Here is a 72,089-nt window from a genome sequence, read left to right as displayed (position 1 = left end):
TTAAAGATGCTAAAAGGCTTTGTAGAGGGTGAAGGGAACTGCAGAGATGGCTGATAATTCTCTGAGTTTGTCACTATGAGAATCACACAGCAAGTTGATCTATTATTATTATTATTGTTATTATTAAAATATGGATTAGTGCTTCTTTGAAATTAGATACGTTCCAATGTAATATTTTCTGACCCGATGCTGATTCCAATAACTGAACTTGCGTTATCAGCCGATACAAGGTCTGATCTGATACCAGCGAGTGAAAAACGAATTTCTTTTATTTGACAAAGTTTGACAAATCAGTGACAATCCAGTGTGGCCAAATTTCTGACATTTTGTTAGCTCTGGCTAACGTTACGCTGCACATATGAAACTCTCAACGGAGATGAGAAAGAAGCGAGATGGCTCACTCGTTAGCTACTTCCATCATCGATTTCGAACGCATTGATCGTTTAGTGCGAGGCTGCCTGAACTGTTTGCAAGCTCCTGCACATCAAGAGGTCACACTCTGCGGCGTGGTGTCAGGAAACTACACTTGGCATGCTCGCATTTACACCGCCAGCTGCGCACCAAAGTCAGGTCAACTGTTCTTTCAACGAACATATTGCTCACTCGCTGCTGTTTTAAAGACTATTTAAATTTTTCAGTTTGCCTCTTATGACTGCCTGTAGCTGGAGAAGGCGTACAGTTTGTTTTAACGTGGCTCATTCAGGGTAAATGTTGTCCGAGCGCAGTGGCACCGCAGGTATAAACGGTTGATTTTAGGAACGTATATGAGGGTGGAAATGTCATGGGGCATAACATCAGGAAATGACTGACTGTGTTGATATATAGGACTGGAGATGTGTATTTATTGATGTGTTTGACTTCCACCTCTTTGTGTTTGTGAGGAACCAAACTGTTATGGTCTAAAAAAATTTAATGAATGATCATGTTGAAGTTTTCATGCCAACTGTAACTTGGAAAACTTCAGCTCCTGTCAGGGGACCTGATATTTGGCCTCTCTTTGCCTACCACTGGTTTACACAGTCTTAATCTCTTACTGTAGGCAACAGGACAAGAGTAGTCAGAGCAATACTGACCAATCACGTTTGAGCGGGCGTTGGTTGAATGCAGGTAAACAGTCCTTGTGAAGAGCAAAAGAGGCAGAACGGATTATCTGAAATTCAAACCTTGGAACCCATCGGCTACCGTCTGACAAGGATTTCGCTTTTTATGAGCTTGGCTAATTGGCTGCTTGTGAAACAATCCGGTTAGAGACGTTGTCGAACTCCATTCTCGCTTTCAAGTTGTTAATTGGACTGTAAACTATGACTGGCGCACGGAAGAGGAAGCGTTGGCCTGCATTTCCGCTGGCTACTCCGGAACCCCAGAAATATTGACCCCAGAGGGTAAGTTGTTGTCAGACCGACAGCCGATGGGTTCCGAGAATGACACTGTCCTCACTAAAAATGTGTTTTGGGCCAATAGGGCAAAACAGCAATGGCTTTGTACCTATTGCAACCTGACTTCTAATTGAGATGTGTTTTGTGTAGTTTTTGAGATTCCACGATTACAACTTCATTTTCTTTCACAGTAGGCTCATTTTCCCACAGTGCACTTTAATTGAGATCTCTGGACCAAATACTGTTATAATATGATGCCGGATTGTAGAGTTTTATTCCCTCTGTAAGTGTTGACTCAACAAAAATATAGGCGCGAGTTCGTCCTTGCACCTTGGCCTTAGCGTGCATCTTCACTAACCTTGATGAAGCAGTGGGATTTCACATTTCTTAGATTGGATGATCCGAGTTGGCAAATATACCCGATAGTACCAGCTCGTAAAAAAAGATTCCAACCCTTCGCCTCAGTTAAGGGGCATTTATGAAACTACTTGCTGATTGAACCTGCAGCCTTTTTATCAAAGGTGTTCTGATTTTAGCTACTTAAGTAGAATAATGTTGACATTAAGTCTTTGTCGATGCAACGGCCACTGATATTTTTCATGATTCCACCAGTGTCTGCAAATCTTTTCCAATCAACATCCAAATTAAAATGGATAGTTTCAGCTAGATCTATACAATAGATGGACTTTGAGCCCCCGAGGGATCAGTTAACCCAGCGACACCTTTCGCCAGAGCAATCAATCTCAAAGTTCAACCTTCTAACTCTTTATGGGAGCTGCCAATTGATTGGCTGTCCCCGGTTATGAATCGTCTTCAAGTCTGCTTACAGACTGACCATCTTTAAAAGGCCTTCATATGGGACTGGGCCATGCTCCCATTTCAGTCTGGCCAGTGGCCGGACAGACAACGGGATTGGTAAGGCTGGAGGGTTCTTTCCTGATGAAGCCTTGGCTGATCGTTGAGCTGGACCGGGCTTTGCTTTGCTTGAAGGCTGTCACTTTTACAGCTGACCTTGAGCGGAGATCCTCGCCGTAATTTATAGCAAACAATGTTCTCAGGACTCCCATTTCCAAGATTCACTGTCACTTTGTACTCAACCATCACTCCGCCTCAAAAGACAATCTGCACTCCTGACAGGGTAGTCCTATAAAAAATATTGCCAGTCACCTTGGTGTCCTATCCAATTATGTGAAGAGGGAATTAATACTTTAGAAAGCTGCTAGTTTTTTTAACAGTTAGCCACAGGCACATGAAGACTGTCCGGAGGCATCATTGCTCTCTGTGTGGGCGCCAGGATGGCAGTTAACTGATGAAATAGTTACTGAATATTCAAATCTTTCTCTTCATTATGATCATGTCTCAGCTGAGCTTACTGTAGCTGATGTTTGTTAAAATACACAAACACCTCTCTGTTCAGTTTCTGACTTTTTTTGGGTCCGATTTGCTGCTGTGTTGAGGGTGCTGAGCCTGAGGGCGAAACTCTTGAATTGCCAGTTGAATCCAGAGACTATAAGAAGTGAACGTAGTCACCGTGATGTCACCCAACCCATTGGTTAGTAGACTAAGGTTTTGAATCCTCAAGTTCGGCATTTTGTCAGTCGCCATCTTGGTTTTTTGGAGTCGGCAGTGACACGTAAGGGGTGAGCTAACCAAACACTGAACAAGATATTTTGTCCGCAGTGTGAACAGGCCCACCCAAGGCTTTGGCCCCATTGCTAAGTAACCTTATACAGCTGCTAAACCAAGATTCCTCAATCTTTTTCGGTCACCATGTTAGATTTCTAACAAAGGAAGCTGTCAAGTTGTCATGTGATTTTTCTTTTTGTATTTCTTGATTCTGTTTTAAAGAGAATGGGCTGCTGATGTATTTCAAATATATTTAACTTTATACATCGAAATCCCCTGTGGTCCTGTGGCTCTGATATGCAATGATTCAGAGCACATTAAGGCTGTTTCATTGTTTGAGCTGAACTCAAAAATGGGCATAGGTTTCCGTAGTTTGATTAGGAGTTTGAGTTGCTTATCTTTCCCTTTATAGATACAGTATGCAGCTTTTCACCCAGAGGCAGGATCTGCATTACTTGCCACTCCTTTGTCAAGTTACCTTTGTGGCACTTGACATTCAACTTGATGGGCTGTCTACTGGGAAATGGCATCAAGCCTGAGGCTGAGGGAAGGGGAATCTTCAAAGACCCTACAGGTGTTTACTAAAAAATGTACTTAGAGATCCCTAATGTTTTGTTTGCTTCAGATTAAGCTTTGCCTTTCTGATATTTCTTGCTGTTTTCCATCATTGTTGTTGTGCCTATAACTTCCTTACTGATCGTCTCAGCGAGGGTAAATGCAGGACGGACTCCAGCAAATGGCATACATCCCGAATGCCCCTAAATGTTAATTGCATTTCACTAAGTATGTTTTTGCAATGAATTGTAAGATGCTCTTTCAGCATTGTGGAATGCTATTTTGGGTTTTCAAAGTGAAGGTTTCATGATATTATCTTAATTCAAAACAAAATGCAATGAATTTACCTCAAAAATGATCAGTTCAATGAAAATAGTTTCTCCTTTGAATCAGTACATTTCTCATGTTAACTGACTCCTGTTTTGTTTCTCATGAATCGTTGCGGCATGATCAGTTAATGGATAACAAGTATCATGTGTGTATCAAAGCCTGATATACCTTCTTCCTCTGTGTGGAGCTCTATTGCTGTCCAGAAACCAGTAAAAACACATCAATGAGCCACACTGCTGCACTGGGTGACGTGTTCCTTCATTTCCATGAAGACACACAATGTAGTTTATTTTGACTCAGTCCCACATACACAGTCCTGCTGCCACAAATATCCATTTCAGCACCAAGTGAATATTTGAAAATAGTGCCAAGACCCTTTTTACAACACATGTTGTCATTTGACCAATTGTTAATATGAAAATATTTATTAGAGCTGCTTTCAAGATTATGGACATACTTTGCCATGTGTTTACGTGTCACAAAATTGTACAGGTGTTTGGTTGAGATCAAAATGAAGACAGAGTTCCAAAATGGGTGATGTCTAAACGAGGTCGCTGGATTTGATGTTGTGGCTGGTGTGATCCTAAGTCAAATTGGTCTCTAGTTTTAGTGTTAAGGGTTTGAGTTTACAAAATTCAGAATTTTTTTTAAACTGCAATGAAAGCAAATTTAGGTCAGTAAGAGATTCATAACATCAGTAATTGGAGAGATTAACTTTATTGTCCAGGTTTGGTTTGTAGACTTTCTCGTGGTTCAGTTCAACTGACACATTTGGTTCAAACATGTCCTTTTTCATCGTGTCATCCATCCGCCTCTTTTTCTGTCCCATATCCTTCTCCTGTCTCTACCTGCTCTCACATTGAGACCGACCATGCTGAATAAGTTGCGATCGATGCTGACTTGTGTTGCTGTGTAGAGTGATTCTGTCCGTCACTGAGAGATGAAGCCTGCGCGTGGCGCCGTGCAGCTCGGGGCTGTGATGAAGCCAGCAAGTCTCACCCATTAATAATTACAATCAGGCACACAAGGACATCTGTTTCCTGGGGCTGTATCAGCGCTTACACAGTAACCTGACGCAAGAGGGCTAAAAGTGGATTTGTGGTGACACAGCAGTTTTTCACGCAGCCAACCCCCCCGCCCCTCCTTTCCCTCTCTCCGAGCGGCTGTCCCGGCCCGATGCCAGGTCATGTTGTCAATTAATGCATTAGCAGTTTTGCTTTGGCTCCCGTGGCCTGATAAAAACAGGTTGCAGAGGGGCGAGATTCCCACAGCTGTGGAGGTGGGATAAGCGCTAGTGGACACGAAAGCTATTTGTCATTGTTAATTATTTGACTGTTTCAGCCCCACAAAAGACATCCAAACTAATTAACAAACACAACTAGGAGAGCGGCAGGGGATACCGTGGCCGCATTAACACAGGGGATTGTTTTGGGGCGTTCTTGAGAGTTTGACCCCAGAAGTGAATGACTTTATAAAGAAAAGTTTGGGAACAGATTTTTACTTATAATCCTGTTATTTTCATCTCGACAGCAATTAATTTCACTTGGAATACACAGATAAGCTATTTTATGAGATTAAATATACAATACATATTTGTCTGCCTCTATTTTTGGGGTTTTTTTCTCTCTATTTGAGATGACTGTTAGCATTAAAACCGTGCAATCCCAAACACAGCATGAGGAAATCACACCTTTGGTGTGATGTGAATGTGTTCCTGGATCTCGCTTCACTGACTCCTGGTTGATGACCTTTGTCCTCTTCCCAGTTGAGTGGTTTTGTTCTGGTGTTCACAGACAGCTTGGGCTAGATTTAGAAATGACACGTACCAGCTTACCGTCCTGTTTGTGCTCAAGCTTGATGTGTGGATTCAGCTCCGTTCGCTGAATGAAGACCGTGTGTCATCGTCCTTTTTAGGCTGTCCCGACCACAGCGGAGAGTCTATTTGATTTGGCATATGTTTTACGGCGGATGCTCATCCTGACAATCAAAGCACAAGGAGGAAACCCATGCACACAGGGAGAATATGCAAACACGGGACACTGGGCCTTCTTGCTGTCAGGTGACAGTGCTAACCACTGCACCACCGTGCCGCCCAATGAGGACTGTGAATCAATACCCATAAAAGACAAGAATCAGTACAAAAGGTTGGCTCACTTTGTCAGTTGTCTGGTGTGGTGTACGGCTTAGCATATGGTGTAGTTTTGGGAGCTGCCATTTTTTCAAATCTGTGTCGGGTGAATAAGAATTTGAAGTCGCTATTGATGATATTTTGGCTGTTTAAAAATGACAGGTTTGTGAAGGAATGTTCCGGGTTGCGCTAATGTCGATTCTCTCTGACCAATCAGTGGTCTGCAGTGTTTTGACACCACCTTCTAGTCTCGGCTCAGCTCGCTTCGCAACTCGATGGAGGTGGTACCAAGAATGGAGTAGTTTTATTGGTACCATCCAAACTTTTTGCTGATAGAAACACAGATGCAGATAACCGTTCTAATGTGTAACGGATGTAACGTAACTGGACTGCTTGGTGGAAACACGGCTTTAGATCTTTGGTCAGCTGGATTGGAAGTGGTTGGGCTGGTCAAGGGTTTCGCATGCTTCAGACAAACTACTCTGTAGAGATTGCCCGAACACATCTAAAGACAAGAGCGTTTCAATTCTAATCTTTGAGAATTCCGTGGTTGCAGAGACCTGTAAATGTATCTTAAACAAACGAAATTGCACTTTGTTTGAACCAAATTTGCATCTTAAATATGGTATCTTGATGCCATGTTGTACCATGTGACATGATTACATTTTGCAATGAGCTAATACTGTTACTTGGGGCTGCCAGGGTTATTCTATTCATTCTACATCCACAGTTTATTCATTTATAGACACTCTTTCTTCTGGGTTTAATCTTTTGCCGATGGACACTTCGACTTCCAGACTAATTATCTGTTCCATGATAAACTACCTCGAAGACAACAGAGCTGCTGGAGCACTTTCTGACAATAATCAGTACAGAATGTGCGTTGGTTCCAGAGGTCCAAACTGTTGGTAAATGTGGTGGGGACACACAGTACTCTAGAGGGGAAAAAGGGCAGAAAGTTGACCAGAGCTCAAAGTAGACAAACACTTCTTTGTGAAAGGTTTGACAAACATGTTTCATTTAACCTGCTGAAACGCCAAAGGATGGAAATTAATCTAGAAGGTTCATCTCATTTATTGCGAAGCAATCTGTAATTGTGTAAACTGCATTGTCAGGATAGTTTCTCCAATACTTAAATGATTACACGTAATAAAAGTTTTATATTTTCTCCAGAGGGAGCATTTTTTCCCCTTCATAAACACATCAAACAGCTTCCATTGAACAACTCCTCTAAATGTAGTGCCCTTGTGCAGCTGGGAAACATGTTTGTCCAATTAATCTTGCTAATGCTACTCATAGTCATAGCAGACAAATTGTATTCTTATGTTGTAAAAGCAGGCATGTTGTTTCACAGGCATCGGGGGGAAAGGAGGAGTCGCCTCTCAGCTTCTTGAGCATTCATCCATAATGTGGCTAGAAAACAATTTTCTCTACCACTCCCCAACTCCTTCTTTCATCCATGTTGCTTTGGTGAACTGAAGTTCAGCGATGAGAGATGGATCCCGAGGAACACAACTGGCCAATCAAACTAAAAGATAGGGGTGTAGACATTGAAATTGAAGTGGCTACATACTGCATATCAGTTTTATACAACTTGGGCCTTATTTACATTTTGACATTTCGACAAGAGTTGCGCTTATCGACAATGAATTGCCTGTAGTGAAACTGATAACTGCATTTATTAATTATTATCCTCTTACTATACTATACAGTTTTTCTCAATTGCTAAAACACTAAAACCCATTGGCTGAACAAAGTTCTCAGTTGCCTGAACTCATTTAGCTGATTGTGCAGTCTGTTGTCAACACCTTAAACTGTGTCACATGGTAAAACACAATTTGCAGATCTCACTTAGACTTTTCAGCAAAACTCTAAACACATTCTCAGTCTCAAAACACATTCTGCACTCTAATGCACATGTCATCCATACTGGTAAACACAAGTGGCAACAATCAAATGCAAATAGAGAACACATGTCATTGATTAAACACAATCACTCAAAATTGATTTCACTTGTATCAAATGATGTGACACAACCAATATTAGCCAGTTTAGAGAGCAAACAGGTGGTTGAAGGTGATGTCGACGAAGTGCTCTGGCCTGACCCAGCCCAAAGACAAGAAGAAGCACATTGATGATATGTTGACTCCTTTGATTTTTGTCCCTTTTACTGTGGTATTGTATACTGTAGTAGGCCTACAGTGCATTCTAGGCTGTATACGTAATGTACAATAAACAAATTGTATGGCCTTGAACATCGTGCTTTCTATTTGTTACAGTAACAGTACTGACTGCTCAATAGATTCAGTATCACAGAGACGAAGGACACGTTTGTGAGATGCAGGGTACAGTACTGTAAAAATAGGGGTACAAGGAGGAGGAAGAACAAAAGAAATTGCAAAGAGCAAAGCACAGTAGTAATTTCTGATCAATTTTGAGCTACTGCAATAGAACATGTTTTCGTTCATATGAAATTTGTTTTGAGATTAAAAATCGACTTCTCCCTGAGAACTATATGTTTTGAACAATGTGTTTTCTATTGATTGGTGTATTGTTTACTGACTGCTTGATAGTGTATATTATTTTGATCACTTTGTTTATGATTTGAGAGCAGTGTTTGATTTTGAGCACAGGTAAAACTGTTTTGAGGCGAAAGTCTCATTTTGCAAGAGGATTCAGAGGTTTTGTAAATAGTGCTTGAAGATGAGGTTTTGTGTTTACAGTTTTGAGAGAATGGGTGACCGTTTCAAGAAATGTGTCTTAGCAATCGAGAGAAACTATAATAGGAAACTCTGTATTCAAAACCCCACCTGCTTCATTGCCTACTATCTGATCTCTGTTTTATTCTTGTCTTTAACTACTAAAGCTACACATTTCAGCAAGTAGCTGCCGAGTTAATATGACCTTTCTTCAGGTCATTGGATTACAGTAGTGGTATCTGATTCGTCTGGGGTCTTCATTTGTGTTTTTAAAATGCCCAATTGGTACCATCCATTAACTGATGAGGGTCCCTGAGGCCGAAGCTCAAATTAAGTATACACTGCATGGACTTGGACTTTTTGATACTTCTACTCTCTCTTCCATTTACTTGATAAGTATCTTTAGACCCTTGACTCGAAAAAGGAAAAATCAATGCAAAAACAACCTTTGAAGGGAAAAAAGAAAGACGAAACGTAAAGGAAGAGCAACAGAGGCGGAATACCTCTTCCAGGACGGGGAGACATAAAATAGGCTTGGATTCAAAGTGTTTGGATTGAAGAATGATTGAAGTCCAGCCCTACACCCCCGCCCGACCACTTTGCTCTGCTGCCTCGGGGCGACTGGTTGCCCCGTCGCTCAGAGGTCTGCGTCTGATCGACCCGGTAACGGCTGTTTTCCGTCCTGGCCCCACAGTGGTGGAATGAACTCCCCACTGACCTCAGGACAACAGAGTCGCTGCCCATCTTTCATCAGGCTGAAAACTCACCTCTTCAAGAAGGCCTACCCTGAGCCTTCCACTCAGCACTTATTGTATTAGTTTCTTTCTGCACTGTACTTTTGGTCCGGTTTATGCTCTTAGATGCTTGTGTAAACAAGGAGATGCACTTATGACTTCTGGTGACCAGTAGTTCTCTTGAATACCGATGTTGAATACACTTATCGTAAGTCGCTTTGGATAAAAGCATCTGCTAAATGACTGTAATGTAATGTAATGAAGACTGTTGACCAGAGGAGACATTGAGGAACTACCATGTGCCACCGAGAGCCTGTTCTGTACCACAGAGGCCTGAAAGAGGACAGACTCAGAGACACCATCCACACAGGGCGGTGAGAGAGGATGAAGGGAGAGGCAACGTGTGATGTAATGATAGTTATGATAATTTATTATAGTGTTTGCCAGTGAAGCTGGCAGCTTCTCAGCTCATTGAGCCAATTCAGAAAGGGTCTCTGAACGCTTTTGTCTTTTTTTTGGCTCTTCAGGCTCTTCCATCATCTCCTCTGCAAGAGCTGCGATATCTTTAAATTATAAGCATCAGTTACTCCTATTGACTCGTTTGCTTAGAGTTATCTGCTCACCAAAAGCTCTTTAACTGAAGTTTAAGAGAAATATTTACCATGAGCCTGGTCTAACCCAATAACTTCTTTCACTCAACATGTTTCTGTCTTAGTCCGTACTGGAACAAACCAGTTGACACTATTAGTCACCACCTTGATCGTCAGTCAGACACCAAATGTGCAGTCTTGAAATATAAATATGTCCTTGTTGAAATCACTTTAATCGTCGTCGTTTTTTCAAACATGAAGGCCGCATGAACATGGCAGTGAAACCCTTCAAAATTAGATTAATATAAGTAACATGAGAAGAAAAATAGATAATAGTACTAGGCTGCAACTGTATTTCAAACTGCATTTAAAAGCCATGGTAAAGCTACATACATGTAATTATGTAGGTTTGTTAATACCTTGCCTCTATACCTATATATCTATAGTTATATCTATAGTATATATCTAGTGTTAAATACCATTGTATTGTTAGCAGTCTGCTCTTGACTGAGCCATAAAGCCAACACCTGCTAACTCACTGTTATAGTTGTTATAAGTCATTATGTAAAAAGAAAAGCCAAACCTTTCTGCCATTTACATTTCTAAATGATATTCTACAAAGATTCCACAAATACAGTATTCTAGGATTTTTTTATTATTCTCTGATGATATATATATACCGCTATATATTTTTTGTTGTTGTTGTTTATTCATCTTTCAAAAGTGTTAGATTTTTATGTTTTATGTAAAAGGTTTTGTTTCCCCTTGTTGTGAACATTTATCTTCTGTACAAAATGAGCTGTTTGTTAAAAATGTATATTTTGCACAGTAAAATGGTCTCAACCATTTGTTGGAGACTTTTTTAAAGTTTCCTGGCCACAGCCAACAGCAACTAAGTAAAGCCAATATCATAGTTTTGTTTGGGGTGAGGTCATTAAAGGATTACACTAAGAGTACAAGAGAGTTCTTGAAAAACACCCATTTGCATTCGAGAAAAGTTAAATTGTCTTCTACTGCAGGAACTGTATTTCATTTGTTGGTTTGTTGTCTTAGAATTATCATTCTCAAATCCCTGCAATGATGATATGACCAATAGAAAGATGGCCTGACCTAGGAAGTTGTTCAATCTTGCCGGTACACCAAGGGGAGTTTAAGATGGTGAGAGACGGACAGGAAAAAGAAAGAGACAGAAATATAAAATAAGTGTTCTCTCCATTTGGCCGGCATTGTGCGCCAGCCACGAGGAATCCTCCTCTTCACCACTTCTCTTCGGTTTCATCAAGTGCAAGCACAATGTTGCTGTTAATTAGAGCGGTGTAAGACGCCGCCAATTCACCAGCAGAACAATCTGTTGCGCACGGAGCTGTCTCATTTAAATAATTAAAATGAATTTACTCTTGTGCGTATTTGCATAAAGCAAATTATTATTTGTTCTGCAAGGCTTGGCAAACACGTTCCCCTGCCACCGCAGTGTGTAAGCGTGGCGGTGGCAGGGTCTGTTGTCCTACAGGAGCGGTAATCTCCACACTGCGGCAGTGATACCGTGCGCAGGTTCACGGCCTCACGTTTCAGCCTATCGTGTGTGATTAACTGGAATCTCCTCCCAAAGCAGTCGCTCTTTTTACGTGGTTAAAATGCTCATGGGCGCCTCAGCCGGTGGGATTTGACCCCGCAGCCCTTGACCTCCTGCGTTCGCAATCGCAACATACCCCATGCGTCCTGGCCCCGCCCCTTTTAAGGCGAGAGGAAAGGAACTGAAGCACAATGTAATTCTTATCGATTGCTACGTGCTTTGACATTACAAGGATGTTATAATATTCTAAGAATTGGGGATTGCTGGCACTTAGTTACCCTGCATGGGATGACTTATAGCCGGGATTTGAGGCAGAACATCTCTCAGCCTCTGGTTCAGCTGGCCTGTGTACATGTGAGCCTACTAAGCAGTGGTATTAAAGAGTAAGGACCACACCTGCAACCAAACTGACCAAAATCACATTTGCAATAACGTTTTTGAGCTGGCTGTTTTCATACAGCGTTTACACCTACGAATATCAATGCGGTGTAATTATTATTTGTATGTAGTCCATGTAAGCATGAAGCAGGAAGTATAAAGACACACACGGGGCGGCTGGCAGGGGGGTGGTGGATTGGTGAAACAAAAAACGGTCATTCATCCAGGAGACTAAGTAGTTTGGTTGCTTAGACCTAACTAAGTTGTATCATGAGTGATTGATGCAGAGACAGGGGGCTCGTTAAGGAAGAACACACGGCATAACATGGTTTACAGACCAGATATATTCTGCAGCATTTTACTGTAAAAGACTAAGGGCCCTATTTTACCCATCTTTACCGCATGGTCTAAAGTGGATAGTGCAAGTGAATTTAAGGTGTGTCCAACTCTACTTTTCAAGTTAAACAGCAAATAGTCTGTGCACAAAGTAAGAAGCAAAGGTTTCTTAATGAATTGTAGTGGTCTTTTTGTCAGGAATTAAACCAATCAGTGTCCTCCTTTTAAAAGCCCTAGAATTGTATTATATTGATGCGTTTTAAAATCTGTTTACTGATTAGGAGGGCACTCCATTTACTAATTGTCGCTATCCATCGACGGGGGGCTGCTGAATTAATTAACTTAATTGTCTTCTGTCTCGATCTCCAGGTGACGTAAGGGTGAACTCTTACACTGTGACCTGTGGCTTCTCTTTATCTTTTTAACCTGTTTTCACTGCTGAATCACTTTGACATCCTGAATATAACCTTCAAAATCATATTGTAGACAGTTCTGTCTGCCTCTCTCAGAAATCACTTTTTTGTTTTTCAAAAAGAATTGACCATATTTCTTCATAGACTGCAGTTAGTGACAGTGTGGGCTCCATGGTAGCTCTGACTGCTCGACGGAGTAGCTGCGGTGGGCGGGGCTTAGCGAAGGGTCAATTGACTTGTTTGTACTCTCTGGTGGGCACACCATGTCACTAACCTCGAACATATCATCTGCATTTCTGCACCGCGGCTTATTGGCTGACACATACGCTGATAATTGCCCACCCATATGGTCCAGGCTCCAGTGCCTATAAGCTGGTCCTGCCTCCAAAGTGCACAGTGTTTGCAGTACTGTTCCATTAGGGCACGTTTAGCATGATGGACCCCAGTGGGAGCTCACCTCCCAACCTTTGCAGTGGTAGCGCATTGCTCCACAGCTCCTAGCACTGCAGTTATGATACATCCAGCTCTCTCTCTCAACACACTCACTGGGCTGCTTTTAATTAACTGAAGAGGGGAGCAACTTTACACCGATGAGTTGTTTTATTCTCATCTTTGGGTGTATTTTAATGGTCTCCCAAACTGGATGCCAGGCAATGTGTGCCATTTGTCATGCAAACTAGAAAGTGGATGAGTCTATCTTTACCGGGCTGGCAGCTGAAAATCAGTCAGTTGGTTTGTTCAGACATTTTCCAAGTGTGACGGCTTGTAAATCAAAGTGGGTTGAGGCAGGACATTTTCATTTAAGTTTCTGCTCTGTTTCTGTACTCTTCACCATTTTCATTTGCTTTCTCTCTCTGTGTTTTAGAGACTGGATCTGCGTGCTTGCATGAAGAAGAATCCAGGTGCAAATCACTCCTCTGGCAGTCATGAGGAATAGAGGGTATTTATTGACATCCTATTCACACAATGTCCCTCACTCCGGCTGAGCAGCTAAACAAACTCTCCTTTCACTGATATGAGCGGTGCAATGCAGAGAGGTAAACAAACCAATATCTTGAAAAGTAAAGGCCATTACAAATCGGAATAATCTGTGTAATGTACTGAACCGTCAATCAGAAATGTTTCCTGACATTAGGGGTGCAAGTATTGCGATATTATCTATTGTGATATTGTCTGTTTTCAAAAACATTATCACTTTTTAATAAATAGTTTACATGCAAAGATTCGTCTGGCAGACAGTGGCTCAGATTTCACAAGAAGTAGTGCTATGATGTAGATGAGATAGATTTAAAAAAAATGGCAACATATCGCATTCCATACAGTATTGCAATATATTGAATCGTAACTCCTGTATCATGATACTTATCGTATAGTCAGAATCTTGTCACTACACAGCCCTGCATGACATATGTGTAGCTTACCACCAGGGAGGAAACATTAAGCTAAACATGAGTCGAGATGAATTCCAACACGTCTGCCTATCAGAATCAAAGTGGAGAGTCTCTCTGTTCATGTAAATACAGAATGTATTGGGTTGAATATATTTGGGTGGTTGACAGCTGGTCGGACAGAGCAATGTTCCCAACTTTAGGACATTTTGTAGACTAAGTAATTTGCAGCGGAAAATATATATACTTATTTGTGCTGGGCAAGTTAACGCGTTCATTTCGCGTTAACCCATTCATTAATTGACGCCGACAATTATTTTATCGCGCGTTAACGCATTTTTTAAATGTATTATTATAATTATAATTTCATAATTTTTTTTATTTTATTTTTTTTATTGAAAGACAAGAGACAATACATAGACATAACAACAAGAGGATGACAAGAACATTGGGATAAAAGCCAGCAAACATCCTATAGTCAGACTCTTACATGTTAGTGCACCTAAATGCTGAAATTCACGGTAAACGCATTTACAGTAAACGGCACAGATCAGGAGCGAGCGAAGGACTTTGAAAGTTAGCGGAAACATTAACGTGAGACAGCATCCGGTTTCTTCAGACGAACATCCGGTTTTCAGAATAAGATGCCAACAAAGTATGAATTATATTCACATTAAGTATGAAACATGCTGCCTGCATCTCGTGAACCAAATGTTATTGCCCTTTTGTTCATATGGCAGTACTTTTAAAATAAAAGTGCGCAATACACTCCTTTTGAATTCATTATTGAACTTTTCCATGACAATGCGATTAATCGCAAAAAATCCATGCGATTAATCGCGATTAAATATTTTAATTGTTGCCCAGCACTAATACTTATATAACACCAATAATTTAACTGTAGGGGTCACACATAATCAGCGTGTAAGAGCAGTACTTGTATAGTATAAAAAAGTATAATGTCTATATGATCGTTAATTTACAATGTTTATGTCAAAATGCCATAATTGACACAGGTTTTGTGCCAGAGTATTCACGTGCAGTATTGAACAGGCCTTCTATTTTAAATGTATAGCGTCCATACCCAGGCGGAGAGAACCCCATTGCTCAGACTTCAGACAGCTCCTCCCGAGCCACATGATGCAAGTGTGCAGGTTGAGTAGCACTCCTAATGATGAGTAAAATCAACTTCATGTGTAAAATTGGTGGAGCGCCTCCGATGAATACCGGAAACATTCTGACAGGATATAAATACCTGGTCCTATTTTAGTGCAGGATTTGTGTGTCTGATCTATGTAAGTGAAGACGGTATGACTTCACATTGTTTCTCTTTACCTTCATCTTAAGTCCTCGATAAAAACTTCTGCCTGAATTCTTGCTGAATCTGTTTTTGCAGTTGATTGCACAGAAGGTTTACCACAAGACTGCAGGGTGTCAGATGTTGGCTGTCGTGTTTTGTTGATTGACTTTGGCAACTATATGCATTTGGTGATATCCCGTCTATACCCTTTACCTACAGAACTCCTTCCATTATTAACACTCGACTGGTTTAAATTATACTGTTTATGATCTCTGCCTGGAGGATTATGCGATCGGTTGCGTGTGTGCAGCTCTGCGGCGAAATATTTTCACAGGTTTGCTCATCATTTCTTCATTTTATAATTATAAGGTAAGCAAAGTAAGTGCTGAGGTCTGGCAATACAGTGACATAGCTGTCGGAGGGGGAAGGAAATACAATTGTTGGGGCAATCCGACTGAAGGTTAACAGCCTTGAAATCTTGGTAATAAACACATTTTTTATGCTTCTTCAACTGCAGTAGCCATGACTGGAAGCATTCTTTTTTTTCGGGTTGTCAGTCAGTCCCATTCTCAGGAACACCTTGAGGCAATTTCGTCAAATTTGGCACAAACGTTGACTTAGGTCAAATGTCACTGCGACCCCACAAAACAACTTTTTGGGCCACAACTCAAGAATTGATATGCTAATTATGACAATTTCATACAAAGGTCTGATAGGATAAAATGATGAAGCGATGACGGACATGGATGTAAACTGCAACTTGACTCGTTTGCGGAGGCAATTTTGAAGCGTTCCCACATTTCAGCTGTTCAATTTTTGAGCGAGTCCACATTGTTATTATTACTGATTGGACATTTTTCTCTTGTCTAAAATGTTTTTCTTTTTTTATTTGAACATGTTGACATATACATACATGCGATTAGATCTCAATGTGTTCTTTTGAATTCCTTCGTGCTACCGGTAACTTCTAAGGTGGAACGTTTTCTTGCATGTTGCTCAATGCACGAGTTGACATTGTGATAATAAACACACCTTTGTTTAACCCTTGTATGTATTATTATTATAGAGCAAGGCATTACCGTAAATGATTAGTTCTGTGTTATCATAAAAACATACATAGACTCATTTAAATCCCTTCATGCATTTCTTGTTACGGGCTCGAGGGGCCAATGCAAACTCTGCCTGTGTTTACAGTCCTTAGACCCCTCATCAAGTTGAAGGTGGTCTCTGGCTGGTGCACAGTAGGTGACTGTACTTCTCTACCGGACCTTGGCTTCTGACTTTGGCGTGTTTACCCGTCCTGCATAGTACATGGCGGATGATGAGAGCTGCTGCCGTCTCGCCTGCCACGTGCTGTTAGTTTAGTACCAACGTCAGCTGGCTGCGGGTGGAATGGAGCGTAGGTAGGCAGAGCAGTAAATCCACACCGTGCACATCCATCAATGGGCCCACGTCGCCGCTCTCGCTCTCTCTCCCTCCTTCCCTCCAGCTTAGCTGAGCTACATCTCTCCTTAAACACGTTCCGTGGCACATGATTAATCCTACCTCGCATATCTCTTCCCACGTGTCAGCACCTTTGCTGCTTTATAGGCTTATTCTGAAATGAAGTGACAATTCCACTCTGAAATATCACCAAATTAAGACCGGTGGCATGTGTAAACAACGCAAATACACACCAAAAACCATAAATCAAATGGAGGGCGATGCCTAACTCTTAAAAGTTATCCATTAAAACTTTGTTGACCCTGTAATATTGGAAGGTTGTTTCGTGCAGTCGAACCTTTTTTAGCTGATTCTACATCTCTCAGCCGAATACTCATTATTGATATTTGTGATGCTGTGTGCATTAGTTTTTGAAAAATTGTATTCATAAATCACACGTGGGTTTATTGTAGTGTAGGTCACAAATAAACATTTGGGAAATGGTGGATTTACACAGGCCTCATTTCGCTGATACGATTGCATTGATGTGGAGGAGAATGAAACGCCGATGCAACTGATATATGAATTGAAAGTGCAGTTAAATTACAAAAAAATAAAAGACACCATTCGAAAAAGTTGATGGAGTTTTTATGAGTACACTTTACTATTTTACATGCTTGAAGTTGAACTGAAATGACATTTTCTTTCACTTTCTGTGTAAGGAAGCACAAACTGTAATGCAGTTATTTTGCGGAAACCGGGTTTAAGTTTCAAGCCTCTGAGTGGGCATATCACAGTCTTCTTGGATTCTTCCAAAAGAGAAGGAAGGGTGAGAAGTTAGCCCATGTAGAAGCTTTTCAACTTTTCTCTCATGGGTTAATCTGCAAAGCAAACAACAGTTTTTGAGAAATGTGCAATGATAAAGACCGGTATTTTTAATTATGAATAAGATGCTAGAGTGCAGACAAAAAAACCATCAAATATCCTGTAACAGAGGTCCAGGCTAAGCCCTGAATGCCCCTCAAATCCTACAAACACCACTGGTCTAGCAGTCTGTCTTTCAGTGATCCACTTCAGTCCATGGTAATTCACGAAATCTCAGCAATCAGTAGCCCTGTAACTTCAGCGCTCCGTGCTTCCCAGTAATTGGAATCACAACACAGTGTGACTAACTCACAGAGTAACGTAAGGAGAGCTCAAATCACACATATGGACTCGCGGTGGCTGGCAGCATCAGTGGGTGGCTGGCAGCATCTACTCAAACGTGAGGCACAGAGCTGGAGCCAGCTGTTCTACTGTGTTTAAATGATCACCTGTCAGCACAAATACAGCCTGCTTCTGAAGGAACTGGAATTCAAGATTTTCAGATTCCGCCCCCCCCTCCCTCCACTGTCATCCATCATAAAGTTCAGCGCAATGGAGGCGTATAGCAGGCGGTTTTCCTCATTTCCTCTTGAGATCACAGGGATTACGTTCAGTCTTCCTCGGGGCAGCTCTGCACACTGACTGAAGCAGAGTAGAGAAGGACGGAGTACATCTCTAGAGACGTGACGGTTCTATAAGCCGGCCAAAATATGGCAAATATGTCAAATCAATATTACACACAGTGTGTATGAGTTTCTTGTTATTTTATAGATACATAGTAAACGTATCTATTCGTATAATATTCATCTCAATTTGTTCACGTAAATTCCGTTACAGTTCGTCAACTGCTTTTGTCGTCTTTGTCGAAGCTGATCGATTCAGAATGTTTACCAATGATTTTTGAAGCATCAAAAAAGCCTTATTTTTGCAAATTTTCCAAACTGTTGCGGAGTTCAATCGTAACAGCAAAAGCCATCTTGATCAAGGTTCCCAGTCATGCACAACAAAGATTTTATAGTTCTGTAAACAAATAAAATGTATGATCCCTAAAAACACCAACAGGTAGTTTGTTTGCCAAGATAGTTCAACTCTGCCCTTTACATTTTATTTTGCTAACAAGCCCTAAAAGGCAAAATATCACTTTTGCTCTACAATTTAATCTTACACTTTGTGAGCTTTTTTTTCATTTACTATAACTTATACGCAGGTATAATATGCAGGAGACTGTATTGATCTCATGTTTTGCACGTTAATCAATCAGAATAATTGTCCAAATCCCTGTCGATTTTAATATCTTGTTCCCTTGTGTGCGTGAGTGAGTCTGCACCTCTGTGTCTGTCCACGGATAATATCGCATTCTGCTGCAGCAAACTGCATTACATTTTTTGGGGCCCAGTTATGGCCACATGAGTAAGGACCTCTCGTGGTTGCGGTAACTCACACTTTCTAAAAACACCTTTTATTTCCTGTTATTTATACTGCCAATGGCTGCCTGCTGACTCACATAGCATTGCGCCAGAAAAGGGGTACAGTGAAAACGAGCGTGTCTATCCGGTTGTCATATTTTCATCACTGCTGATCGGAGCTGGAACCGATTAATACCTGCAACTACAGCAGAGTAATTTATCGCAGGAATGATCAACCTTTCCCACTAGACACAAACAAACAGATGTTAGTGGATGTTAGTGGGGTTTTTGTCCAGTGGGAAAAGGGGCTGTATTTTACTGCATTTTTTCCTTTTGTCTCTGTGCGTTCATGAGGTAAAGCCCCAAATAAACAGGTTAGTTGAAACAATTCAAAATCCGACAGACAAATGGTCTCAATTTGCACCACCCAGAGCAAATTTGTGTCCCTTTGCATCCACTCGCATCTTTACTTTGACATTATATGCCACTGTGTCACCTCAAAATGAATGCGCTCAGTCTGAACACACATAGCACTATGTATCACACGCTTGTCAAGTCAGAAAGGACCAATAACGGTAAGCATGTTCGTCCCGTCAGGTTGCAGTAAAGGTTCATGTTCAGAGGAATCCCCATTTCGATCCTTCGAAACTCCTTCGAAACTCCTTCGAAACTCCTTCGAAACTCCTTCGAAACTCCTTCGAAACTCCTTCGAAACTCCTTCGAAACTCCTTCGAAACTCCTTCGAAACTCCTTCGAAACTCCTTCGAAACTCCTGCTCATCCTCACTCAACCTCTGCCACAGGCCACTGGCAATGAGCAAGAGGTGATAACTGTAATGACACAATTTCTGCCAATTCAATGCAAATGTCACGTCACAGGCAAAGATGGCCGGCGTGTTGTGACTCGGGTAACTTATAAAAGGCCGAACACTTTCTTTTCCACACCTCCGGGGGTTGAGACGTTTCACCCCAACACAATAGTAGATATTGTGTAGTCGACTTATTTATGGACTACGCTTTTCCCTTTCAGCCCGCGGGGCAGAGCTCCGCCATGGTGGAATGAGGCAGGAGACAAACTGAAATCAATAGCTGTCCCAGCGCGATGCAATGAGAATGGGCCCCAACAGTAATTATACATATTTCCCCACTCGGAATGGCCGGCTGGTTAGAGGTTGGAGAGCAGGAGAGTTGTTTTGGTGAGTTTGTCAGAATTTCGGTGAAGTCAATTTTTTTTTTTCTCCTACTTTTTGCCAGCTGCGAGGTGCTTTTAGTCTGCGGGGTGATGTGTTTTCTGGCCTGGTTAGTCGTAATGCATAGAGAGGCCTGTAGTTGACTACTTTGGCCCAATGTAAATGCTATGTGGGGTAGGGGTGAGCATTCAACACCATAATCCCACAAAAACTCATCTTCAAACTTGACCAGCTGGGGCTCAACACCTCACTGTGTAACTGGCTGCTGGACTTCCTCAGTGAGAGGCCACAAGCAGTACGTGTCGGCAACAACACCTCGAGCAGCATCACACTGAGCACAGGGGTCCCTCAAGGCTGTGTGCTCAGTCCACTGCTCTTCAGCTTGCTGACACACGACTGCACTACAACACCAATCACATGGTCAAGTTTGCAGACGACACAACTCTGGTTGGTCTCATCTCCAACGACGATGAGACCCACTATAGGAAGGAGGTCAGCCTTCTGACCACGTGGTGCAGAGACAACAACCTCCTTCTGAATAACAGCAAGACCAAGGAGATTATTGTTGACTTCCGGAGAGGCCACACTCAACACCCACCACTGACCATCAATGGTGCTGACATAGAGAGAGTGAGCAGCACCAAATTCCTGGGGGTGGACATCAGTGAGGACCTCTCATGGACAGCCAACACAACATCACTGGCAAAGAAGGCCCAGAGACAGCTCTACTTTCTCCACAAACTGAAGAAGGCAAGAACACCACCACCCATCATGTGCACCTTTTACCGAGTCACCATTGAGAGCATCCTGACAAACTGCATCACTATGTGGGGCGGAAGCTGCACTGACCACAACAGGAAAGCCCTGCAGCGCATAGTGAACACAGCTGGAAGGATCATTGGTGCCTCACTCCCCTCCCTGCAGGACATATATGACACTCGCCTCACCCGCAAAGTGACCATGATTGTGCGCGACTCCAGCCACCCCTCACACAGTCTCTTCAGCCTCCTGCCCTCTGGGAGAAGATACCGGAGCCTCCGTGCTCGCACCACTAGACTCTCAAACAGCTTCGTCCACCAGGCTGTTAGGAAGCTGAACTCTCTGAACTCTCTGAAATCTCTCCCTCCTCTCTTTTAAGGCTCTCCATGTCAAACTGCTGCTAAATACAGATTGATAGCTTTTTTGTTTTTTCTCTTATTATATATATATTGTCTAAATGTTTTTAATCTATTGCACTGTATTCACTTTATATGTTTATATGTTGGACTAGAGAGAAACGTCTTTTCAACTCCCCTGTATGTTCAGTACATTGTGGAATTGACAATAAAGCAAACTTTGAACTTTGAACTTGATGGAGTGTAAATGTTGGTGTTTTTGCACTGTTGACAAATCCTCCATGGACATGAACTGGCCTTGCCGCTCAACAAAATTCAGGTAATGGTGTTGCAAAGTGGGAGGTTTTGGAAGTGTTTTTTTTACTCTGTAACTTGGCATTTGAAAGATTTCCTTCAACGATTCCCTCGGTGTTCCTCAACAGAGCAGCACAGTCTTGTTTGATGGTGTAATACTATCGGTTATTATTGTTGTCATGGCCATCAGTTTAAATTTTTTATTTGTCTCCACAAAGTTTTTATATATTTCGTCAGAAAAACAGTAAAAGGAGGCTGGTAAGATGGTGTAAATAACAAACGTAACAGATTCTCCATTGTTGCAACGGGGAACAGATTCAAACGGCTTTCACTTTACACCTTATTGTAATCTTTCTGTTTGTCTCCTTGTGGAAAGACCTTATGGTGATGACTGCACTGTTGGTGATCCCAAACAGTAGAGTTGGGCTCCATTCGACTTAAAGTTACTATAAGAAGATTTTTAAAGAGGTATGAAACAGTCTCTGTTTAATACCGATGCAGGTTCACCAGAAACTCCTTCAGCGACCAGCCCGCCGTGGACGGACCCAGATCCGGCTTTGCTGCCGCCTTCAGCCTGCAGTCGGAGCTCAGGCAGGAGGTAGAGAGCTCCGTGCACGGACCTGCTGCAGTAAAATGAGAGGTTTTCTGAAGGAAGTCTGGCAGCTGCAGAATCTTTAAGACACTCCTGGAAACACTACCGCTTTAATCCACAGGGGCCGCCAAAACCAACACAAAATGAAAGCTCCTTGTAGTAACTTTAAAGAAGTTAAATCATCAAGACATCAACTTTTCCTCTCTAAAAACGCATCATTAGAAATGGCAACAACAAAAATAAGATTCTAAATATCAGAGAAAGACAGAAAAGGACACATTTCTGGTATTTTCAAACTTTAACCTTGCAGGTTATTTCTCTGACTTTCTTTCAAATCGTTTATTTACATTATTGGGGAGATAACTCACCTTCTGTGAAGTTGTGAAATAAATGGCAGAAATATGGTGATGAAAGCCGCACAAAAGCAATATCCAGGGCCGTTGCCTCAGGCTTTGTGGTTTTTTTATTGCCGCATATCGCTGACGGCCTACACGGACAAGCTGCTGATATTGGGCCATAATTGAAGTTGATATTAAAAGACAGGAGCGATGCGTAAGTCATAAGAGGAGTGCAGGGGGGGGGGGGTCATCCCGGGCCAAACCACACGTCGGCGTCACTGCAGTCACCTTCCCTGTATACTTGACAAACGGCCTCCACCAGGCTACACAAGGGGAACAAAACAGATACATAAAGCACTGCCCTTCACACGAGCCCTTGACTTCAGTGATTTTGCGTTACGGCGTTGTTATCGCTTAAGATGCAACCCGTGGGGCAATAGCTCGGAAGGAGAAAGTGAAATGACATCAACCTCACCTCGGGTGACCGCTGCATTACCGAAAAACAGCAGCAGTCTTTTTTTTTTTTTTTCTTGCCACGCTAAATGTTGTGCCGACGACATGATTCCTGCAGGAAGGTTTAAATTAAGGAAAGGCTCGCTTTGTTCACATTCCCAGAGCCAGAGAGAAAATATCTTTGCACTTCTCGTCTTGCACCGCGCCACATGGCCTCTGTCTATTTCTAGGATCACGTGCTGCAAGGTGCGTGGGGCTGCCTCACTGTAATCTGTCATAGTGGGCTACTAACGTCACTGGCATCCTGCCCCGGCAGCACAACTCCCAAAGCACGAGTGTTTGCACAAAGTATGCACTGCACGAATGTTTCGCCTAAGAGGTAATTACATCTTTAAAAGTTATTTTTCTGAAAAAAAGAACACAATCCAGTTGAAGTTGTTTTAGACGCCCTGATACGTTCTTGAAACAATTCGATTTTACTCGGAACATTTGAATCACCTTTTTTTTTGTGCAAATCTGCTTCAATGCTGTCGTTGGTTTTTGAAATGTGATTAAACCCACATTTGTAGAGTTGATGCGGCGTCTCGGACCGGCCGCTTTAATCCGATTTCCAGCTGTGCTTTATGTCACTTGGCAGCACTTAACGCCGACATCAACTCCGGTGGGTAGTTGCTGGCGAGATGCGACTGCGTCGTCAAACTCACTGTTGCGAAGAAGAAGAAGAAGAAGAAGAAGAAGAAGTTTTCTGACCTGCTTCCGTTTTAGTTTTATAGTTGATCCTGTTGGCTCGAAACTTCCTCCTTCCTCCTCTTGATGAATTCAAAACAATTTGCTCCAACACTAATTGCATTTGTTCAAAAACACAGAATTTGTGTTTTTACTCAGAAATGCTGTTTTTTGTTATTCAGCAGTTAATTCAAATCGCTTGTACTTTACAGTTTTTTCGATCACTGTTGATCTATTGTCATTGAAACGTGCACAGATCTTTCACATTAAAAGCCTTCCATTGATTGAAGGGAGGTCTAATCCATAAAGATCTTGGAAGCCTTCTACTTTGCGTGTTCAGGCTATATAAGCTTTATACTTATGCTTCATCACAGAAACCCAGCGTGTGACTGCTTTTTTTAAGGTTTGAGGCTTTTGGTTGGAAACTTCTTTTATTGACGTAATTGAACAGCACTCGTGAACATTCTTTAAAGTAGAAGCGTTTTGAATTGTTTAGTGCATTAAAATGGTCATTTTGTTCAAGAGAGAATCTAACCGCAGCAGAGCGGTGAGGTATGACATGACTTTGTTGTTGTACTAATGGAACTCGTGTCGAATTAAACATTCTGCTGAACTTACAAAGTGAACTCTTGGAGGCGGGTTCACAAAAGGATTGTGCTGCTTTGCGGCCGCTTAACTTAACAAAATAATAATTCTCAGAGCACCCGCAAAGGGTGAAATGCGCTCCCTGAATGCATCCCGGTGCTCCCTGTGCTGTTTGCACATAATTAAATGAGATAATATGCACAGGCTGCAAAATCGGCCCCTTTCTATAAAAATAAGCCTCAATGCAAAGATTGACAAAGATCAGCACCAATAGCCAGATGCAGTTACAGTGAATTGTAAGCGTCATCACAAAGTTGGTAGTAACTGACAATGAGATGACAGTCGTGTCATGAAAAACAAATGAATAAAGCTACGAAAAAAAATGATACCCGTGGTCAAAGGGTTGTGCGTCTGTCTGTTGGATCCATTGTTGTGAACGCGATGTCTCTGGAACACCTGCAGGGAATTGGTTCAATTTTGGCACAACATCCATGTGGCGAACACATTTTTGGCCATAGCTCCAGAATTCATATGCTAATTATTACATTTTCACACAATTGTCTAAAAGTACAAAATGATGAAGCCATGATGTTTTGGACAAACATGGACGTAAACTGCAACATGACTGGATGGGTAATTCTAGTGTCTAGTGTAATTCTAGTGTGTTCCTTCACACGGATGTTTGAGCTTCATTGTGCAGTTTGACACCGTTCTGTTGAAGAGGGGGAGTTTCTCTGTGCTCACCCTGAATCTCACTTTAAGATGTGCACATCTGAAGCCAATCGTGGTCCAACAAGCAACTTACACAAGTGTGACGTGGAGACTTGAAGCCTTTAGTGCAGTTTAAAATGGACTTTCGTTGTAGGGGACATCGTGTGTCCAGCATTTAAAATGTACTTTAATTTACTAAAAATACTTGCATTTTCAATCGATTTTTATACAAGAGATTAACTAGGTAATCAAAATGATTTGGGAGAAACTATATCACACAAATGTAGATTGCTATGTGTATGGAGGGTATCTTTAGGCTTTTATTTGAGGATGTATGGTAGTCAAATAAACACAAATAAACTTGAGATTAGCCATTTTAAACCTGCACAATCTGGTACAAGTTCACAGCTTCAAATGTGCTTCCTTAAAAACTGACATATATGGGATTTACATAAATAAATCTACAGTACTTCACCGTTTTAGTCTGCTCTGTGAAGTTCCTCACAGTCAGAACAAATAGTATCTTTGTCACTTCGATGGCAAAAGAAAGAAAAACGAGATCTTAGTATTCAGCTCAGAGAGAAATGATGTGCTGTGATCTGAGTATTTTGCAGCGCTAGACGTCTGTCATCGTCTCCAAGCTGTTTATATGAAATTATTCTTTTTTGGACATTAAAAACAGCCCGTAATGTGTACCTTAACCGTGTTGTGAGTGCTGCGTTCAAACTCAAAAAACGACAGAGGAGGGAAACGTCATCGTTCACATGTATTATTCATGGCTCCTGTACTTGCTGCAGTTACACGGGTTGTAAGAAGGCTTTTTTTGATTCCGTCTCCCCCAGCTCTAGTGGCGGTTCCCCCCTCACACACACTCTCCATGCCTGCCATATGAAATTGTGGATTTCGCCGAGTTAATGCAGCCATATGAATTATTAATTGCAATAAGCGAGCTTCCAGGCTCCGTGTTTTATTGCGTCCTCATTCACCGCTCTGTGACATTACAGAAATGGCAAATGTGTCCGAGACGGACTGGGCCCATTAATAACAGAGCTGAGCTTTTGTTTCCTCCGCCGCTCCAGACCTCTCTCGCCTTCAGTAAGACTACCGACGTCTGGCCGCGTGAGATCTTGGATCGTTTTAATGGATGCCCCTCCAACCCCTGCATTATAATCTTATGAAGTGTTTCTTTAAGGGCATCAAGAATGCTTTTAAAAGCGCAAAGGCGGTTTGCACCAAATAAAGGGGGAGTGCGTGTAGCTCCAGCCAGAGCAAATTTGTGCACCTCTTGAGGTCTTTAAATGTGACACCATTTCTCCTCCACCAGAGCTCTTATTGTCTTTTAGGAAACGGGCAGTATCATCCGTGGTGTCGTTCTCCAATCTGTTCTCAATCCCAACTCTGATACCAAAGCACTTAGGCACCCTTTACTGTCCGTATGTGACGCACCAGGCTGGAGTAGTAGAGTAGCAGAGTGTTGGACAGATGGGTCGAACAAACACAGGACTTTCCCCTACCTTGGGAAACTAAAAGTCAACATTGACTTCTTTTACCTTACTCTTGTTAGGCCTACGGATCGCCGGTTACCTGGGTATCAAGAATGGGTATCAAGAATTGTGTAATTGTGTCACTGGTATTAGTGTCGTCTACTAAATTTCTGGTATTGTGACGGAATTTGTCAGACGGATTCTTCCTCTTATTGTCGCCTGGATAAATACTTTCTCATAAGAAATCCTAATTAAGAGGGGGCCGCACCTCGTGTCCCAGCTAACTAGGGATCAGAGCGCAGGCAGGGCAGCAGCAAACTGAATATAATCCTTAGTTTAAAAAAAAAGGTACAACGTATTGAGAAATACATCCTCTTATGTATTAAGACGATGTAGAACTATTTTTCAAAACCACATGAAATTGTTTCAGGGTCAGGTGCAGACAACGAGTAACTCTAGGTCCCTTGGCAGTTGCACGAATAGCCAAGATGAACAAATATTTCATTCCGTCTTGAGTGGCATTCCAAGAAAAAACAAAGCACAGGTGTATCTATATTTGGATGCATTATTCATATAGAATCGGTATTAGTAGTGTGTAGTTAACTGTATGCTACAGGCTCCAGGCTTTTGTTGAATGCAGAATTTGGAGGTTGGGTCCAACAAACAGCGATCTTTCAGCCACGAGACAGCAGTTCGTTCCCTATGCGAAACGAGAAGTCATTGTTGATTTTTTTTTGTCACGTAACTTGTATACTTCAGTGAAAGCACTTCCGTGGTTATTTTTACCCAAACAACGATCATTTCCTAAATCTAACTATGTGGTTTTGTTGCCTTAACCGAGCCAAGTATTTCACGATATATTCCTTAACCAAACCAAGTATTTTTGTTGCCTAAATCTAACTGATTTTCCTGCGAAGACAGAAGTTTATTTTGAAAAGACCATATGAATGTATGGAGCGGACATTGACACGTGTTGCAGGCTTTTGTAGGAAAAAAATGAGGAGCAACTTTTTGTAGGATATCATACTAACCGTTGTATGAGGATACATTGGTCACAGACATTTGGTCACAGACATGTCAAAGACATGTTTGTTTCAAAATAAAAGCCTTTTAAAAAGAATTCTGTGAACAGAAACCCTTTCTTTTGATAAAAGGCTTTTATTCTGAAAATATCTGTAGGACAGTTTTGTGAAAAATGCAGTGACTTGCACAGCTTCATAAGTTGAGTACCGGATTGTGATTATTGTTATTTACAAACGAGCACAAGCTTCTGAACCACTTTTCTGATCAGGCAGTTTCGCTCGGGCTTTTGAAACACGGTTTTTGCCACACTTGTTTTAAAACGATAATCCAGAAACTTGAGAGCACTTGATGGCTATATAACTGCACATCATATCATGCTAACACACTGAGGCTAAAGTTGCATAACGTTGCAAGTCCCATACAACCAAATGAATGGCATCCTCACCAGCTGATGGCCCTTGTAGAAGACATGGAAACAGAAGACATTGCGATATATATTCTATTTTTTCTGCTATACACATTGCAATATGAAACAATACTGGAATATTCACCCTAAATTGTGTAGGCTACAGTTTACAGTTACAGAGCCACATGGTCCTGCACCTCCCGCTGTGCGTAGTGGACAGAGAAGGAGACAAGAGGACAGAAGGAAGCTGGATAAAGGGCAGACAGGAGGTCATCTTCTATAGAAAATACACAGTTACAGACTATCTCATACTTGCAGCAGCTCATTCAGGGAGCACAGGGAGAGAGGAAGAAAGGTGAAGACAGCAGAGCAGGCAGCGACCAAGTCTGCTGCTGCTGCAGCACACAATAGAGAGCACTCAGAATAGGCTGTGTTGCTGTGCAAGACATGGGGGAGACTGGGATTGGGCATAATACTTTTGGTCTCAGCACATTTTAACCCCCTAAATATTTGTGATGGAGCTCTTAAATTTGTACACAAAGTACCTGTCTGTCTACGACAATGAGCATTGTTTCCAACATGAAGAATAAAAACTTTTAAAAAATGTGATGACACCCAACCACAACTTTACCAAGTGCTTTCAGAAAGAACAGAAAAAACTCACTACTGACTTTTAATTCACTTTAAGAATTCCTGTAATTCACAATTAGGAGATATTGCTGATACATAGAACATACAGTGTACATACTGTTTTGTTACATTGTTGTTACATGTGGAATGTTGTGCATGGTGCAGCGCACGTGCCATGTCATCAGCCATCATCATCATAATCTCATTCCAGCCAGGAAACCCAAATTGGCAAACCTTGGCTAAATTCATCAATCTGGTGCACTTTGAGAGCCAAAGGGCTAACAAAAGTGTGTTTTTTTGTCTGTTGTGCACTGTGGAATGTGTCTATTGTTGTCTGTATGAGTTTTTGGTGGTAAATCAGTTTCCCCACTGGGGAATAATAAAGTTTTCTAATCTTCTTATCTAATCTATAAGTGTTGAGTGCATTTTCTTTCTCCTGAAACCAATTACAAACCCATTTTTTCGAATGGCCTGAAACCAAAGTGTGTTGCATGTTCATCCCTGTGCCTGTGCACGAGAGAAACAAATCGGGGACCCATTCGGAAAAGCACTCCTCCGTACCGCTGTCAGTGGTCCAAAAGCTTCACAGGGTGCCTTTGATTACATTCCTGTTTAATCCGTTTTGGTCTCCACCAATTTCAGAGAGAATTTCAGCTTCTGTTATACAGGGTTTTTTTTTTTTTGCTACTTGCTCACTTTGTCTATCTGATGTTTGGTGCTGGGCAGGAAGTTTGTCACAATAAGCGACGCGTTCCGTATGACAAATAACCATTTAATCCATCGTTCATATGAAAAAATATTGTTATTTTGAACACATCTGTTCATTGCCCTGGGTTTTGGTGTTGCCTCTCCTCCAGACTGACACGTCTTTGGACATTTGGACATGTCCGTTCATACTTCAGTGACGCCAGGCTGAGGCTTCGGAGGAAGACACAGTGAATTTGACATGTGAAGAGGAAATCGGCCCTGACTGGCAACAGTTGACTGGCTCCCTGAGCGTTGCTGCCTCCTCCCCTCTTACAGCACTAAAGTGGGCACCTGTGGAGTCTTTGAATAAAGTCTTTTTTGACTACCTTTACCTCCTACGCGAGCCAATGTTTACCTCATGTCACCTCATCTTTCAGGGACATCTCTGAGAGCTTACAGATGAACATGCCTCCTCTGAGCAACACAATGCTGTTTTTGTCCCTTGGTGTTTTTGTTGTTCCCTTGTGGTGTGTTTATCCATTCAAGTGCCACTCCGTGATAAATTTTCTACTCACTGATGCCGAGTGGGAACTGGCAGAGTGCACACACATGCACATTCTGACTTTGAGTGGCTGTCCTCTGCCTATTTAACTCCACATCCAGATGTGCTCCACCCTCTGTGGGAAACTTTCCCAGAGGATGGAGAAAAAGATGCTGATCCCCAATGCAGCATTGACGTCCCTCCACGTCAAGACAGGATTCAGTACACGTCACTAATATTAAATCTAATAGGCTTTATTAACAGGCGTTTGAATAGAACGCTCTTTCGTCTTGCCGATAGTCAGATGAGATCAATTCCTCTTTCACTTCTCTGGTGTCAGGAAAGGGAGAAAGCAGGGGGTAACAACTGCGACAGACATCTGAAAAATATCAAGCAATATGGGCCGGGTATTGCTTGAAATCTTTTGATAATAGTGGCATGCTGATACCTGTGTTTCCATACCAATGGCAATTTTTAGCTGCATTTGTTGTAGACTCTTGTGGGAGGCATTTTTTCACTCAGCAGATAATTCACGTTTCATTGGTGTGGGTTAGCCCTTCCCCCTAGAATACATCCACGCTCCTAATCATAGCCCACGAACCATTTCTAATCGACACTTGTTGGCGGTATCATTGGTCTCAGCAGTGAGTTCGTATTTCATTTTTCCATGGGGGTCAAGTGTTTGTGAGTCTGTGCATGTGAATGCATGCACGTGTGGATGCACGTTCGTGGATTGCGAGTTTGCGCTTCTTTGATACCTTCGCCAATGTTTGCAAATTAAATCCAAACAACACAAGCACTGTACACAAATTGAATTTCAGTGAAATGCATTTGATTAAACTGAAATCTAGAACCATCTGTAAACGCGACTATTAATGTGACTAATGTGGTTGAACGTCGAGAGTTCAACCACAACGGTTCAGATACACACCCCAGGTAAGCAAGTATTAACACGGACACAGGTCCGTAACAAGAGAAGTCACTGGTTTGATTCCCGCGATGTCTATCAACAGCTGTGTGTTCTGTCACAGTGCCCTTTAACAAGATGCTGCGCTGCTCCCCGTTAACTTCCCCCGTACGTCTCTCTGGATCAGTCTCAGCTGTAATGGCAAGGCAATTCAAAGGAGCGGTGATCAGACCTGGCAATCTGTGACTGACGTGAGACTATGATGCGACTTGGCAGAATGTGATGGAGATGGAATAGCGCTGGTCCGGATACTCATCGGCCAATGTTAGTGTCAATATCTACATGATTAACTGAGGTGTGAATGTAGCGTTCCCATCAGGCAGAAACTGGATATGGAATATGAACATGACATCTACCTGGGAGATGTGTTGAATACGATCAGCATCATTGGAACAGTGGAGCAGAATTTGTTTTCAGACAATTTCTTGACGTTTGAGAAAAAAGCAGTGTGCCAACTGGGGAAACAGGGGGTTGCTCATGACATCACTGAAGACTGGCAGACTCCCTCTGGTCAACAAATCAGATCTTATCCAATGTGTAATAATTCTCAAGGATTGTTCACGGATTTGTGTGTGCAATTGAACCCATTGCCGTTGCACAACTAACCAACTGAACAGTCTGAGAAAGGGTTACTGAAACACAGATGATAACGTCCTGCTGAGCTGTGCCACACACCAACAGCCTTATGGAGGAATGATGCACAAAACGGAGCAGAGGGCCTGTCAGAGGGAATCACAAGGTGCTTGATGGCTGGAAACAAAAATTATTTTTTTACATAAGCGCCGCATGGCTAATTAGATCAACGCATATGTCGACTCCCGCCACGGGGCTGCCTGTACACCTAGAGCCCCCCCCCCCCCCATATTCTCCAATCCCCGGGGGACGTTCACGCGGGCTGTCAATCCCCCGCTAACATCCTATCCGCGTCAGTGTCACTTACAGTTGAGCATGACAGATGGACGCTCCACTGCTCTTGATACGTTTTTATTTTCCAAAAGACGTGCACATGAAATGTCCACGGCCGCGTCTTTGATTGAAGCGGCGCGAGAGCAAGGATCGGCCCATGGTCGCCGCGTCAAAGAGAAGCTGATCTGAGGCCGAGCCTGACCAACGAAGAGGTGAACGCACGAGCGTTGTTCAGCGGGGGAAAGATATCCCGACGATCCCTGCAGTGTTTTCATGACTCAGAGTGTCATCGCCTACACATTACTCAGCTCTAACCTCTGCCTGCCACCTTCCTGCCTCTGCACCTCCCCCCTCAGGGCCTCTACTAGTCCAGCTGTGAAATGAGATGACATGGTTTTTTCGTCCTGTGTGGACGGGCTGACCCTGCTTCTGCCTTGAAGGGACGATGGTGTTGTTTACCCTGGTGTGTGTGTGTGTCTGCACAATTTGCTGATAAAGAGAAAAACAAATCCGCTCTCCTTGTTACTCTTCTCATCTGTGTGAGCCAAATAAAAGCACCCAGCCTGGTCGTCTATCTCCGGTTGGATCTTGGGAAAGAGGCGGTTGCTGTTCCGGAAGATGATCAGGTGTTAGTGTGCCGACTGAGACAGATTCACGAACAGATATTTAGAGATGAGAGAGGGATTTGGCTTATCTGCTGTCTGAGTTCTTAACTGGGGAGCTTTACTTTTCAGCCGCGAGTTGTGTCTTCAGATCAATTTCAAAGGTAGAGTTTGAGATTTTTGTAAATAAGCTTGTTCACTTTCTTTCCAAGTGTCAGATGAGAGGATCGATATCTATGTGTGTTGAGGACGGTACTGGAGTCAAGGAGCCTATAAAAGAAGGAATGGTCATTACGTCTCTGGACGGTAGTGTTCTATATGCATTTGATTGTAATGGAGCATCTTTGTTATCAATACGTTGGCCAGCTCTCTCGATAATCTTTAATATGCCTCTAGAAATCTGGATCTTTATAGTGATACTTGTCCCTTTGTCTGTCTGGACTCATTCCTGCAGCACTCTATTAGAATGACATAATGACCCGCTCTTTTTTTATCGGTTCCTTGGCTGTAGTCAGGACGTGATTAGCTTAGTGTAGCATGAAGACTGGAAGCTGTTGGCAGCAGCTGGCATGTCTCCGTTCAAAGTTTTAAAATATACCTAACAACACCTCTAAAGCTCACTTATGAAAACGTGTCTTCTGTCTGAGAGATATGTAACAATAACAATTTTGTGGTTTTAGGGGACGTTACCTGCTGGGACTCGTGTATCCATATGCCCAGCAATTATGTGCAGTGTTCTAGTGAAGATTGCCAGATGTGGTCGGTGAGCACAGGTTTTAGTACAAACTCACTGTAACAACACTTCTCTGGAGAGCAACACACAAAGTCACTGTGCTCAGGTGGTGTTTGCTAAGAAATAGTCCCAGCACATAACTCTCTCTTAAACCACAAATTGTTGCTTTTAAGTTTATTTTTCTGTACTGAATGATGGTTTAAAGGACTTTCTGAGCTTTGGACTTTGGCCAGGCTGTTGCTACCCGTTTTTATGCTAAGCTAGGCTAACGACGTCCTTACTCCAGCTCTACATTTAACATACAGATGTGAAATTCATTGAAATTGTTTTATCTCATTCTTGGCGAGAAAGTGAATGAGGGTATTCTCCAAAATGTTGAACTATATATTTGTATGAATCAATGTTTATTCATGCATCTGATGAACTGAACATGCAATCAGATCCCACCGTTGTGCCGCTAGTTAATAGAGAATTTATTGAGAGAATGTTAAGCCTCACTGAGAGCTCACTCGGTCAATCAGCAAAGCTTATGCAGTCATGGTAAGCAGTGTTTAAAATGTTAGCCGTTTTAATATACCGTAGCTGCAGAACTTTTTTGTAACCTGCATAAACTTATAATATCTTACCATTGCTGCGCATTTGCTCATTGCTTCTTGATCTGATGTGTGTTCAAACTGTCTTCAAACTGCAGTCGAAAGTCATCCGATCCTCTCAGACAGCTCGAAATTGTGTGGAGAGGGACATGTATGTTAATCTTGCTGGTTGGGGTAATGCCGCTGCCATTGTGAATGTGATTTGCGTGAGAAAACTTTCATCAAACAGAGAAATAACTACATGGTTTCAGACTCATGCTCTGATCCAGCTTGATCCAGTGGCAGGACAGTGTTGATTAAAGCGTAGGTGAGTCAGGATGCAGAGACTGCTGGGAAAAGACAAGTAGGGTCCTAACCCCAGAATGAGATCACTACTCAGCCTGGCACCTACCCAAGCTAATGGTGCTTGGCCACAGGTCACAGGTCCACATGCCGGTTGGGCCATATGTACCACCTGTCTCTTGACAATAGTAATCAACTTCTGGCCTATCAGAAAATTACAATAGTCTAACACTCTGACCTTTGATGGGCGATGGAAAAATTGGTCAAATGTATATGATGGACAAACGTGGGCATATCATTGAGTGACTTTCCAAGGTCCATGCTGTTCTGGAGTTCTGAAGTCCATGGCTGTGTGACGATATCTTGACTATCACTCTTAGAAAGAAAGGTGCTAACTCAAACTATTTTGGGTTCTTCTGCTTTTCTCCTGGTAGAACCTAGATCAGGGGCAGGGAGGATATTTTAACACTCTTGCTTTCAACCATCCTTCAAGAACTTTTTCCTGAATGAAAACCTTAGTCTTGCAAAGAACTGTTGAAAAACCATTTCTTCAAAAAAGTTGGTCTTAAATAGCTTTGTAAAAATGGAATATATGTGTATATTTTTTTTATTTCACCACTAAAAATGATACGCATTCATGTTAGAGACAGACACAAATGAAGAGTTTCTCTAGTAGGGCCTCTTTAAAATGAAGAGCCACTTTTGCAGTCAAGCATCAGGCATTGTCGCATTGTGGTAGAATAAACACGTATCATGTGTGGGTGGTAAAATGTCCAGTTAAAGTGCTTACAGTACTTCACAGGGCCTATCAAAACAGCACACAGTGTCTAGACCACAGTGTGGAAGTTCTAGAAGTGTGCCGACTACTCATGATCCGAGTAAATCCGGCTTCCTCCGCATATTTGGAAATAGATGTTTTGAGCTGACAAGCGAGTGTTTGGAAGGATGCCCGTTGTTGTCGCATCCCCTGCCAGTACGCGGTGAGGAGAGGCAGCTGTGCTCAGCGTGGGGAACAACAGCACGTCAGGGTGATGGAAGAAAATCAGATGAGCTGAAGCTATGGAGGCAAGCTGCTGCGGCGAGTGCTGGGAATTGAACGCCGACGCGAGCAGCAGCGCTCAGAGGGCACCGGCAACGCCGCCCCGCCTGTCTGTCAGTCTGCCTGTAGGGCCAGAACCAGACACCAAACAGCTCCCTGCTCCACCCCTGGAGCTGCAAGAAACCGAGGAGAACATGGAGCCGGTTGGTCGTTAGGACACCAGTGTCTCCTCTGGAGGAGGGTGGGGTTTTGGGGGTAGTGGGCTCTGCAGATGCTAGACGCAAGCAGCTGCTCCGGAGACCTTGCCGCTCGCAGGTGTTTGTACCTGATGTGATTCAGGATTCCCCCAAGAGGTGGGGAGAGCGGAGAGCCCCTCCCCATCACACACATGTCCTCGCTTTCACCACAGCACATGCCTTCCGCTAATGAATCCCGTTAGCACACCTTTTTTTTTTCTAAAGCTAAAAACAGGCCTTCTTTCTTGATCTCGAAGGGAAAGATGTGACACGAAGAGCACAATCGCATCAGCCTCAAAATAGACAGTCACAAGCCTGCTGGAAATAGCTGGTGAAAGAATGAAATGTGACACCCGGCTTTAGCGAGGCGAAATGGGATACTTTCAAAGTTCAGAAATTATCTTCAGAGCTGCATCTCACAGCAATTTAGAATACCGGTCTCTATTTACTGTAAAAACAATAACGTTTTGCTAGATACAGAACAGAAAAAGTACCCTGGTGGAATCTTCTGAAATCACAACCGTCATTATGCTACTTACTCACTGTTATCTACATTTAGTAATACGGCACATGAGATTAATTAGGGATTCTTCAAATCCATCTTCGCACATTTTTTGCTCGTTTACGTTTGTGTAAACTTTGAGGAATTCAATGTTGAACATATGCCATAATGATGGGCGACACCAATCGTTTTTAATTCAACACAATACCAATCATTTATTAATTAAGAAATTAATTTAATTAAATACAATTTCGAAAGAAAAAAAAAGACCATTACACGTAAAAGGCAAATTGACACATACTGGCCAGTTAAATATGTCAAGGCTGTTCGGCACAAATATACAAAAGTGGTGAAAAGGTTTGAAAGTGATGCAGCCACACAGCTTGGTAGCTATTGATTGTCGAAGTGTTGATCCTGCAGTATTGATCTGCCTGTCCCTAATAGGCCATATTGGGATGATCTGTCAGAGATGATACATTGTACACATACCTGATTACATTCAGTTGTTTGCAATTGACATTCTATATTAAATGTAGAGCACGAATTACCAACATACGGCATTTTGGGTGAAGATATTTTTACAGTAAAACTGTGCGGAAATTGAGCCTCTGGAGATCAACAGTACATATTCAGCTGTAATTTGAACTGTCACACCACTGAAAGCATGCTGGGTACAGCCCGCTCTCCGTCGCTTGCGACAATATCGACTGTTACAAGGCCGAGCCTCATGCTGGGCACATGCAGAATGGCATGCTGGGTACAGCCCGCTGTCCGTATATGATGATATTAACTGTTACACGGCCAAACAGCATGCTGGGTACGTGCATAATGGCATGCTGGGTACAGCTGGGTACAGCTTGCTCTGCGACACTTGCAACAAGATGAACTGTTACACCGCCGAGCATCATGCTGGGCACATGCAGAATGGCATGCTGGGTAAAGCCCGCTCTCCGTTGCATGCGACAATATGACATTAGGCTCGTTCGAGATGAGCCAGTCCTGCACAGAATCGATCACCGGCGATCGGTGCACAATGCATGCCGGTTCGATTTGTGTCCGACTTGATCCCGACTCGCAGTTTCGTCGCAGTTGCTCTCCACCGACTGCATGACCCCAGGGCATGATGGGAAACGCCTTGCTGTCTCAGTGAATGCAGGAGGTCTGGACATATCAGCAGAAGGATCAGGCATGCAAAAAAAATTCTCCTGGTGTCAGTACAACACACAATGCTGTTTCAAGTGTGTCCATGTCTTTCCATTCAACCCTGGCCTATCTTGGGAATGTTTGTACTCCCTTTTGGCATCATGTGCTCAAACGCAGAGAGCAAAGAGGGGAGAGGATCACGATGATGGCAGAATGTTTGAAGTGATATGTACTCAGCTGTATGTTCTCTCTCGTCATTCATCTGAACCTCTCGAAGGAGTGTCTTTGTCTTTGTGAGCAGGGTGCCTGCATGTGTGTTGAAATGGGAATAAGTGCACACTATACTAAAAACAGAAAGAAGACAGATTATTTTATTTGTACACAAGTATTTGGGCAGATATATAGGAGATGTACATTTCTAAAATGCATACATGTGCCTGTGTGTATTCCTCACAGTGTTGGGGGTAATATATATACGTATATTTCCATTAAAGCTGTTAGTAATATGACACGTTACTAATAAGATTTCGGCAATATTATTACATTCACTTTGTCAAGTAACCACCTGAAATGAAGTGTTTATTGTTTTGATTTTTGATTTTTGTCCATTCATCTACACCGTGCCACTTGTGCTGCACCACCAAAAACAAACCACTACCAGCAGCCGATTTTTCATGTGAATGCATGAATGGGCCTGGAACCGGGCTCCATCTGGCAGTATCTCCTGGACCAGGGGATGATATTCACCGTAGTTCTGGCTCCGACGGTCATGCCCTGCACCCACATACTACTCCCTGCTCTAGCGGTGACAATTTCATCCGTACAAAGTATGCGGACAAGCGTCCTCCCATTTGGGTGTCATGGCGAAAAGACAGCGTCAAACTAGATGCGATAGGATCAGACCAGCCGCGACGCCAAATCAGGCCGGCTGCGTACCTAACCCACTGCTTCCGGCGCCCTTGCTCGGACAGAAGTGCCTTGAACTTGCATTCTTTCTAACGACCATCAGGAGCCGACTCCACTGACTGTATAGAAGTCTATGAGAATATTACCCGATTTTTCACTTGATTTTTTTACCTCAGTAAACTTTATAAACATGAGTTTATGGCCTCAATATCTAGTTTCAAGTCTTCTTCAATACAGCATGATGTTCATTTAGTAGATTATGGTCCATTTAGTGTGAAATAGAGCATTAAGCAGGGTATGTAGGGCGGGGCTATCGTGTGATTGACAGGTCTCGCTACCAGGGCGTCGATCCTCCGCAGTCTAAATATGATCACTTTCGGTCACTGGTTGCACAAATCCAAGATGGCGGCGGCCAAAAGGGCTGAACTCAAGGCTTCAAAAGCGTAGTCTACAAACCAATGAGGGAATTCAGAAACCTATGTCCACTACTTATATACAGTCTACGAGTGATATGTTGTGTTAGAAGCGCTCCCCAGTGCCTACCAGCGCTTATATGCCAGAGAAAAACGCTCCACGAACACGTATCAACCACCACTGATTTAATGAACTGCAAACTTTAGCATATGTGCTTTGATTTGTTTTTCAGTGGCTATTTTGTTGAAAGTAGCGCAAAAGTAGTAACGCATTGCTCGGCACAAATAGTAATACTGTAAACCGTAACTCAAATGAAAGTACCTAGTAATATGTGTTAGCCAGCACTGTTTCTTACCTACAGTAGATGCTTCATGTAAACAACACTTTGGCCAGAGAAAGGGATCTGCCGCGACGGATGATAAATAATGTAGGTGTAATATCACAAAATGGACGCCTGATTTAGAGTGGAGGGGAGGGGAGGTCGGCGGAGGGCGCAGCTCTAAGCTGAACAGCAGAACCATTCCCCTTGTGCATAAGCACAGATCAATAACAATAATAAAGCACATAGTGGTGAATTATTCATCAACCCCTCTCTCCGTCTTCTCCCTCCACAGCGTCTCCAGCTGACTCGACTCCAGCAGTACGTAGAGCACTGCAGCTGCTCTCTGTCTCCATCACACTAATGCATATACTTAACTTTGTTTTGGGTTTTTTTTCTCATATGTAAATGCGATTGATGGGCGGACGACTTCATCTTCGATCACAGACAGTCTTTGCACGACTGTCAGAGGATCAGACTTGTAAAGGCCGTGTGACGTATGGTGACTGCCAGTCTATAGGCAAAATATTAGAGAGTTATTGCATTTTGCGTCTTGGCTCTTATTCATCATTTTATGTCTGTTGATCGTGATGACATCGAGACCAACCTTTCTGTTGAAGAGATTCGGGAGAAAGCGAACTCCACCAAGGACGACGTCATTCGTGGCGAGCAGTGTGAGCCGACTGTAGCTTCAGCTTAACAGAAAGGATCTCAAACACTTGTCTCTGACTGAGAGAAAACACCGGATCAGATCAACATTTTTTTGTGTACTGTGGAGCTGAAAAAAATGAGAAAGTTTGGACAACAGTTTTATATGCAAAGTACGTGTGATACTTGAGACTTTTCCCAACAACAGTGTTTTCAGTGACACAATGAACGAGCAGATTAGGAGGGAATCGAATGAGAGCTCAGCTGCGGATGCCTATTTTTACCAGCGCCCTCGTGCACTCCTCTGAAAACGTAAAAACAGAGCAGTGCAGATAATCAGCACAGCACAGCGAGTGTCTTGATAACTAAACACTTTAGTTTTTTTGCAGTGTCACCGCAAATAACCACTTTTTTCTTTTTCAAGCTCATATACTCCATGTTCCAGTATTTGGAAACTAATTATATTGTTATCAGGCCTGTAAACAGCATCGCTTTTCAGTGTTTTTAATTACACACAAAAAAAGCTTGTCAGCACTTTCCTAATCGTGTTTTTTTTATCAAAGTGTTTCTGCTGCGCTCCTTCTCAGCCCAATTAGCTCGGAGGGCTGTGAGCTCTATGATTGATGAAGACACATGTCGGTCAGAACTCTGTGGGGGCGTAATGGCAAATTACCTGCTTTTCATTTCAGCCCAGTTTGTTTGCGTGTATTGAAGGCAGAGGGACGGTGGATGGGTGATCTGAGACGCGTAGAGGTCAGGAGTTGAGATCAAATCTACAGAGGATGGGACTCTCCGTCGTGGACGAGAATATCTGAGTCTTTGGGATGAATTTCTGACGTGTAAGTGGCAGACAGAGCGCCTGGTGCCATGGCGACCAGTCATATGGACAGAAAATATGGAGGCCAGTTCGGTCAAGCTGTGACAGCGGCGTACGCGCTCCATTGGCCGTGGTTACGCTCGTCTTTTCAACGTGACTTTTGGGATCAGATGCACATGATCTGAACTCAGCTGGGTAAAATGGTGGATAAGCACATTTCAATCAGGAGAGACTTGTTTCATAATTTAACAATGATTTATTATACAAGAATTTACTTTAAAATCCTGCTGTTGGTTTACAAAGCACTGAATGGTTTAGGGCCAAAATACATCTCTGATCTGCTGCTACCTTATGAACCATCCCGACCCCTCAGGTCGTCTGGGACCGGTCTACTTTCTGTTCCCAGAGTCAGAACTAAACATGGAGAAGCAGCGTTCAGTTTTTCTGCTCCACATATCTGGAACAAAGTCCCAGAAAGCTGCAGGTCTGCTGAGACCCTCAGCTCATTTAAATCAAGATTGAAGACTTTTCTGTTTGCTGCTGCCTTTAATTGAACCACATTCAATTAATATATTCATCAATTTCCTGCATTTCTGCATTTTACTACTGCATTTTATTTCTTACACTGTTCTTAATTGTTTTTAAATCTCCTTTTCTTTTGCCTTGTGTTTTGATGCTTTTAATAGTTTTATGTGAAGCACTTTGAATTACCTTGTTGTTGAAATGTGCTATACAAATAAACTTGCCTTGCCTTGAACTGTCCCGTGGAGCTGATTTACCATGGCGGCTGGTGGCGCCGCTGTTAACAGTATAACAGAAGCTGCATCGTTTACCAGAGATTGAAGACCAGTATCGATGGAGCGGATGGAGCTACCCGGTGGAAATGACGGCTTTGTCTGCAATGGAGGCCAGGAGTGCTGGTGGAGAGAGTACGGGACGCCGCCTGCGGAGCTCGGATGAGCCCAGCGATGGATCGACTGATCGCGAGTAACTGTTAGACTTACTAGGATACCACCGCAAACTACTAGCTGAGCCAAGAGGGCTTCTTGCTCGTCTGAGGGGAGCCGCTGCGCCGCGCTGGGCGAGTGCTCCTGCGCCGGCCACCTGGTGAGCTGAATGCCGGCTCCGGCTAAACACGATGTCGAGACCCGACTCTTCCTGAAACGATCAAAGTCGGAATCCGTCATTGTCTCAGTTACGCACAACTAGTTGTTTAAAATGTAAGGGAAATAGTATCGCTTTGCATCTGCTTAGCTGAAATGACACCTGACAGCAGCAGAGAGGAGAACACTATTTAAAGATTGCCAGCAACGATATGATTGGCTTGAGGACCCGGTGTGCCGAATCTGGTTGGTTACTTAAAAGTGCACGCCCCCAATCAGCTGATAGAGTACTTACAAGGAGAGGAAAGACAGCGCTTACTAGTGAGTGTCTTCCTGATTGACCTTGCGCTTGAGCTACATTTAGCCAATCAGCGCCCTCAAATAGATTCAGCTTGGGGCAGAATCGATTCTGCCCCAAGCTGCGCGTTCCCGTCCGGACGAGTCTCTACAGGCGGGCGCGAGCTCCAGCGCGAGCACTACTCCTCCAAGACCCGTTTGAGAGGAGAACTTTGAGGAGAAACTGCAGTGCTGATATCAGATCAGCCTGACCTCACAATCAGACAGCAGACTAGCAGGAAAGGGAAGCAGTACATGCGAAGCTACCAGCTGTAAATAAGATGTCCTGACGTGTTTGTCAAAGTGTTATTTTCTGATTTTTTTCATGTTGGAATAAATGTTAAATATTTAACTGCAAAGTAGCAATACGTGTTTGATACCTTAATTTATTTAGCATTAAATCATACTGGGATGTTTGCTGAAATTGATTGGATGTGGCACAGCCCTACCTAGAACATGTTCCACCAGCTGCCATGGCTTTCAATATTTTTCTTTCATTGAGAGAGACATCGAGCTGTTCTCAACTCCCTTCTATTTGAATAATGAGTCTGTTCGGCTCAACATACGTGAGCAAACATCTCTGTTAAATCTGAACAAAAGCACATTGAGAACCAAATTTGATAGATTTTGCTCACTTTAACACACTAGGGGTGAGGCGATCGGACCTGAGTGGCCCAGCCCTTGGTATATTTTTCTGTATGTGGCCCTCAGTGAAAATAGTTTGGACATCCCTGCTCTGGAGGATTATTATTTGATTTCGTTGATCTCCCTGCTTTTTTGTCTTGTACGACCATCACATGAATTTGTGTGCGTGGCAAGGTATCTTGAAAAATAACAATCATCTTTCCGTAAATGTGTGCTTTGAGCCCGTATGTTTTTGGCCAAGAATTTCAACTTTTTTAACTTTAACTAAGAAAAAGAAAAATCTTTAAAGATTGCCAGAAAAAAAGAGGATATTCATGGTCCATTTATACTTTCCATTTTTTATTCACAGGTTACAATCACAGGTTAAAGTGGGCCTGTGCAACTTTTGAGGAATAGTTACAGGACAATAGTGAATGGTAAAATATACTGTTGTAGTGGTAAAACAGTAGCATTAAAGTTACTACAATAAAAAAAACATTTACTCAAAGTCAGGAGAAACAGGAAGCGATTGGCTGTTTCTATACAGTTATTCTTAATGCTAAAGTCTGAATTAATGTTTTGTTAGTTCTCTCCGCAAGACGACACGCAAATAACTTTTAAAATGTTTGTTTTCTCAATGGAGCTCGGATCGATCGGTGCTAGTCTATGTAACATTGTAGCAGCTCCATCAACACTCAAAATAAGGTCATATAGGTGTAGAAACGGCAGCGTTGTTGTTTGTACCATATGGTTTATACTAGTGCTGGGCAACGATTTAACTATTTAATCGCGATTAATCGCATTGTTATGTCAAAGTTCAATAATGAATTCAGAAGTAGTGTATTGCGCACTTTTATTTTAAAAGTATTGCTATATGAACAAAAGGGCAATAACATTTGGTTCACGAGATGCAGGCAGCATGTTTTATACTTAATGTGACTATAATTCATACTTTGTTGGCATCTTATTCTGAAAACCGGATGTTCATCTGAAGAAACAGGATGTTGTCTCACGTTAATGTTTCCGCTAACTTTCAAAGTCCTTCGCTCGCTCCCGATCTGTGCCGTATATGTTTACCGTGAATTTCAGCATATAGGTGCACTAACATGTAAGTGTCTGCTGACTTTACCGCAGCGATATCCAACTGACTATAGGATGTTAGCTGGCTTTTATCCCACTGTTCTTGTCATCCTCTTGTTATGTCTATGTATTGTCTCTTGTCTTTCAATTTTAAAAAAAAGAAAAAAGAATTATAATAATACATTTTAAAAATGTGTTAACGCGCGATAAAATAATTGTCGGCGTTAATTAATGAATGCGTTAACGCAAAATTAACGTGTTAACTTGCCCAGCACTAGTTTATACACATACATTCGTCTGCTCTCTACTAATATGAGGTATCGTAGAGCTCTGGGTGCCCACATATTTCTTTCCTCCATAGTTTCTGATTCAACAGCAGCAGAACGTCCATGATGACAGAAGGAGAATCTTAAAGCTGATGGAGTTTCGCGACACATTGTTACGCGAATTCCTCGCGCAAGTTGGAATTTTTCAATGACGCACATTTTGAGTATTTGCGTCGGTGTGATTTTGCGTTTGCTCGCGTCCATTTGTGTCTTTGCATTGACCTTGTATGCAATCTAGTGGGGCGAACACAGCATTAGACCGTGCTGCAGTAAAATAAGAGGTTTTATTTAAGGACTCTGATGCTCGGACACAACTTTTATCCACATGGTCCGCCAAAATCAACACAAAATGTCCTCGTCGTAGCTTTTGGTAAACAATAGTCATAAAGTCAGCGAACTGGCTAAGTAATGTCAGTTATTGAGCAATGTCTGTGTACAGTTTGCTAACAACAGATGCAAATATTAGGCCATACCAGACCAAGTAAGACTGTAGCAGCAAAGCCCCTGAATGTTATTTGTTTTTTGCAACATTTTTGTATTCAGGGTAGACTAAACAGCCTTTTCTTAGCTTTGGAGTATACTTACTCGTCAGTTTCTTTTTGGCATATAGACTGTGCAGCAGAACGCAGCTTATTGCACCTGTGAAACTGTACACTTGGTTCTGTAGTAGCTCTCTTGCAAATCCCCCGCCCTCATGCCAGCTCCCTCTGAATTTGGACCAGGAAAACAAACTTTTCAAGTGCTATTTGATTTCTCTGATCACACACCCTGTGCCCATGTGCTGCATGAAGAATCCCCCCAGATCGTTACTGACAGCGCACTTCGATCTAAAGCACCCTCAGACAAATGTTGCTTCCCTCGCTGAGGATATCACTGCATCACGCCGAGCATTTCACCATTTTGTGTTCTTTCCCCCAGCTGCCACCCTGTGATTGTTCGATCAAAACATAACTCTGTCTTGAAGCCCGACAAGGAGAAATCAGCCGAGTGTTTTTTAGGTCACGCTGTATGAGAATCTGCTTTACATAGACAACATAAACAACTCACACGCTTTCTTTTCAGGGGTGATCTTATCTGTCAGGAGCAGAGGTGTCATTTCAGAGACATTTTTGACAGCACTGTAGATTAGAATGACGCTGCTATTTTAGAATTGACATCAACATTCACAAGGGAAAGTGAAATTCTCTCTAAAGTACTTGAATCTAACTGTATAATGCAGCTAGATGTACACAGCTAGAGCCACTGTACATTCTGTTAGCTCCTTAAACAAAAGGTTTTGGCGCAGTACATAGGTTATAAAAATAACTTCTCCATAATTGATAATTCTGTGGGGCCCCTCTTGTGCTCACAGCCTGCCACAGCTCCTTGACAGGGCAAACAATTAATTTCTCTGTTTGCTTATAAATAAGTCATGAAGAAGGTGCAGCTAAGGGTACTCACTGTTCATTAGTACAACAGAGTGTCTGGTGAGACCTGCTCTGAGTCTCTGTACATGCCCGATCGATAGCCTTTCAAAATACTTTCTATTTTTCAAAAGAGTTTTGACTGTTTAGTCTTCAAAACAAGAATTTAGCCATGTCGCCATTCAATTCTCAAGCGACTTGAAAACTTTAGAAATTAGTAGTTTGGTCAGAAGTTGACGCTAAATGCTACGTGAGGCTGTAGCAGACGTTGCGAACTGGTAATAAATAATCTTTGTCTTTGATCTTCCTCCATTCATTGAGCCAGAGCTCGGACAAATCAGCATCCTGTGAGGAGCTACTGGTAGTTACTGGTGTGGCATAGGTGTGCGAGAAGACACCGTGAGGCGATTGTCGTTCTCAACAGCAATGGCGGCTCCTAGCGAGGTTAGTGTAGATGCTGCAATAGCATCAGTCGTATCAGAACTGTAGAGACTTTTCTTCACTCGATGGAAAATATGTTTTCGCTCTTCTACGGACTGGCTTCGGCAACAGTTTGATTGACAGATGGTTCGTCCAATTAGCTGTCACGTATTTTTTTGAAAGTGCCCGCCCTTTTGCAAATAGGTTTATAATGAAGGCTTCTGAAATTGGAAAGTGGATTACTTTATTGTCAGTGTCTTGCCACAAAAAAAAACAGACTTTGTTTCCATTGGAAGCAATTGAATTTATAGCTCCCACTTGATTTGGAGACACAGGCTGTAATGAAAAACATTTCTTTCCTAAATGGGACTCTACCAACACGAGACTGGCCCCCAGCTAACTGGCTTTATTCTTCCGCTTTGTCAGACGGATGAAATTGCAATTGCTCTGCTGGTCCCCCTTCAGAAGTCACCACGAGGCAATATGAGTGAAATGTTTTCCAGTCACACTGGGGTCAAGACACTGGGGCTTGCTCTACTTGTTTATGAGACGCTCCAGAGGATCTGCTCTATTGGTAATGGTAGGCAGTAGAGTGCAGTCGGCCCTTTTGTTATATCGCTACGACTTCTGTATGGATCTGTTACTCCATAATGTGATTTAGCCAGTCACACCGTGATAAGCGTGCAGATGCGGAAAGGGCTCAGGTATCGATCTGCGGGAAAAAAAGAAGAAGAAACTCTTTTCTTTAATTACACTGAGACAAATATGTCTGTGCTGCATCTTTATGAGAGGGTGTAGTGCCCTCTCTTGGATAAAGAGATGAATTCTTTCGTTTTCTTCAAAGCTCAAAAGGGACATTAACATCAACATAATGTCTACATCTGTACTGGTTGTCTGAAAATGTTTAGAGATGAAGATTTTAAAGTACGTCGTCAAGAAGAAAACACGATTGCATTAAGGTCTAGGATTGGGTCCCATATTAAATAACAGAAGATTTAAAAAAAATAATGAGTTTAGATACTATAATTTACCATCATACATGTTATTACTGTGGTCTAAGAAAGTGTCAAAAATACAAGTTAACGTGAGCAATTCTCTCCAAAAACCAACATACTAAAGCTCAAATGTGTCCTGTCATCAAAGATGTTCTGAGTATCCATGTATATTTTCTAACACTAAAATGATATAAAGCTCATTTGGGTATAAAAAAAGACAGAATCAGTGTCCCATTCATCGTCTGTGGAGCAGCTCCACACTTTATACTTGATGTCATCACAAAGTTGAGACCTACAGTATACTTAAGTACACCTAAGTATACTTAACTTAGGTGGCGTTCCCCTTTAAAAGCATTCTTATATGTTTTCTGTATTGAGATTGTGATAGTGTCTCATTTGGAATCGACTTTCATTACTTCTAAAATACCATTCTTGGTTCGGACCACGGAGCCTTTGTCTTGTATCATAAATAGATGCAAAACCTACCACTTTCAAATGTGACAGGTTGATGCCTTTATTCGCCCTCACACAGCACACCTGTACATTGGATCAGATCTGATTTGTGAATGATAAACTAATAAGTGCAACAAAGTGGTGGATGGTGAATGAGCATTTTCTCTAATAGCACTGCAGCACTTTGCAGGCGAGCGCGAGTGTGGCTTAATCACTTGTAAGACTTGATTGAGTGTGTGTTAATAAACATTAGGCTGCCTCTCTTCCCCTGGTGATTAGTGGTTTGTGTACTCTGCTCTCTGCAGGCTGAAGACGCAGTCCTGAAGATTGATGGAGGGCCATGCTATTCAAACAGCAGGCATTGCTGAGACAGAAGCTCTTCGTTCTGGGCAGCCTCGCTATCGGAAGTGTCCTCTATCTCGTGGCCAGGGTTGGGACCTTGGATAGGTAAGTTATCACTGTCACAACACAATTCACTGATTACGAGAACAGAGTTTCGGGAATTAGGGATTCAATACAGGCAATCCTCCACTTCATTGAGTTGTTTAAATGTGCTCCTTCTCACGAGAAGTTCAGATCCAGACAACTTTATCGATCCAATGAAGAGCAATTAATTTGCAGCTTACTAAGTCCGAACCAGGTGACAACCTCCCAGTCTGAAAAGTGAAGCCAATGCAGAAGTGCCTTAAACTTGCATTCTTTCTACTGGCCATCAGGGGGCCACTCCTCAGGTTGTCTATGAGAAAGTGACTCTACTTCTTTCTTGATTTATTCCCTCAGCAAACATTGTAAACATGAGTTTATGCTCTCAATTACGAGCTTCAAGTCTTCTTCAATAAAGCATGATTTTCATTTACTACATAGTCCATTTAGAGTAAAATAGACCATAACGCAGGGTATGCTTTAGGAGCATAGCAACCTTATGATTGACAGGTCATTGACAGGTCCCTGCAAATGTCTTATTCAGAGTCCGGATGAACTCCACCCTCTTGTGTCGCTTCTGGTTGATAAAAAAAACAAGATTTTCAAGCTTCAACAATAGACAAACTTTTTCTTCAGGAGATGGAGATTTCTTTTGCAGAGACGAAACAGATGGCATGTCTTTTTGTGCAAAATCTTATTGGCATGGACAGCAGTTGCTGAACTGACATAAGAAACACGACAAAGAGTTCCTTTGAAATGAAGTGAATGATTCTTGAAGTGAGTACGTTTTAACAGTGTTGAGACTGAGGATGTCTTTTCTTTGCTCTTGTCTCTCTCAGGCTACAGCCCATTTGCCCCATTGAGAGCCGACTGCCCCCTCCTGAGCCAGAGCAAATCCCTCTCCGTACCCTGCAGTTTAAGCGCGGCCTGCTCCATGAACTGCGCAAGGGCAATGCCACCAAAGAGCAAATCCGCCTGCACAACCTGGTCCAGCAGCTGCCGCGGGCCATCATCATCGGGGTGCGCAAGGGGGGCACCCGCGCCCTTCTGGAGATGCTCAACCTGCATCCGGCGGTGGTCAAGGCCTCGCAGGAGATCCACTTCTTCGACAATGACCAAAACTACGCCCGGGGCATCGACTGGTACCGGGAGAAAATGCCCTTCTCCTTCCCCCACCAGATCACCATCGAGAAGAGCCCCGCCTACTTCATCACGGAGGAGGTCCCCGAACGCATCTTCATGATGAACTCCTCCATCAAGCTGCTGATCATCGTCCGCGAGCCCACCACCAGAGCGGTGTCCGACTACACGCAAGTGCTGGAGGGCAAGGAGCGCAAAAACAAGACCTACCACAAGTTCGAGAAGCTGGCCGTGGACTCCGGCACCTGCGAGGTGAACACAAAGTACAAAGCGGTGCGGACCAGCATCTACACCAAACACTTGGAGCGCTGGCTGAAGTACTTCCCCGTGGAGCAGTTCCACATCGTAGACGGGGACCGCCTCATCACGGACCCGCTGCCAGAGCTGCAGCTTGTCGAGCGCTTCCTGAACCTGCCCTCGAGAATCAGCCAGTACAACCTGTACTTCAACGCCACCAGGGGATTTTACTGCCTGCGATTTAACATTGTCTTCAACAAGTGCCTGGCGGGCAGCAAGGGCCGCATCCATCCAGAGGTGGACCCGTTGGTGGCGACTAAACTGCAGAAGTTCTTTCACCCCTTCAATCAGAAGTTCTACCAGATCACTGGTAGGACGTTCAACTGGCCGTGACGGGCTTTGGACTTCTCGAATAAGATTCTTTTGGTGTTTTTTTTTTTTTTTTTTAGAAATGCCAAGCTGTGAGATCTCAAATATAAATATTCATAGCACTTTGAGTTTAATACAGGAATGACAGTGTGACCAAATATAAAAGGGACTTGATGTGAGTTTGTTTGTACGTGTGTGAAAATAAAACAAAATAGTTTGATGGTTTGGCTAAAAGATTCAGTTAGCTTGATCTTGCAAATGAATTCACCTGTCTGTCACTGTCATTGTTCCCCATACAGTGGGAAAAAAGCAGTACTGAACCGTGTGATTAACGGAAGAGATTATTTTTTTGTTTGCTCTTTAAACGACTATCAAACGCTGACATTCACGCTGTTAAGATAAGCTTTAAGTGTGATGCTTTGTCTCCCGATAATACACCTCAAAAGATGACGAAATGATATTTGATAAACAACCTAATTGTTCATTTGTTCCCCCTCGTGTTGTTTATTTGACCAAATTTGCATGTGCAATCAAGATGCCATTATTAACAGCCTACACTCTTGTGTTAGTCGTCTTCTGTTGTCTATTCATATTAGTTTTCGCTGCGATTCATTTTCAATTCCTGCTGTGATGAATCCATTAGAAGGTCACCTCTGTTCCTTCCCGACACGGCACCCAGTCTGAAGATCAGAACAGCCTCGTTAGAATAGGATCTCGTGTTTCAAGCTTGACTCAAACCTGGAAAGCATTTAAAACTCAAGTTTGGTTTTTTTTAACATACGTATGTCGGTTCCTCCCCCTTACAGCGCTTTCATTGGTTTGCAAAACACCTGGCACAAAAGCCATGCTGGGAGAAAAAAAGAGGGTTGTTCTCTGATGATTGTCGTCAAACCAAATGTTTATTCTATGCTGATTAGCAAGATGTGTCTGTTTCTGTGCAAATACTCATTATGTATCATAAGTGTGTTGTTAAAAAAAAAGGTTAAATTAAAAGAACGTGTAAACATTTGTCAGCTGGTTTATTGTTCACTTTGGTTTCACTTTTGCCAGTAAATGAGAAAAGATCAACGTTTTTGGAAATAGCTGGGAAGGTTGTGACCACCCTAAAACTGACTTTTTCAGTGCTTGTGCACATAGATTTGGGTATCTGGAGTGCATACCAACCAAAAAACAAGACAACCCAGTATGTTTGTTTGTGGGCTGCCAAGATCAGAAAACTTTGAGATTTGGCTCCACTTCCTATGGCACATGCAGGAGGGGGCTTAAAGAGACAGGTGCTAAATGGGAGCGTTTCACACAGAGGGTGAAAACAGGAATATTCAGACAGACAGTATGAGAACAACAATGTGTTTTTTGGAACATTAAAGCATGTAAACATGTTTTAGTAGAAACCTCAAATACACGTATCAACCTGAAAATTAGCATGATCTGTCACCTTTAATGCGATACCTTCCGTGCTTAACACACACAGACATGAGAGGAAGTCAAGTCGATTTGCCCAATATCACAAATCAAACATTTGCCTCAAGGGGCTTTGCAACCTGTACAGAATAGGACACACTGTCCTTAAACCCTCGCTTCAGAACAAGAAAAACGTTTAACAGGGAAGAAAATGGAAGAAACCTCAGTAAATAGATGAAATAGAACAGATAAAAGAAACACCCGACCATAATCAAAGTACAGTATGAACAATAAGGATGAAAAAATATATATTTTGAAAGATTGACGAACATATTTGAAGAAAATGGATCCAGTAGGATGTCAGGCAGCTATCAGGACAAAGATCCAGATCGAACATGTGAAAATGAGGCACAGACAGTCAGGAGAGAGCGAGATCTCAGGATGGTTGATGATCCAGATGACCCGGAGTGGTATCAACCTTTGCATCTCACTCTGAGAAAGACAGCAAATAAAGGCCTCAAAATGTTAAACTGTTCTTTTCATTTTGGGGCCCTGTGGGGTTTTCTTCTAAAACTAACAAAAGTTCTATTTAGTCAGGTGTTACTCGACAAAACCCATTGTGTAAAACATTTTCAAAGTATGTTCTATCGCAACTGCACCAAAATAGTGCACTGCGAATTTCAAGCCCCTCTGAAGGACAGGGGCCTCACAATTTGAGGAACTATAGTGTCAAAATCTATTTTTTAAGCCCTTTATTGGATTACTTGATGTTGTGCTTGTATTGCTCATGATACATTACTGGACGCACAGTAAACCTGAGACACGTAGAATTTCAGTGTAGTTGATTTCTGGGACAAATATCCTCTCACTTGTGGATTATCATGTGACAGACAGGATGCTGCTGACACCTAGTGTTGCGTAGCAGCAGCAAAATAAAGTGCAGCGGATTCCTGCCTGCTTTCTGTCGGAGCAACTTGGGAAGAAGCAACATTCAACATTTCAACATAACCGTGGCAAGCACATGTTGATACTTTGTATCTAATATTACTGAAAATGATACTCTCTATGAAGCCGGTAATATGTTAAATATCTTCATGTGTGGTGAAAAGTGACTCATTGTGTTTATGCAGCAGTATAAAGGCCACAAAGAAAATAACGTAAGCTAAGGATAACGTCACGGTAATGTCGTTGTAGTTAGCTAGACGTGAACGTGCTTAGCATAACTGATCGTGGGCCAGGCTTTGTGCCCCATGGTATTTATGCAGACCTATAAAGAATACATGGGAGTGATGGCAAACTTTTGACCCAGAGAGTCAAAGTAAAAACAAATTTAAAAGCCACAAAGCTAAATGCTTAACTATGACACGTACAGTGTTCGCGCCTCTTTCGCTGTATAGGAAGCAGTCCTCATGACCGTCAAATTCTATGCTGCCCTCCTCCCAGGAGGATTCACTTCTTTTTTTTAAGTCAGCAGTTCAGGTCAACGAGGACATAATTAGTCACAGTATCTGCTGAGCTGGCGTTCCTGTTAACTTACAGTGGTGCAGGGCCAGAAGGTGTCACAATGGCCTGGCCTTGCTGTTTTTAACTTTTGGATAGAATTGTTCATACACACTCATAGTCAGCAAACTGTCATTTGTAACCAGAGCAGAATGGCACATCTGCAGAAATTGTCATCATGGTGGATACAATGTGTCAGTGTATACAGTATGTGTCTGTACTTGGGTATCCATAACATATTACCTGTGAAGCACCACTAAGGAGAAGAGAATAGAGAATAAAAAAAGGTTGAAATGGTTTTTTTTAAGAGTTGGGGATGTGGGGAAATCATTGATGAAATGGTATTCATGATCCGCATAACAGACCAAGTCTCAGTAATGTGCATTACAAACCCTATTTAAAAAAGAGAACCATTTACAGTAAGTGACTGTCTTCAGTAGGAACCAGTGGGTTAAGGGCTGAGAGCCACAAACAGAGAGGGAAAGTCACTCAATGCGCTCCGGCCATAAATATGTGACAGACTTTTCATGTAGATTACAGCAGATACATCTTCACTCCATAAGAACTCCAAAGATTATTTCATATTCCCATTTAATGTTCTCCCTGCCAAATAATCCAGTCATGACATGAAACACACTTTAGGATCCTGCTTACCCTGGGAATATGCATTCACATATTACTGATGAGTAAGAGTGCATTTAATAATGTTACAGGACGCGTGACAGAAGCAGTGCTGGCCAGTCATAAGCCTCCGTTCCATACGGCCAGACAACAGGTCAAAGTTCAGCAAGCACATGCAGCGCTGTGCGGGCTGCTTGTATGGGGTTCTCACTAGGGCTGCGGGTAATACGTAGTCATTTTCAATATCTATACATTTGTTGATTATTTATTCCTTGACGTTGATTGTTTAGTCGACATACATGGTCACAAACAAAAACACAATGTCTGTGACATGTTCTACAGATATGCAACTGTAGTAATGTTGCTGGTGTGATGTCAATATACTGTCAAAAGGTTATTTTCACTGTTTTATATATATATATATATATATATATATGTATATATATATATATATATATATACGTATATATATATATATATATATACGTATATATATATATGTATATATATATATATGTATATATATATATATATACGTATATATATATATGTATATATATATATATATATATATATATGTATATATATATATATATATATATATATATACGTATATATATATATATATATATATATATATATATATATATATATATAAATATATATATATATATATATATATATATATATATATATGACATCCTCTGCACAGAGATGTCAAACCCATAACATCATACATACTGGCCTTTTTGGCAAAGACGGCACCCTCACTGCAAATTCTGATAATTTATTACAGACTTTTACTACGATACTGCTGTCATTTATCGTCATATCACTCATTTTCCAATCAAATGTGACACATTTTACAATGAGTCATTAGCAATACAAGTAAGTGTCACATCATTTTAACAGGGTCATCATTTACTGTGCTCAGACCGCCCCTGTTCCGAGGAGCTGAAGTAATATCACGAGGACTCATCTCTGGTTTCAAATCCAAAGTATTTCCTTCTAACATTAAATACACTAGATGAACAAATCAAAAGCTGAAGTTGGACAGAAGTCACATAATGTCCATCCGCACGTGTGCATGTAACCGCATACACACGGACATTCTCCATCAGAGCAGAAGTGCAGTCTGATTTGTGGGTTGGAAATACAGTGAGCCGTGCCGTCCCTCTCTCCCAGGAACCAGCAGAGGGTGCTGTACATCGACACAGACGTCCACCATGGCGACGGAGTGGAGGAGGCCTTTCTACACCACAGACAGGGTCATGATTCATGAATGTGTCCATGAACACAGGGAGCACCGGAGAGCTCAGGGTGAGCCTCAGCCTTTGTCCTTCCATTCGATGAAATGAGGGGGAATTAGAAAGCAACATGTTTTAAGTTTTATGCTTAAAAAAGTTGAACCGTGTTGAAAAAGTGTAGCCCGTCTTTTACTCTGTTGCCCTTCTCTGTATTTAGGATACTGAGGCTGGAAAAGGCAAATATTACACTGTCAGCTTCCCCCTGCGTGACGGCATTGATGCACGTCATCAATATATAGGTTGACTACATCATAACGTAACTCAATGCAACCTCCGTTAGCTAACGCTAACGAGCTTTCCTCCTGCCGATTTCAAGACAGATTTGTTGTTCAAGGAATTCACACACCGAGGGCATTTTTTACATCTGATTAAATTGCACGTTGATATATTTTTTCGAACTGCAGTTTTTGTCTCGAGCACTTTCACACAGAACGCAAATATTACACGGCAAAAGAAGACGGCCAACTTCACTACCCCTTTTCAGCGCAGGCCAGATCCACTCGGTCCACTCTCATCTTTCACAATAAAAGCCTGAAATGCAAAGTATTTTAGCTTTTTTTTGTTCGTTCTTTTGCGGCATAAAACTGTAATGAAATAATTGAAAAGTAAAAAAAAAAAAGATTATTAATGTGTTCATATTCGATCAACCATAAGCTCCTTCTATAAAGAGAAGCACGCGGGGCATTCGTAGATCTGATGACAGATATAATTGACTCCTTTGTGGAGTGAAATTTGTTCTCCCTTCACAAAAGGGAGGCTTCAAAGATACTGGAACTGGAAATTAAAAAAGTTTGAATGCCTGCAGCACTGTGGTATTTAATGGGGGGCGGGTCTTGGGGTCAGTGGTGAGTGAATGTTTTATGACTTCACCTCTGATTGCTACCTTTCCCTGCAGGGAGCTGACTCAGCAGACTGTCTCTCCTCCACTGAGTGTGTGTAACAGGAGAGAGACGTTGAATGGGCCAGCGGTTCTCTTAATGGCATTTTTAGGACATTAAACGGAACTCCCGGCTCGCTCCGATCCATCCTCCGCTCAGCGAGGATCAGCGTATCGGTCATGAAGCCTCAGTGAATCACGTTAACAGACATTCATTCCCAAAACGACAGATGATGTGACACCTTGTTTTATCTGCGGCGTGTAAATCTCCCGCGTTTTTTCGCCGTGGCTCGGCTCACTCGCTTCGCTCGTTGACAGTTCTATTGCAGAAGTGCCGTGCGATGAGTACTTTGATGAGTACTTTATGCTGCACATCAGTTGTTCAGCACTTTCAGTGATCCCTGTGTCCATGTAACAGTTGAATCGATGATGGTTCTAAATTGTTATTCGGGCAGCGGCTGTTTGAGAACCTGCGGATGCCGCCTCGTGGCCCTGGAGCTCAGATGCAGGACATCGTCCCGGAGGACGGCATCCCGGAGGACGGCGTCGTGGATTTTTCATTGAGAATGGCTATTTTTCTGCCTTTTATACGTTTCTAATCCGCTTTTTACACGTGTGCCTGTGCAGGAAACAGACAGAGAAAGACTGTATCATTGTGGCTGCCGTGCAGCGGGATGAAAGGATGGATCATAACAAATAGCATGCTTCCTTGGATGCTAATTTATTGATTTCAAAGTCATGAACATTGTTCTATGTGTATGATTAAAATCTCAAGTGTGATTAGACCAACGGTTCCCTTAAGTTGGTCTCTAAAGCAGTGTTCTCCATAAAGGTTCAAAGAACATGCACATGAACTTCAGAACGTCTCTTTGTCAACCTGTTTTTAAATGTTTCAATTTAAAAATCACAGATATCCTGCCTCCTTCGGACACAAAATGATTATTGGCCAATCGGCATTCAATTAAATGAGTTACGTTGCATTGAAGTTTGTCGTCAGTGACGCAGTTTTCTTTTCTTTTCTTTTTTTAAATAATTTGAACGAAAAATGTGTTTGAGGGGACTTTTCGGCTAGTGGCGCACATCCTAAAGAAACACAAAAAGCCCTTTGAGGCGATGACTGCGGTGGCTGAAATACTGTTAAAGGACCATACAAATAAGACAGAAATTGTGTCTGCTATTGCCTGATGTGCAACTTGGTGCTGTGAGTAGCTCTCAGACACTTTTTATTTTGTCAAAGTCGCTCTGAAGTGTATGGAAAATAACATTACCATTTGCAGGTTTACCCATGTGGGTAAACCTGGAGACAGATCTATTACGACTTCATGTTTAAATATTTTGTATCGCTCAATAAAACGTTTCTATCGACTTCAAAATGTGTGTTACGCTCTGTTAAGGTCAGTGTCGTGATTATCATTTAAATGTTTTGTATTGGCTTTTCAAACATTTATGGATTGTATATTATACAGTATGCCAACCTCCGCATTATTATTGATTCAAAAAATCTATAAATATCAATTTATTTAAATTAAATCATTATACCAGTAATAATACCAGTGACAAATATTGTAAATAAAAATAAAAATAAATAAAGATACACACAAGGATACGTTATGGTTATCAGTAACAGGCATACAGTTATATTTTGGCCATGTTTCCTGCTAAAAACAAACCACAGCAAGGGTCTGGGCTCGAGAGGTCTGTGTCACGTGCAGCCACGTGGGGGCGTTCTAACCCAAAAGATAGCATCTCAAGCTAGGCACAGGTGGAGCGTTTTTTAACCAGTGTTAAGATATTGTAAAGCACAATTTAAGATACTGACTACATGAACACTTCATTCTGTTGTATTGGGCATGCAGAAAACCCAACGAGGACGACTCAAATGTCATAAAATGGCGTTTTATCTGTTCGAACGCTCCTCGCTCTCCCTGTGTAAGGGAGAGCGGCATGAGAGGCACGGACTGACGCGCGCACCAATTAAGAGGTAAGCTAATTAGTGGAAAACGCTAGCAACCTTTCATTTTAGCCACTAGCTTAATGTCTGTACTGTTCCCACATTCAGAAGTTCTTGCTAAGCCAGCCTGGAAGCCACAGAGGACGAACATCAGCCATGACGGAGGTAGGAGGATTATTATTATTTTTGGTACCTGGAACAGAATTGTCTGCCATAAAATGATGCAAGGGGACTTCAGGGACTGGGATACATTAGCCCTCACGTCTATTAACACTGTCCTAAGAAGAAAACATCCCATTAAAACAAGGTCCATGACCAAAACCTATTGATGTGGGTTCCACACAAGTGTACTTTAATTAATATCTCTGAGTTTTTGTGCAGAGAGTTATGGATGTACAAGTATGAGTGTATAATCTGATCCCTGTGCAGCTACTGTGACTTATCCTTTGCATTCGCACTTGAGATGAGATTACCACATACTGGTTGCAGAGAGCTTTGGAATTTAAAAGTGTTAAAATGAAGTCACGTCGCACCACTGCCCGAGGAGTTATTAAGCTTAAGAGGCACGAATGTCAGTGTGCATTTCCTGCTTTCGAAGTGTGGTCCATGTGACCCCGGAGGACTCAATAGCTGAGTGTGCAGGAGTGCACGTCGGGCCGATGGAAACGCCGATGCACTACGTTTAGGAAAGAGATTATACTACCAGGCCACAAACTGCAGCATCACTGTCACACACACACACACACACACACTGTTTACAGTGTGCGACTGCTCTGTTCACTGTTTCTGCATAACCTGCGTTAGAACCATCACATCGCGTCCTCTTTCTGGGGCAAGTTCTGTTGTACATGAGACAATTGTGACTACGGAATTTGACCCAAGTTGGTTTAAAGGGATAGTTGCGGTTGTATGAGGTACAGTCAGTGCAGTACCTACAGTAGATGATGGACGCCCGCAGTTTGGACAAGCGCGGCGAGCAAAGGGCTGTAGTGCTGTGGAGATATGTATGCAATTCCTAGAGCTGTCTCCATCCATGAGGCCATTATGCAACATAAACAAACTTGCAACGAAGAGTTTAGCTGTACTATATGGCCAAAAGTATGTGGACATGCCTACTTTTGTGTACTCTTTTTCTGAGTTTATTCTAACCGGACTGGGCACCTTAGATGCAATCCAGGGAAATGTTAATGCTGCAATTTACAATAAAGGTTTTGACAACAGTGTTTGTCCCGTTTCAACACGGCAATGCCAACCGAAAGAGAATTGCATTGACCAAATAACGACAGATGCATCTCAAATTTTTATTCACATTCCATCTCTAAAGTCAAACTGGTCAAAGCTTCTCCAGTATTTACCGGTACACAAGAGAGAGAGAGAGAGAGAGAGAGAGAGAGAGAGAGAGAGAGAGAGAGAGAGAGAGAGGATGCTACACAAACATTTGCATCTGATAGATTCCTTAAGTTTTTGTCAGACCACTGAAAAAGCATCGCCTGCTGTAATCAAAAAACATACCACAGTATATAAACAGTTAACCATTCCACTTATCACAGCTTGGTTTAGACTTCAAAATTGCTTAAGAAGGTCACCCGGGATGACTTTTTGTCTGTGTGTGTGTGTTGCGTTGTTATCTTACAAAAATGAGCGGGTGGAAAAAAAAGCTGCAAACTTCATGTGCTTTTTGATCAAGATTTTTTTCATTTTGTACAATAATCACAGTTAAAAACACCCCGCCTATACATACTTACATTTTTTTTAATTAAAGTCATAAAACCAACAGTAAACAATAAAGTCTACACAACTTGTATTTCTACTGAATCACTGACTGGTACAGCTAATGAGAAGTGAAAAGCTCCTATGTGTTTATATGACTTCCTAAAAAAAACAAAAAAACTAACTCTGGGATTTTATTGTTTTATTGTGAAAAATGACTTCGTGTTGCAAAAAGCATACGGGCGTGTATCGATGTTGGTCTCATAGTTTTTGTTTCTTTTAGACTACTCTTTCCTCAATAGTCTACCCCCCCCTCCCCCAACGAGCTTGCCTCCCTTGCCTTTCATTTACAGCTCCCCCCCCCCCTGCCTCCTTCATACCATGGGCATGTCCATACCATTTTGTTTACATTTTGTATAAAAATTCCAAAAAAAAAGGAAAAGAAAATGTAATACTGATGAAAAAATATATGGCAGAGTGTGGATGTATTTAATCTGTTGTACATATTGAAGCCACCCACCTCCCTACAGCCCGTTGGAATGGAAGTAACAAGGGGCCGAGATGGGTTTTGTGTAAAGGGTTGGGGGGGAATGGAAACCAAAAAAAAATCTAAAAATAAAGAAAAGCTTTAAAATATCCCTTGTTGTTGACAAGTTCTTCAAAGCCAGGACCTGGCGTCACTCCAACATACAAACAGGGAAATGTTCTTTGATTATCTTTCTTTTTTTAATTTTTTTTCTTTCAAATTTCTCCCCTCTTTCCCCCTCGAAACTTATTCGGCGGCCTGGGCGGCTGCGGCCGGGGCCTCCGCAGCGGACGCCGCCTCCTGCGAGGCCGGGGCAGCCTCCTCCGTCTTGGGCGCCTCCTCGGCCGGCTTCTCCTCCGCCTTCGGTTCCTCTGCCTTCGGCTCCTCTGCGGGCGCGGCGGCCTCCTCTGCAGGCTTCTCTGCCGCCTCCGGCTTGGCCTCTACCTCCTCCTTGGCGGGCTCCGCGGCAGATGCGGCCTCTCCCTCGGCGGGCTTGGACTCCTCGCTGGCAGCCGCCGCCTCCCCCGTGCCCTCGGCCTTGGCCTCCTCTGTGGATGCCGCAGCATCAGCACCACCAGCAGCTGCCGCCTCCTCCTCGCCCTCCGCTCCATCCCCCGTCTCCTTTTTGGTCTTCTTGAAGGAGAAGCCGCTGAGCTTGAACGACTTCTTGAAGGAGAAGCGCTTCTTCTTCTTCTTGGGGGTTTCACTGCTGGCGGACGGGGCGGCGGCGCCGTCCTCCGCCTTCACCGCCTCCCCCTCGGCGGCAGCAGGGGAGGCCGCCTCTACCTTCTCCCCATCCGCAGCCTCCTTCTCGGCGGGGGCATCCTCCGCCTTGTCGGCCTCCTCCTTGGGGCTCTCCTCGGCCGCGGCACTGCCGTTGGCCTGCACCTCCTCCTTGCCGTTCTCGGCTGCGGTGGGAGAGGTGTCCCCGTTCACTTTAACGTGTCCATTTTCCTAAAGAGAGGAAACAGTGGCTGTTATTGGAATGCAAAGAGCTGGCATGGGTTTCAACAGCAGAGCCGGCCAGTGCCACTGGTGGACACTAGGGGCAGCAGACACCATCGAATCAGCACCGACTAAAGCACTGCATCCTGGACTCGGGTTCTACATTCAAGACACTTTATTTGGAAATAATCTAAATAACAGTCATGCAGTAGACTTAAAACACAACGCAATTCCTCTTCTTTTTTTTTGCCCCAGGATTTCATTGACATTCTGAGCGAGGGGTCGGTGTCTGGTGCCAAAGCAAAGCAGCTGCTCATTAAAACAGCAGATGCTCAGTAGTCCAGCCGGTCAGGGAGAGCAGAGTTCGGGTACATATCCTAAAAATGTTTAAAATGCAAGTTCTGAATTGTTTATTTTCCAAACTCTTGAAAAAGAAAAAAAAGGAGCGACTAAAATCAGCACAAGCTCCTCTCTCTCTCCCTCCCCCTCTCCGGGGCGCACCACTGGCTCCCAGTCTCCCCTCCTGCGCGACAGCAGGCTGCCATCTCCACTTTCTAGTCGAGCATCTGTAACAAAAGGAGCGGCGCTCCGAGCGCACACGGCCCTTTTGTTGCCGTCGCGCATCTCGTCCAATATTTAGCGAATTGTGGCGAAGCTCTTCCATCTCATGCTGAAATGTATTTATTTTTGGAGCACATCCGCCAACAAACCATCCAAACACACGACTCCATTCAAATGAAACAATTACATTTGTTTTATCAACATTCGATCCAACCACAATTGGCTTCTTCGTGAATAAACTCTTGTTTTATCAAGTAGTTTCCTCCAAATATCCGCTCAATACACCGTTTCCCATCAAACAATAGACGTATCAAATGCTCATCTGTTGCTAGTGAACTACAACATATTAAAGATTTTAAAAGCAAGCCTTAACATTTAGTTTAAACTCCAACCGCTGATCTCCATTCAATCTATCCACGATTACGCACAGATTTGCGCCCCGAGAGCGCAGCCCGACCAGATCCTCTCTCCCCCCCACCCGGATGGATGCGATGGAAGCTGGATGATAAAATAGATTTTACCTGTCCGTTGGTCTTGGTGGGTGAAGCAGCAGCAGCAACTTCTCCGGGCTTTTCAACCGCGGTTTCAGCCTTTCCAGCTGTCCTGGACAATTGCGCTCCCATGCTTTTAGCTCCAACAAAGAAACTGAACCGATCCCCACACACGCACACACACGCACAAAAAAAAGCGAACAAAGACCCCACAAGCCTATTTGTTGAAACGCAAAGCTCTTCGCTGCTGTCTCCCCTCTCTCTCTCTCTCTCTGCGCAAAGAGGGAAAAGGTTCACTGGGGAAACGCGAAAGCAAAGTCCAGTTGAGAGCGACTGAGGGGTTTTCAGAACAGCAGGAAAAAGCCGACAGGTTGGGGACGAGCAATACAATCCCAGATCGGTTGGCCGTGCCGCTGCAGACGGGCTGCAAAATGGAGAAATTTCCCTTGTTGCTATTAAGATGCGGAGTCCAACGCCCAAGTGAAGAGATGAATGGGCGCTCCGAGCGATGACGGCACCGCACTCCGATTCAGCCAATCACGGCCGCCGCCGAAGGAGCGTGGGCGGGGTTTGGGGGAAAGGGAGTGAACAATAGATTGTAGCGCTGCGTTCATGGCACGTTGGTTATAATGAATCACAAAAACAAAACAGAATCGGTCATTTTTTAAATAACTGGGAATGACACCAAACCAAACCACGTAATGATTTGGTTTGCTTTTGAATGGCAGTTACTCAACCATAGTGTTCAAATATGTAGGTTTTAAACATGCGCAAGTTTACATTCTACCTTCTTTCTGCACTATATGCATTCTATGATAGGTAACTGGAGATCCACTTACTAGTTTTCTGGAGCTATATGTGAAAGATCATTACTCTTTCATGAAACATAAGCTATATTTAACCAATCATTTTTCAGGGCTTCAGGGGCTGTGAAATGAAAATTTATCAACTCGAATTATAATTTTTTTCATTCATACTACGTATATCATTTGTAAAGCTTTGGAATAGTTGATTGTTTTTGGTAGTGTTGTCATGCAAACTTAATTTCCAGACAAATGGAAATGTTCTGCGGACGATGCGAAGACTTAATATATGTGGTCTAAGAAATATTCTAGAGGTCGGTTCTGAATGTTTTTGCACCCAATTGTAAAACTGAAAAAAAGAACCCTGACATAACCAATCCAAAAGGGACCTGAGGGCAGTCAGATCAGACATGAGGATGATTAGACCAGGTTTGGAATGCAGTGGACCCGATCAGATCCTACCACGTATCACATGGTCATAGCTGATGGCGAGTGTCAACCCAAGCCAAAAGACTGGGACCCTGCCCGATCCTAATATGACGGAATACACAGTCATTTGGACCTGACTCAGGTCTTGGGTCGGAGATGTTTCTTCGGAAAATTAACCCATGAAGGTCTGTAGCCCAGTGGTGGATCCTTGAAGGGGCTCCAAGGGTGGTCCCTAGCAAAAAATAGGAATCATTTATCCACGCTGTAAATCCATCCACAAGTGACACTATGACGACCATGGGTTTCATACACTTTCTGTAGTAAAACATTGAAAGCAAATAATCCTCTCAGATGGGGACAAAATCGTATTAAATAGAGGTACATGGTCTAATTTGCGTCAGTATCGGGGTCCTTGATGTGAAAAGGTTTGGGAACCACTGTTCAAGACTAGTCTATATTTTACAGGTAAGTAACGTATACAAGGATACTGTCGTTCATATTATCACAAACACAAATGGCCTGGTGATGAAATCCCAATTTCGTGGTTTGACACCATAAATTAGCCGTACCCTGAATCATTTTGAGGTCATTTGCATCTGAAAATTTTTCATGATCCTTATTCCCAGTCGGAACTTGTATGTACAATTTAGTTTAGTGTGTCTTGAATGCAACACCAGAGATTGGAGCATCAACTTGTTCTGGCCACAGCTGTTCTGCTTCACAAACCCTGACTTTAGGATAAATATATTTGAACGCATTCTCTGGATTGAATTGCACAAATGTCATATTTCCAAAGTTTTCCTGGACTAACTGATGACGTGACCTTCACTTGTGATAGCGCTGCTCTAAGCATTCACCTGGGGGTGTTGGTCAAACAAAGCCTACATCAACATGGGATCATTCAAACTTTACAGCAGGGACGGAAACACAGAGAGAGGAAAGCTAAAGAATCGGAATCATCACAGCCACTTTCTCCTCTCTTGTCGAAAAAAACACCTCCTGTGTGTGGAGGTAGCAGAGGGGCTGGGGGAGTGGGCGTGTTGACGACCATGTGATGTGCCCAGAGGGGAAGGTTGCAAAGCGTTCAAACAGGTCCCTCGGCCCACATTTGCAATGCAAATAGGTCACACAAGCACAGGCGGAGTCAACTGTCCTCCACAGAACAAACTGAGGTGGGCTGTCTTCTGCTTTTTAAATGCAAAACAGCCCCGTGGAGGCCACTCTCACCCAAGATGCACACTACGGCACTAGTTTCAGTTGCTGTCGTGGCTAGTTCGCGCTACACAACATTCCCTGACTTTCCAACTCGGCAACAGTTTTTTGGAGTTCCCCGACAAAAAGCCCCAGATCAGACACAAGTCGGCTTGCAGATCGAACGCTCGAGGAACATTACAGATATCTAGCAGGCAAGACATGGGTTGAGGAAAAACCATGGGGATGGGTAACATAGGAACATTTGCAGCACAGAGCAAAGGCTGTTAAGCATGCATGTGAACACGTGTGCCGACGATATCAACAAGCACGACTTCAAGGGAAGTTCAGCGGAATGCTTGAAGATGTAAAAAACATCCTGTCCCGTCCTGTCCTTATTTTGATGCAAATATTTGTACGTTAGTGGGAACGTAGTTTAACGGAAGTGGAAGCCGTGCTCTCGTCATTCAAATGTGAAAGTGTTTTGTCCCTGAACTCAGTGGATAATCGGAATAAATAAACGTGAACTCAGAGTTGATTAAAGTGATCGTGATTGTTATTCCGGCAGTAATTGATCAGCCCTGGTTTTACATCATTTCCTTTTGCTTGAAACAAACTGTGGTTCCAAAACTACTTACTTTTAGTTTTGGTCAAACTACTGTTTCCTAGGTCAATAATGGACTTTCATGTGCAATTCCATAGATATAACACTATGCCCGTCTTACACCATCTCGTAAAATCATTGAAGGTATGAAAATTAATCATACATATTTTGGTAAACAATAATCTTAAAATTGCTTTTGCAAAACCTAAAGATGGTCAATTATTCATCACATAAGACGGAAGAAAAGAAGCAAATCTTCACAATTACACCAGCAAATACTTGGCATTCATTTTCAGTGACCAACTGAAACTGAAAACCAAGAATGCAGGAGAACTACGGTGGCCTCCCCAAGAACAGGAATGGCCCTATCTAGAGTAACTCCAGCTGGTAGAAATGACCCAAGAGGGTAGAGAGCAGACCTTAGTGTTTATTTAGGTGTTTCTCTGGCTATTGGTTACAAACTTGTAACTTGACTAACATGATGACAGTCTTTATTTTTTACAACGTCCACCTCAAGAGGCCAGAAAACCAAGGGAGCGACAGACAAAAAAACCAAGATGGCGACAGACAAAAAAAACAAGATGGCGACGGACAAAATGCCGAACTCAAGGCATCCAATCCGTTGGTTAATGCCTCGGTGACTATGTCCACTTCTTATAGAATATGATTTGACCACGCATGACATTCCATCGTTTTATACTTGGCAGTTTTGGTTTGTACAAAAACTGTGATGATATTCAATAACCAGAGAATGACGGAGCAAGCGTATCTTTGCCGTTTTGCATCTGAATTCAACCGTCATACAGGAAGTAATACTTTGTAGAAGACACATTCCTCAACGAGCCGTTGCTTCAATGTATGCCCAGCAGTTAGGTCGTGTTAATCCCAAGATTGAAAGCAATCTGGTGAACATGCCTTCATTGGGGGTTGTCGTCTCTAGAAAAGGCCTCTCAAGGAAATCACGAGTCAGCTAGGAGACACAGGAGTTGACACAACTCTCCATTTTCAAAGTCCTGCGTGTTCAGAACACCAAGTAACCACTAACACATGATATGTTGACAAAACTCAGCTTGTTTGATGAAACACATGCCCCAGGGTGTGTTCTCCTGTGAAATCTGATCCAACCCATCTGCTCAAATTGATGGAAATAGGAGGTGACCCAACCCCTGTGAGCTTAGATGACACAAAACAACACTGGTGCTGACTCCGTACCTTTAAAGATCCCAAGAACCAATCCCCAAACCTTTCCTTCAGGATTTATTTCCCTTTTGGCAAATCCTCTCTGGTGCTTATGTACGCTGCAATTATTCACCACCCTTGGCGTTTTTCCCCCCCATTGTTTTTGCATTACAACTTTATTTGTTAGTTGGACTTTATTGAACTAATTACGTGACGTCTGAGGGAAATTTGACTTTTTAATTTACATCCTACATTTACTTTTGCATCGTAATATTTTAAGTGGGCACGTAGGCACTGTATTAGAGTATCGGAGTTTAAAATTATTAAATTAAAACACAGTTACCAATGCAAATTAGTTAGACGTGAACATAACGTTTAGACGACAACGTCTGAATAAGAGGTACCAACAATGTTGACATGAAAAGTTTTAAAAAAAGTTTAACTTTCCCTTTCTACCTTGAAGTGTTTACTCCATTTTTTTGTTTTTTACTGCCCTGAAAGCCCAGCTCCTAAACTCCTTGCTATGGAATGCCGGAGTTCATTTGCTCAGGGTCAGTGTTGTCTGAGCGAGCAGACGACAGGGGAGAGAGTCGGAGGCACTGAGTGACGGAGCACAGTGAATGGCGTCGCACAAAACACCAGGGAGGAGCCCACCGACCCGTCTGAATGGAACAAGGACAGGGGGGGAGAAAAGAGGCTCTTTAAAACTCAATCTGGCCAACCGTAAATGTTTGTCCACAGCTTTTCTGCTGCCATAACTGGAATAGCTGGGCCCATTGTGCCCTGTGGGAATAGCCCGACTCAAGCCTGCAGCTAAGACTGGAGATTTGTCTATGTGCTGCCTATACAAAAGCTATAGGAACCGAACACTCGGGCCCACACAAAAGGCCGCGGAAACGTGATTGTCTTTTTTTTTCCACAAGAGCCTAGTTCTGTGCGAGAGGGAGAGAGGTAGGCACTTCCTCTGGCTCGCATAATTGCAGGTCTCCACTCCCCACTGTGGATCTGGCCCCCGGTTCCTGCTCCCGTCGCTTTGTTTCTTCCCCCGGCTCAGGTCCCCCGGCCTGGCTGGAAGCGTTCAGGGAATATCTCCTTCTGTTTTGGGTGTGCCTCTGTACCACGTGCAGATGGCCACTCGGGCACCCCGCATGTCATACGCCACGCTGGGGCCAACTCTATAGCGGTGACTTCACTGTCAGTGACTTCATGCTCCGCGTGGCGGGCTTTTATTTGCATATACACCACATGTGAGAACAAAAAAACGTGGCTGTTTTGCTGAGTCTTCCGACTCTACCTCTCTGCTGGGGCGGTTCACTCACCAACAAAGTCAACAAGCCAGCTCTCCGCCACCACATCTGGCAGTGAAAGCAACCACATCTGTACACTGTAGAAAGTCAGTCAGCTCAAATTGTTTCTCACATTCAGGACCAACTAATCCAACAGAATTCATGAGTTCCAGTGTGGTAAAGGCCGGGGACACACATTAAGACTGTTGATGATGGGTATGAGTGCGGCGTGACCACTGATGGGGACACAGGTTGGACCGGCTCTGTGCCGGTCTGGGTCAGTTTGTGATACGTCACGGCTATAATCTGATGCCTCTGCAAGTCATTTCACTGTGCATGTTAATCTAGCTGTTAGTGACTTAATAAAACACCATTAATATATTGAGGAATTATCCCTGTTAAAAAAGTCACACTAAAACATACAGGATTAATGTGATTGATTTAAAGAGAACTGCTGTTTCGTATTGTTTCATGTTTAGTTTATGTAACACTTTGTAAATGTAAACTATGATGTAAACTTTGTCAAGTGTCTACAACTCCAAACACAATACTTTTACCTCCAAACTACTCATCCGAAGTACTTGAGTACATTTGATTTACTTTAAACTTGTTGTGTTGTCACAATACAGAGCAGTTCATGTTACATGTACATTAAACCATGTTCAGTTAACATACAGACCAGACATGAACCTATAGACCGACCTCCATAACCGCTCAAATACGTTCTTCATTCCTGCTCTGAACAGAAACTATACTCCTATTGTGTGTTTAGCTCCATTAGCTGTTAGCTCCGTTAGCTCTATTGGCTCTGTTAGCGATAATTATCCATAAAGTCATTAAACATTAAAAACATAACACCAAAAAGCAGGTCAGATATGCATATTTGGGAAGGAAAACAAAGGTGAACGTTAAACTTCCCAAAAATAAGACCCGAGTAGTAATAAGCCGCAGTTTTACTTTCAACACGCGGCCTTATCATACAAAGGCATGTACACCAAGCCAACTCTCCCTGTGAGTGGGAGCAATCACATCCGTAGGAGACACTACATACATTTACCACAGATGTTTCTCTTTAATCTGATCTGCGTACGTGTGTGTGTGTGTGTGTGTGTGAGGGCTTGTATACCAGCGACTGTCACCTGGAAGTAATAGTCGGCCCGCATTACAACACTGTTGTGTTTCTCATTAGCGTGGTGAAAAGTCCCTCGCATTCACCGAGAGGGCACGGCTGCATTCCTTCAGCCCATCCTTGGAGCCAGACACCTACTCCATTTTCATCCACAGTGCTCGGCCTCCTCCACCTCTTCATCTCACTGTGTTATCATCCAAACGGTAGGGTCAGAGTGTAAATGTGAAAAGCGTTTTGGGGAATGGGGGGGGGGGTGTTTTGGTTTGGAAGAGCTGATTAAAAGCAGGCCTTAAAGTTAGTGAGAGTGAGACCGAGGCCGACCTGAAAGTTCCGTGTTGTTCATTTTGCACGATAATTTATCGTTCCCCTCTTGTTAAGGATTTGATCATAAGCAGGCCTACAGGCAGACACAGAGAGTGAATGGCGGTGTGTGTCTGTTCTGTCAGATGGCGGTGCTGGTGGTGGGGGTCAGACTGTTGTTTGTGTGTGTTGATAAGACTTTTGTCTGTGCGGATTGCTGCCTCAGCACTGGCTGCAGCCAGAGGGATGCCACTGGCTGACAGATGCAGCAGAAGCAGCATGTGTCTCGCAGAGTGTGGCTGTTTAGTCTGCTGGTTCGGCCAAACATAATTCAAACCCACTAAACTTGATTCTGCATTCGAGTAAAGCCTACAGTTTACAGACACCAGACATGTAAGGCTTTATGAAATTCACCCTTCACCAACCGTGCACTGACCAGGGTCCGACAACTATCCGGCTCTGCTCCAATTTCTTTTCAGGCTGGTTTTGTTGATTTGGAGCTAGTCATGGTGAAACGTTGTGTAATAGTGATACTCGTTACCCGGAGAGGTTGGAAGGAGATATACGTTGATATACGAGGATGAACACCCGTAGCATTTTGTGTAATTATCAAAATGGTTCAATAAGATGTAAGCATTTAAGATAAAACAACAAAGGGATCATGGAAATCAGCATTAGTTATCAGTTTTAGCAGGTGTAAAATCTGGATCTTCAAAGGCCTGGACAGTGTTTACATGTGCGCTGCCGGTCCTTTGATCGTCCGTTCAGCCAGTTGCTCCCAATTAATGACAAACACGCGGCGAGAATCTCTGACCCCTGGCTTCAGTAAACAGGGCTGCCGCTGCGTGCACCGCGTCAGATCGACAGCATTTAAAGCAGGAATTTCAGGGGCAACAGGAACTGGACCAAGATCTCAACTGTTAAGCCCCCCAAGCCTCAGCCATTTCAACTACAAGGCATTCCTACAGCGTCGGACCATCACTCAGAGCTGTTATTAGCTACTTTAAGGGCCTGCTCCACTTGGCATAGACATAGGGGGTTCCCGGCATGACTGTGAACCGGGATGGACGGTCGTCAGTGCGAGGGGTCTGCGGCGATGTCGGCCACCAGACCCGTCCCTGAAACACTGACACCGTCTCGTTAAACATTTGTTGTGGGTGTGACTTTTTTGCTGTGTCATCACCATCCGTATCAACCAATGACTTTATGATTATATTGTTTCCTAGAGGACAAGATTAATTAATTCAACAATGAAACGTAGCCTACAAAATATTGGGTCGATCTTCCTGTATTTTTTCATATCGCAATATGTATTGTAGAAAAAAAAAATTGTAATGTCAAGTTTTTTCCAATATCGTGCAGCTCTATCTGAGACCCAACCCGGGACCTGAGGTGGGCCAGATCCAAATGATATTTGGTCAAATCCAGTTGAGCATAGTCCTCTTGTAACTGCTACTGGACTTGGGTCTGTCTGGTAATATGTCTAATACCCAAATGGATCCAAAGGGGACCCACTATTATTTGTCATGTCCGTGGTGAAAAACTGAAGTGTGAACTGAGAACTACTAGCACTGAATTGGTATCCATCCCATCTGTGTCAGATGGTGGAACAATCTTGATCGGGACATTTTTGACTTGTGATTCAAGTCAAACTCTTTACTTAGCCGTGTTGTGTTTCAGCGCCTGTGGTCTCAGTGACTAGTGAGGCTTAGCTGCGAAAGACTGGAATGTCAGAGTCAACACGCTGCAGGTGAGGCTACGGGGACACAATCAGTGCTTTTATGGCACCGATCTGGAATTCTTTTGTTATCTTGAATATTTCAGTAAGTTCAAACTGTTTGCTGTAGGCATTGTTTGATTGTTGGGAAAGAACTTGGAACTAACTCTCAACACTGGCCTGTATTTTACCACATGATTGATTTCAGTGTGGAACAACCCCATGCGTATAGATATCCTTTTTACGTAGAAAACAAAATAAATACATAGAAGTAAGCGGTTACAATATCTCTAACCAACAGGAGACCCTGAAAGAGAGGAGATGGTTGTATGAGCTTTAGGAATTCTTGAATGAAGAGTGTGATCCAAGTACCAACATGGTTTTAATGCACTGTAAACATTACATTAATGGTCCTTTTTAAATTGGATTCATTTTCTTCATTTTCCACCTTTTATTGGATAGACTGACAGTAATGATGCAGACAGGGTTGAGGGGTCAAAAGAGATGTTACATGGTATACTTCCCAATCAGTGAGTGATTTCCCCGTCCCCCTGCCATTAACGCCAGATGAATGCTGCTGTTAGATTACCCAAGCCTGCCGCTGCTTACGGTGAAAGCACAGCTGGAGTGAGCAGTGGTCCACTGCTAAGCCACAAATACTGACCAAATTATCCTTCTTTCTCCACAATAATCATATGAAGCAACGGCGCGTGTGATTGGAGCTGAACAGTGGATGTAATTTGTTCCCAGATGGATTTCTTCATCGTGATGTTGGGAGAGGGAACCAGGGACTCCGTCATTGTCATCGCGTTATCGTCTTTGTGTGGAACAGAAAGCAGATCATCTTTTATAATGTAAAGGGAAGTGACCCTGGACTTTCATTTCAACACCAACAGGAACATGTTCACTGTGATAGGTTTGTGTTTTATATCCTCCCACACGGACACAAAATATAACCATTTTTTAGGCCATCAGATTTTTTTTCTCCATTTCCAACTGACTGGAGGTGCAGATGAGGAAGTAACAAGTTTATTGAAGCCTGAGAAATGGTGGTACATGGTGTTTAGCATCCCTCCCATGAAATGCTGAGGTTCATTTCATTCTTCAGATATTAATATATTCTGACGATTGCCGTCTTTATTCTGGTGATGGGGGACCGCTGCCCGGCACCCTGCAGGCTCTTCCACCTGCCAGGAGCAGAGCTTTGCCTCGCTGCTTCGCCGGTCCACTAGAGGCCCAGGCCATGTTACTGGGCCTGCTGAAGGAAAGGGAGGCACGGGAGAACCAGATCAGGACTGCACAGGGTAGACTGGCTGCAGTAAAACAAGAGGTTTTCTAAAGAGAATCTGGTGCTCACTTCCTCGTAGTAACAGTGACTATAAACAGTACAATGTAATGTGTCCGTGAAGATTATGACACCACTTTAATGTGACTTACACAGTAATATTACCTGTGAACAGAAGGAAAAGAGGCGTGACTGAGGAAAGGGTCAACTAAGGGTCTTTGCAAAGAATGTTATTCAGTAATTTCATTTGGATATTGTACAGTCAGAGCCAAAAAATGCAAACAAAAGGCCTTTTCCCTCAGTAAGGACAGCCTGTCTGTGATTTTTGGGGAATACGGTGACCTGGACTGGGGGGGGGGCAATGGTGGATTGATCTAATCCGGGTAAGTCAGAGCAGTGTGTGTCAAAGCTCCGGAGCAGTTCCGTGTGCTCTTGTGTTTTTTCATCAGTTGCTGATAATCACAGAGAGGCTAGCTGGGGGGGGATCTGAGAGGGAAGGAAAGGCTCTGTGGCTGCCGGCCAGCTGGCAGCGTGCTAACCTTGGAGGGGTTGTTTTGGGTGTTGGGGGCAGCAGTTCCTGGATATCTGCTCTAGGCCACGGCACTGCCCTGCTGCACCTGGTATTTGTACACTAGCAGTGATTGTTGCCGTAATTCAGCTCAGCCCACATCACATTCACAGCACAGGGTTGTTAATCCTGCTTTATTAGCTAAATATGTGACGGTAGAATTATGAAAGGAGAACAACACAGTCCTTCAAGCTGCTATCTGTTAGCAGATTGTTATGGTTCGGGCTTGTAATATTCTTGGGCTGGACCCGAATATTCGACTATTCCGGCTGTTTAGTGGGAGAGGGCCCGCAAATGTATGTAGGTCTATACTTGCACATTCTAAGGGATTAGGGCGAGGAGATGCTGAGCGCAGACAGAGCAGTGGCGTTGATCGCTCTGGTCACGGCCTTCCTGTCAGTGACCAGAGGACTGCTGACGGTGCACTGTTGGTAAATTCGTAGATAATGAACATTTAACTCACTGGACTGAGTGATGAGCTGTTTCTGCCCTCAGCATCATCCAGAATGTTCCCATAATGTGCAAATGCTTGTCTTCGTCTCCAGACACCATGGAGCACGGCCAATACTAGATGACATGAAAGAACAATTCAAACTTGCTCAGTTGAAACAAATTCCTGAAGAACTCTCTATTTTCATATTGCACAAGGGTTAGATGGGCAAGGCGAGTTCTTTTGTTTGTTCTTTTGTTTCTTGTTTGCAACCTCTTCTTCTTCTACTCTGTTCACCTGCAAATTTCAGCCTCAGGTAGTCTATGGTGCTAACTTCTGACCAAACTACGCTGTAGCCGAGACTATTCGC

At 42.9% G+C, this 72,089-nt stretch overlaps 2 protein-coding genes across 2 annotated transcripts; one reads left to right on the top strand and one right to left on the bottom strand.

Moving 5' to 3' along the window:
• The first annotated feature begins 13,601 nt into the window (after positions 1-13,601).
• LOC306793596 (heparan sulfate glucosamine 3-O-sulfotransferase 5) lies at positions 13,602-49,789 on the top strand. Its single transcript, XM_079291262.1, has 3 exons — positions 13,602-13,678; positions 47,045-47,186; positions 48,002-49,789. Exons 2-3 carry the CDS (start codon positions 47,080-47,082, stop codon positions 48,930-48,932), a joined length of 1,038 nt encoding a protein of 345 aa, XP_079147388.1. The 5' UTR covers positions 13,602-13,678; positions 47,045-47,079; the 3' UTR covers positions 48,933-49,789.
• Positions 49,790-57,846: 8,057 nt separating this feature from the next.
• Positions 57,847-61,266, bottom strand: marcksa (myristoylated alanine-rich protein kinase C substrate a). The gene is made up of 2 exons (XM_079291339.1): positions 60,829-61,266; positions 57,847-59,755 (listed from the first exon to the last, which is right to left on the bottom strand). Exons 1-2 carry the CDS (start codon positions 60,928-60,930, stop codon positions 59,048-59,050), a joined length of 810 nt encoding a protein of 269 aa, XP_079147465.1. The 5' UTR covers positions 60,931-61,266; the 3' UTR covers positions 57,847-59,047.
• Between the last annotated feature and the right edge of the window lie 10,823 nt (positions 61,267-72,089).

Source organism: Melanostigma gelatinosum (assembly GCF_949748355.1).
Source record: "Melanostigma gelatinosum genome assembly, chromosome: 19".
Taxonomy (NCBI): Eukaryota; Metazoa; Chordata; class Actinopteri; order Perciformes; family Zoarcidae; genus Melanostigma; species Melanostigma gelatinosum.
This window is presented reverse-complemented; position numbering and strand designations above follow the sequence as displayed.

What these genes read in the sequence shown, in the direction of transcription:
- LOC306793596 (XM_079291262.1), top strand. Translation starts at nt 47,080, where the DNA reads ATGCTATTCAAACAGCAGGCATTGCTGAGACAGAAGCTCTTCGTTCTG. An exon ending in AGGGTTGGGACCTTGGATAG is followed by an intron (nt 47,187 to 48,001) that starts GTAAGTTATCAC and finishes TGTCTCTCTCAG; the next exon opens with GCTACAGCCCATTTGCCCCA.
- marcksa (XM_079291339.1), bottom strand. Translation starts at nt 60,930, where the DNA reads ATGGGAGCGCAATTGTCCAGGACAGCTGGAAAGGCTGAAACCGCGGTT. An exon ending in CCACCAAGACCAACGGACAG is followed by an intron (nt 59,756 to 60,828) that starts GTAAAATCTATT and finishes TCCTCTCTTTAG; the next exon opens with GAAAATGGACACGTTAAAGT.